This window comes from Sciurus carolinensis, chromosome 15 (assembly GCF_902686445.1).
Source record: "Sciurus carolinensis chromosome 15, mSciCar1.2, whole genome shotgun sequence".
NCBI classification, from domain to species: domain Eukaryota; kingdom Metazoa; phylum Chordata; class Mammalia; order Rodentia; family Sciuridae; genus Sciurus; species Sciurus carolinensis.
The window spans coordinates 82017182-82089057 of NC_062227.1; the positions used below are offsets into that span (position 1 = coordinate 82017182).

At 50.3% G+C, this 71876-nt stretch overlaps 1 protein-coding gene across 2 annotated transcripts; it reads left to right on the top strand.

Moving 5' to 3' along the window:
- Positions 1-25367: 25367 nt before the first annotated feature.
- Positions 25368-44285, top strand: Sall3 (spalt like transcription factor 3). Of its 2 annotated transcripts, XM_047526587.1 has the most exons (4): positions 25368-25555; positions 37012-39888; positions 40117-40457; positions 43019-44285. In XM_047526587.1, the coding sequence occupies exons 1-4, from the start codon at positions 25474-25476 to the stop codon at positions 43448-43450; spliced, it is 3732 nt and encodes a 1243-aa protein (XP_047382543.1). In that variant the 5' UTR covers positions 25368-25473; the 3' UTR covers positions 43451-44285. The 2 variants fall into 2 exon arrangements, with proteins under 2 accessions (XP_047382543.1, XP_047382541.1); XM_047526585.1 differs by having other exon boundaries at positions 37012-40457.
- Positions 44286-71876: the final 27591 nt, after the last annotated feature.

Here is a 71876-nt window from a genome sequence, read left to right on the forward strand (position 1 = left end):
TCCACACTCCCAGGGCGCTGGGGTCCACGTCTATGTCTGCACTGACCGCCAGGCAGGCTGCAGCCCTGCAGGCGCCCAGGCAGCCACTGCACACTCTCCTCCAGGTGCAATCTGTCTCTCCCCCTTGTCTGATGTTTTCCAGGGTTTTAATCACAACTCCAGCGGACTGATCAATGACAGATATGAGCAACAACTTTTGCATGCTAACGGTGCCGGATTTTTTATCTGAGAAAATATTTCTCTCCTAAAAAGCCTCTGCACGGCTATGTATTAATTAAAATCTAAATACTAAATATTGATTGATGCGTTATCAGGCCATAGCAGTTGGGCCCTGCCACATTGATTTTTTGCTGTGATTTATTATCATATTTAAGAAAAATCATTTTGTGTGATTATACGAGGAAATGGACTTTAGTGAGGGTGTAATTCTTTTGTATCACTTTTGTTGTGTGGAGGACGGGCCAATTCCTCAATTGTGGCTGAGATTGCTGATATCCTTCATCGCCTCTTCTCTGTGGCCTCGGCCAGCTAATGCGTTAAGCCTGCTTGGTCTTGTCATTAGGAATAATGGGCATTAGGATTACCTCCTTAATCACAACTAAGATTAACAGATGGATGAACCCAAGTGCTTAACATTATCTAGTTATTAACAAGTATTTCTTTTTATCACATTAATAACATTGTTGCAGAGGATTTTTTTTCCCTTTAACAACTGGAATTGAAGCAAAACCTTGGAACAATGTCCAGGCTGGTCCGATGTGTGACCGTTAGTCAATTACTCTTTTCTCTTAAAGGAAAAGTCACTTCTGCAGTAGCAGAAGTCTGGACATGAGGATAAACAGAGAAATGCATGTGTGTTCAAGAACACACCTGACTTTATGCGACTGGTCTGCGTACGAACAACACATCCTGCTCAGGGAAAAGGCCACTGGTGGCTTGAGAGGCGGATCACTGGCAGAACTCCCCCAACAACAGGGGAGACACTGAGAACATCTGCACTGACAAATTCTGGACCAGAGTACTAACAGAAATGCAGTCGCTCTGGGTCGTCTGGATCACTAAGTCTAACCACTCCTTACATTTTATTTTCCTCCCATTTATTTACATATTCATCTTGAGATACTAAATTTACTTTTGTATTTTATCAAATGCCAAATGTCATCTCCCCACTTATCATCTCTTACCAAAACTCCATAATTCATATTTCTTTCTTGTGTAAGAATAAGTGTGAAATGATTTACTGTCTTCAAACCCACGTTTGTGAGTGTCTGCATAGGCCCCAGTCCTTTAGAAGGTCCCCAGCCCAGCAGCTCAGCAGCACTCAGAGACCCCAGTCCACGACCCACCTGTGCCCGGCACTGCTGCTTCTATCACAGAAGTCAGTGTGCTCTGCCCCACAGGCCAGGAAGTCCACGTGCCAGGTCGTTCCCGGCTGCTAAGGGAGGGTTAAGAAGAGGAACACTTTCTAAAGAAAAAAATTAGAAATTCCATTATCATTAAATTGAAACGTTTAAAAAGCCTGTATCTTCTTTTTATTTAACTTACAGAAACTTTAACTTTAAAAAATAGATACAATTTTAAAAACAGAATCAAAGAGAACCTTGGGAAGAGACCAAGTTGGGGAAAACACATCACGCCCAACCTTGGTCTTGTGCAGCCTGCTACCACTGCTCAGTCCTCAGTGGCTTCGGGGGTGGGGGGCAGGAGGTGGGAACGCGGCTCACAGTGGTTTCCCGCCAGGTCAGGACAGGGCTCACTGTGTGCACAGCTACAGGGACCATCACGACCTCCTACAGAATACAGAGGTCCAGGAATGAGCAGAGCTCCCCGCTCCCCAGGACGCTCGGAGCCCGGGAAGTGTTCACACCCACCACCTGGAGCACAGTGTGGCAGAGGCACACGGGCCTACAGTGGGCACTGCCCCAGGAGGGGCGCCTGCCAGGAAAGAGCCCGAGCTGAGCAGGAAGCTCAGGTGTGCAGCAGGAGGAGCGCAGGAGGAGGGGCGCCCGGGAGGAGGGCGGCAGGTCTGGAGCCACAGCAGCTCCCATGACGGGGATAACACCAGGAGGTCACAGGAGTATGCATCTTATAGACGGCCAAAAAAACTGAATTCCAAGTCAGGTCTCCTATATCAGCAGAGAGGGAGAGCCCCAAGCTAAATTTGTGGAAATTATTTTATAGGAAAAACAGTAAACTCAGTCCTACCTATAAAAATCCTGTTTCTGTCCCTTGCTGCACTAGGTTGAATTATGAAAGGAAAGAGTCACGAATGGTTCCTCCCTCGCCCACAGGGTCCCTTAACTCACAGGGTGCTGGTGACGAAGGTCCAGTGTGGAAGGGCCGGACACAGGACAGGCAGGCGCGTGCTTTTGCACTGTACCGAACAGCCCCACAAAGCGAGGTGTGCCTCACTACTGCAGGACTCTCCCCAAGGGCGCACCCTCCAGAACGGGGGCCACTTCCAGGGCCCAAGACCTCTGCTCTTGTGTTTAGGAAAAACGCAGGGTCGAATTTCCTAAGACTAAGTCTGGTGGTTTTCCCCTAACTTCTCACTTGGCCCACAATGACGACGAGAAGCCCTGAGACTCCTACACAAGTTAAATCTATTTCACTGGCTGGAGACCAATGTGTGAGGGATGAGATGCCAGGACGGGTTCAGGAGGCAACAGGGGGCCTAGTGGAGGGGCTAAGGCTAGGCTGGCTCAGGACACCACTGGAGAGGGCAGAGCGGCCACACCAACCAGCGTGATGCGCGGCAATGTCAGCACGCCCACCCGCAGCTCTGCCCCGGCTGCCAGGTCTCCTCCAGGCTGCCTCAGCTGCAGGCATCTGTGGTCCTGGAGGAGACCCGCCCCGAGCAACAGTGGGTCCTGGTGAGTCGCAGGCTTGTAGCCGGGGCCGGACGAAAATTCCCTCTGATCTCACAACAGACATCACAGGAAGTGAGCTCTTCCAAAAGACTCGTGCCAACCAGAACACAGTAACTGAAGGTCCACACTCGCAAAATTATCTAACACGTTCACATTAAATCCACACATTTAACAGACCCGTGTTGTGAAACAGCCATGGAAACAGTCGGCTCTGTGAAACCCCAAGTTTGCACCAATGTAAGCCCTGCCAGGGCACCTCAGGCATCCTGAGCACGCCCCACTGTCCCCCCAATTTCCAATTCACTGAAGGGCGCACCGCCAGAAATTCTTCACTGGACTGGAAAGGCAGGCAGCCTCCACAGCTCCTGGACGCAGCGCCCCCGCAGGTCCGCACAGTGCTCCGGCCACACCCTGCCCCTTCCTGGGCCCATTTCCACCCTCCTTACCGACGCTGCCCTATTTTTCTGTCTTGGATTGTCAGCCACCAGTGCTATCTATGCAAAGTGCCTACCCTTCTGAAGGGGGTCCTCCCCAACCCCACAAGGACCTTCTGAGAAGGCAGGTCCAAGCAATGCTGTCAAAGGCCACGCTCCATCCCCAGGTGGAGAGGCTGTCGCTCTGTGTGACCTCAAACAAGCAATCTCTCCAAATGATTCCCAGGCCTATGCAGTGAGGAGACTCCCTGGAGAGCCCTGGCAGGCCCCTCGTGGCTCCAGCCTCTCAGGGTCCTTCACGGTCCACAGCACTGTATGGAGGGAGCACCCCAAAGGCTCCTGTGTTGCAGCTTGGTCCCGGGGGCAGCAGTGCCCAGCTGGGGCCCCTGGGAAGTGAGGGATCCCAGGGCTCTGCCCTCTGGGGGATCAACCCACTGACAGCTGAAGGGCTCCTGAGAGGTGGCGGGCAGGGCAAGAGGAAGCAGGTCCCTGGGGAAGAGCCTGGAAGGGGGTTCTTACCCTGGGCCTCTGCACCTCCCCTCTGCTCCCCTGCTGCCTGCTGTGAGCTGGGCAGCTTCCCTCCACACGGCCTTCCCACCATCAGGTCCTGCCTCACCTCAGGCCCAAAGCAACAGAGCCAGCCAACCACAGACCAGTCTCTGAAATCATGAGCTTTCCTCCTGCGGTCATTCTCGTCTGGTGTTTGTCAGCAGTGAGAAGCTGACGGCACCGGCCACAGTGAGGCTGGGAAACCAAGGTGGACCTGACGCGTGTGAGAGTCAGGCCTGTCCTTCCTTTCACTGCCCATCGCCATCCTGGTGGGCAGCACACGGCAAGGAATGAGCACCTCCAAGGAACTAACACCAGTGAGCGAGGGTGCAGGGACAGCCTCGTCGGTGAGATCCCTGAAGGACACCACAGGCTGCTCCAGCCACTGCTGCCATAGGGAGACCACCCGTGGTGAGCCCCCCAGCATGGGCTGGAATCCCATCAGAAGACTTGACTCTTCAGGGTTACGGCTCGGCTGTGAGGTGTCCCCCAAAAGCTCACCTGTGAGACAAGGCAAGGAGGTTCAGAGGGGAAACAATTGGGTTGTGAGGGTCTTAACCCAGTCAGTGATTTGATCCCTGATGGGATTAACTGAGTGGTAACTGAAGTCGTGGGTGTGGCTGGAGGAGGTGGACTTGGGGTGTGGCTTTGGGGTATATATTTGCATTTGGCAAGTGGTCACTCTCTGCTTTCTGATCACCATGTGAGCTACTTCCCTCTGCCACTCTTCTGCCATGATGTTCTGCCTCACCTCCAGCCTGGAGGAATGGAGCCAGCCTTCTATGGACTGAGACCTCTGAAACTGTGAGCCCCAAATAAACCTCTCCTGCTCCACAGTTGTGCTGGTCAGGTCCTTTAGTCACAGCAGCGAAAGAGCTGACTAAAACACAGAGGTTCCCCATGTTTGCTAGATTTTTAAAAATCAGATGCAAAACAAAGATGAGACCCCATAATCACTGACTTACAAAGAATCGCACAGGGCACATTCTCAATTCAGACAAAAGACCCTGCATGGTGACTGCCCTTCCCCAAGCTCCTCTCCCACAGCTCACTGGTTGGACCCCCAGCTTCGAGGTGCTGTCCATACAGCCTCACCCTTCCTTTGTTCCTCTGAGTGAAGACGTGATACGACTTCTCAGTCCTTCCTCTGCACTGATGTCCCAAGCCTCCGTCCACCTCCGTCCCCACACTGTGCGCCTTGGGCCCACATCACAGAAACAGTACCTTCTCCTGAGAACTATCCTTTGCTTTCTTGTCATAGCCTAAGCTAAATACTGAATTCTAGTTCTTGCTGCACTAAACGTAAGGGTCATGGGTGTCTGTGCGTGGCTTCCGTGTGCCCATCTCACACTGTGGACTTCCCCACATGTCTGCCTGCCGATGACACATGGATCCCACAGGTGGCAGCCAGGAGTAAAGCACTTGGGTGAAAGTCATCAGGACTGTGGTGGACAAACAGAAGCCCTCTCTGTCATGGGCCACCGCTGCTGCCAGACATTGCCTCCACCACCCGCCCTGAGCACTCAGGGCTCAACATTCAATGAACACATCACCAAATCACCCCCGATACATGCCCGTGTCCACAGCCACAGGGCAGAGATGCTTCTGCCCACGTGGTAGCCTGCCCTGTGACCGCACGGCCTGGCTGCAGAACTCTTTAGGACATCAGGTGGTCAGAGGTCACTGACCCTCCATGAAAATGGTCTTCATTTTGAGAACCACACCTGAAAGAAGGAAACTGCTTCGGCAGATTTATCGTGATGTTGCCCAGACCCAGCCCTGCCTGAAGCCCTTCCTCACAGGAAGGGGAGAAGCACTAGAAGTCAGAGCCGACAGAGGCTCTGCAGGGTGTCACTCCTCCTGCAGGAAGGCCACAGCAGGCTGGCCTCAGCATCTGGCCCTGCATCTGCAGGGAGCTCAGGATGACCCTGCATAGATGGCCAGGCCCAGAGAGAGGGAAACGTGGGTGGAGAGCAGAGCATCTAGAGAGGCCTATAGACAGAAGCCCACAGAGGTTCGTCCCTCGTGAGCAGTGGACAGACTGATGGAAAACAAGAAAATCACTACCAACGTGAGAAAGACTCACCAGCGATGGTATTTTCAAACATCTCAACCCACAAATTCCATACGAGGTCTCTGGGCGCTCCACAGAGGAGCAGCTCACCCGGGACCCTGCTGCGCAGCTGTTCACACTGCAGCCCCTCTGCAGGGACCAGGGACCCACCTGACTTACCTTACAGAGCCTGCCAGGCCTCCTGGCCCACCTGTGGCTTCCAAGTGGCTGGCAGCAGCAGATGGCAGGAGGGACACACGGTGCTGGTGGCTTCCTGTCACTTGGTCTCCGTCAGACACCTTCTGGTGTCTGCACCCCTCACCTCGCCCAGGTGGTCCTCGCCTCTCACTGCAGAGCCCCCGGTGACTCACTGTTCCAGACCCCAGGTCACATGGCCATGAAACTGGGGACCTCGGCTAATAAGGAACCTCTGAGCACTTGCAACCAGGTGGCAACTGGTAGCACATAAAGTATGTTGTTTATGTTAAACAAACAAACAAACAAACTCTACCATTGTGAAAAAAAAGTGTGACTCCAAAATCAACCTCCAAGCTGCAGTAATAACTGGCAGCCAGTTTCACACTCTCCACATCTCAGAATCTGTGTGGGAACCTATGTGGGAAATAACACCACAGGCACGAGGAAAGGGAAGTGTACAAGGGAAGGAAAAAGTTTGAAATGTAAATATGCTTAAAAAACACAATTGCTGCTTCAGAGACTTCCTACCAACTGGGCATTTTCTCCTAAAATTTCTGCTCGACACACCATGCCCTGCACTGCTTCTGTCTAGACGCCCAGCAGACACACTACGTAGACGACAGATGATGCTTAGTGGTGAGCAGGACGCGCCTGTGCCTTGACCACAGGCCAGTGGAGAGGACCGCCCTTCCTTGCTGGTGCCTGAGCCCGACCTGCCCTCTGCCTCCAGCCCACTTAAGTCGCCAGGATTCTTTTCTACTAGAGTCAGACTTTGTCAAATGCAGAGATCTTTCTGTCAACTTCTTCTGATGATACCAAAAGTAATGTGTTTGCTCTTCAAATTATCTCACAACGATCAAGAATAAATAGGATACAGAATAGAAAAGACTTGTCCCATTGTCCACACACAAATCAATAATGTGCTTCCAACGTCACTCGGCTGCCATCGTTTTTGCCTATGAGAGGACATTGTTCTCCACCACGCAGCTCCAGTGGCCTTCCACCACAGGACCTACGCCAACCTCACGTCCAAGGCCAGGACAGAGCCACAGCCAGCACACCTCCCTCAGTGTGGTCTAGTCGCACTGAGAAATCAAACTTCCCAGACGCCCTTAGCAGAAAGCACGGGCTCCCTGACGTGAACAGCACCTTCCTTCATGATTTAAACGGTTTCTCCCCCAAAGAAAGGATACTGTGAGGTGCAGGGAAATGAAAATGTGCCTGGGGCCTTGGGCTCTGAGAGACTCAGGAGGCCAGAGGACCACAGAGGAACTCAGGGGTCCTGCTTTTACACCAACGTCCCCGTAGCCAAGGCCCCCCAGCCCCAACTGCCAGTCTTGACTCTCAGGGCAAGGCAGGTGCAGCTACGGCCGGAGGGGTCCCCGCTCGGACTCCACCACCCGTCGGCGTGGGTGAGGCTGAGGAGCTGTTTCCAGAGCCTCCAGGGAGGCCAGGGTCCTGGCTGTTCCCCTCACTCCCACGAGTACAGCAATGTGCACCAAAGCTGTTGGCATTTACTTTAAAAATTACATGATGACAGTTGATTAATTTCCTAAAAGTGACAGTGGAGACTGAGTTGTGGGAGAGAAGAGAGAACCCAGGGGAAAGCTACGCCACCCGCACAGACACAGGAGCAAAGGCAGAGGCTGCAGCACCCGGGGGAAGGTTCAGTGGGATCAAAACACACACACCACCACCACCACCACCACCACCACCATGTGATATTATTTTAATTCTCTTTGAAATTGGTGCATTGTGACAAAATAATAGCAACTAAATTATCTCTCCGCATTGATATAACTAAAATGTGCGTCTAACATAGAATAAGAGTAGTTAATATGTTTGTGTTTATCAAGTCCTTGCAGAATCAAGTACCATGTGACTAGGAAGGGAACAATTCCAACTAATTCCAACATGAATCATAATGACAGTCCTCAGCAAGGAACACACCGCAATGCACACGCAGAGAGTGGCGCTGCTGGCAGGTGACGGCGAATCGGCGCTGGTTGGAGGGCCCAGCACAGGGCCCTGCAATTAGCGATCACTCCGGTTATTTTTAGGGTGATGGCCCAAACACGCCAGGCTTCTGTGGCAGCCCAGTTCTTGGTTAAACATGACACAAACAGCCTGCACCATAAAGCAAAGGACGCATGGACTCCAGGGGTCGCCCCGCAGCCAGAACTTCCACCCAAATGCTGGTTTTCAAAAAGCGAAACCAACAGAATGAGCAAAAGGGAAGGATGGATCAGGCCGTGAAGTGCAGACGCTAGAAAACCAGCCCTGCTCTTACTACTGCCCAGGCCCACGGGGTGGCCGGCAGGCCTACAGGCATTCCCACGCGCAGGCACGGTCTAAGCTCTCCAACTCCACGCGTGCCGCTACTTGGGAAGCAAGGACTGGGGTGCAGGCCAGTGAACGGGTCTCCATCTGTTTGCCTCCTCGGGTCTTCCCTGGGTAATCACACGACTCTAAAATGTCTGAGGATACAGAAACGGGCCAAAAGTGCATAGCAGAGGATTATCCTACATAGAACATTAGTCAGTGGAATCCACTTCTCTCAGAACAGCCCGATCAGCCTGTTTCAGATTTCAGTGCACTGAAGAGCAGCTGGAGCAGGTAAATCCACTGTGGGTAGATGAGACTCAAGGACCTAGTCATGGAGGAGCTTGCCAGCACGTGTGGTGACGAGGACTGCGGGCCCACCACCCTCACACACTGCCTGTTCACCGACACACAGAAACACACGGCCACCCGCAGGAGCCACGACACACAGAAAACACGCGGTCACCCGCAGTAGTCACAACACACATAAACACATGGTCACCTGCAGGAGCCACGACACACAGAAAACACATGGTCACCCGCAGTAGCCACGACACACATAAACACATGGTCACCCGCAGTAGCCACGACACACATAAACACATGGTCACCCGCAGGAGCCACGACACACAGAAAACACATGGTCACCCGCAGTAGCCACAACACACAGAAAACACACGGCCACCCGCAGGAGCCACGACACACAGAAAACACATGGTCACCCGCAGTAGCCACAACACAGAAAACACACGGCCACCCGCAGGAGCCACGACACACAGAAAACACATGGCCACCCGCAGGAGCCACGACACGCATAAACACATGGTCACCCGCAGGAGCCACAACACACATAAACACACGGTCACCCGCGGTAGCCACGACACACAGAAAACACATGGTCACCCGCAGGAGCCACGACACACAGAAAACACACGGTCACCCGCAGGAGCCACGACACACAGAAAACACACGGTCACCCGCAGGAGCCACGACACACAGAAAACACGCGGTCACCCACAGGAGCCACGACACACAGAAAACACACGGCCACCCGCAGGAGCCACGACACACAGAAAACACACGGCCACCTGCAGTAGCCACAACACACAGAAAACACACGGCCACCCGCAGGAGCCACGACACACAGAAAACACATGGCCACCCGCAGGAGCCACGACACGCATAAACACATGGTCACCCGCAGGAGCCACAACACACATAAACACACGGTCACCCGCGGTAGCCACGACACACAGAAAACACATGGTCACCCGCAGGAGCCACGACACACAGAAAACACATGGTCACCCGCAGTAGCCACGACACACAGAAAACACATGGTCACCCGCAGGAGCCACGACACACAGAAAACACACGGCCACCCGCAGTAGCCACGACACGCATAAACACATGGTCACCCGCAGGAGCCACGACACACAGAAAACACACGGCCACCCGCAGTAGCCACGACACGCATAAACACATGGTCACCCGCAGGAGCCACGACACACAGAAAACACACGGCCACCCGCAGGAGCCACGACACACAGAAAACACATGGTCACCCGCAGTAGCCACGACACACAGAAAACACACGGCCACCCGCAGGAGCCACGACACACAGAAAACACACGGCCACCCGCAGGAGCCACGACACACAGAAAACACACGGTCACCCGCAGGAGCCACGACACACAGAAAACACACGGTCACCCGCAGTAGCCATGACACACATAAACACATGGTCACCCGCAGTAGCCACGACACACATAAACACATGGTCACCCGCAGTAGCCACGACACACAGAAAACACATGGTCACCCACAGGAGCCACGACACGCATAAACACATGGTCACCCGCAGGAGCCACGACACGCATAAACACATGGTCACCCGCAGGAGCCACGACACGCATAAACACATGGTCACCCACAGGAGCCACAACACACATAAACACACGGTCACCCGCGGTAGCCACGACACACAGAAAACACATGGTCACCCGCAGGAGCCACGACACACAGAAAACACATGGTCACCCGCAGGAGCCACGACACACAGAAAACACGCGGTCACCCACAGGAGCCACAACACACAGAAAACACACGGTCACCCGCAGTAGCCACAACACACAGAAAACACACGGCCACCCGCAGGAGCCACGACACACAGAAAACACATGGTCACCCGCAGTAGCCATGACACACATAAACACATGGTCACCCGCAGTAGCCATGACACACATAAACACACGGCCACCCGCAGGAGCCACGACACACAGAAAACACATGGTCACCCGCAGTAGCCATGACACACATAAACACATGGTCACCCGCAGTAGCCATGACACACATAAACACATGTTCACCTGCAGTAGCCATGACACACATAAACACATGGTCACCCGCAGTAGCCATGACACACAGAAAACACATGGTCACCCGCAGTAGCCACGACACGCATAAACACATGGTCACCCGCAGTAGCCATGACACACATAAACACACTGTCCCCCACAGTAGCCACGACGCACAGAAAATACGCGGTCACTCGCAGTAGCCACGACACACATAAACACATGTTCACCTGCAGTAGCCATGACATACATAAACACATGTTCACCTGCAGTAGCCATGACACACATAAACACATGGTCACCCGCAGTAGCCACAACACACAGAAAACACATGGTCACCCGCAGTAGCCACGACACACAGAAAACACACGGCCACCCGCAGTAGCCACGACACACAGAAAACACACGGCCACCCGCAATAGCCACGACACACAGAAAACACGCGGTCACCCGCAGTAGCCACAACACACAGAAAACACATGGTCACCCGCAGTAGCCACGACACACAGAAAACACACGGCCACCCGCAGTAGCCACTCCCAGAAAACACACTGTCCCCCGCAGTAGCCACGACGCACAGCACAGAGCATTTCGGCTCAGGCCGCGAAGGTGCCGTCAGCCTCCAGTTTCCAGCCACGTCCACAAGAGAGAAGCAACTGTGGTGGGAACATGGCCGTCAGGGCTGCCACCTGCTCTCCAGGCCAAGGACAGGGGAAACAGCGGTCAGCAGAGGCCAACAGCCCTCGTCTTCATCAGACGCTGGCGACAGACCCAGCGAGCAGATCCTAGGCACCTGAGCTCGTCCTCCTGCCCCCGGGAGAGAAGGGGCAAGGACCCTGGGTGCACCGATGTCCTTCCCGTCAGGACAGGCCCGCTCCACCGTCAGGCATGGAAGCTCCACGGGCAAGAAAAAAAGGAAAGCCCTCACTTCTACCTCATTCCACCAACCCGGGGGTTAAGGAAAGCCTCTGTCAACATGGAGCAGCCGCCTCCAGGAACTGACTCTGGGATGCGCTTCTGATGGTCACGGTGAAAGCCCACATAAGTGCAGTCCGGGCCACTGAAGAGCTGTCTCTGAACAGTAACTGGACACAGGCTTTTCCACTGAGTCGCTCTACCACCGGAACATTCCCCCACTGAACTCGCTGTTCAGTCTGGAAACCCTACCTGCATACCTATTCACATTGGCCAGCACGCACACAGCAATGTATGCTCACATGCACACACGTGCTCACACATGCATACCACACGTGCACCTTCACTCACGTGTACTCGCACACGTGCTCAGACACACACACACCATATGCACACACTTCACCCACAAGAGCTCACACGTGCTCACACACGCACATGTGTGCTCATACGCACAAACACCAAAGATGCACACTTCACTCACACCTGCTCACACAAGGCTCACACATGTACACATGTGCTCACATGCATGCACACTTGCTCACATTCTCACACACTTGCACACATGTTCTCACACACCATACATGCACACTTCACTCACACGGGCTCACACGTGCTCACACATGTGCACATATGCTCGCACGCACATCATGCATACACATTTCACTCACAGGATCACACATGCACACTGTACACATGCACTTTACACACATGTTCTCGTGGCTTACACACATTCTCACACTCACACATGCCTCTGCGTCACTGAGGCAAGGACTTGTCGTCTGTGGCTACTTCAATCATGTCAGGCAGCTGCCTTTTAAAAAAGAATCACTCGCCTAATGATCTCCTGAGTCTCCTTTTTTTACAGTATTTTTTTCCGTTGTCATGGACCTTTTTTTTATTTATTGACTTAAACGTGGTGCTGAGAATCGAACAGCGCCTCACACGTGCTAGGCAAGCGCTCCGCCACTGAGCCACAGCCCCGCCCTCCTCTTGATCCTAAAACCACGCCTAACCCTCCCTCACACCACAGCACGACAGGCGACCAGAGAAAGAAAGCACAGCACCCAGCAAGGCAGCAAGACTGACCTCACCTGCTGGACCCTTGCTGCCGTGACAGCAGGAGGCTGCGTCGTCGGAGGACAGCGTGCTCTCTTGACAAGTCATTTCGATAACTTCAGAAGGCCTGAAACATCGGAACAGAAGTCCCAGGAAGCTTCCCAAGGTCTGCCCGACACCCACGGGTCCCGCCCCGTGTCAGAGGGGACCCGCACCTGTCAGCACGCCCCAGGAACCCTGGAGCGCGCCCTGCCCTCGCAGCAGGGGCGGGATTCCACACGGCCGCGGCCCCTGGGCCTGCTCAGCCACCCTGAACAGGGCTCCACTGTGGACGGACCCTTCCTTACAAGTCTCAGCAGGCTCATGAGAGGCTCCACAGCACCAGCTTCCATTCTCACTCCCTGCTGCTGCTTTTAAGAGACAACAGGCCGCCCTCGGCAGAGCGAGGGCCCAGGGCCAGGCCACCCTCGGGATGCAGAGGGCCTTCCCTGACCAGGCCTTGGGCTGGGCACCAGCTTCCCACTGGCCTGTCTCGGGCAGCCTCAGGAGTAGGCTCCCAGCCCTTCCTACCCAACAGGTCCAGCCCTGGCACCCTTCGCCCAGTGGCTAAGGTCACAGCTCTGTTGGTAACACCCTCTGTCCAGCTCCAGCTGTGCCCAGGCCACCCTCTCTGACCCACTTCCCCCAGGCTGGGATTCCTCCTTGGGAGTAGCTCACAATTCCAGGAGCCAGACAGGCAGCAAAGCCCCCTCCCTGACTCCCTGCTTCCTCCTGGTGCCCGCCCGTGGGTGCCCTTTGCCTGCCATCCTGTGGGCAAGCAACTTCCTCTCTTCCTCATGTCCAACTGTCCCTCATGCCAGAGCTGCACCCAGGGGAGGTGACACTACCCACCCCAGCTCAGGGGTGCTCTGGCATCCAGTGGGCAGAGACAGACACCCATAAACAAACAGCACAGACCCCACCTCAAGCAGCTACTGCCCCGAAGTCTGCAGCCAGGGAGACCTGCTTGCAGGCTCTGTGGGTGTCTCACAGGATGGTTGCCAGCAGGAGCCTACGGGGAGGGAGGGTTTTCTGCAGACAAATGCCAGAATGCTTCTCGTTACCCCAGAAAAGACTCCATACCAGGTTCCCCGCCAAGGTCAAGCAACCGAGCTCTTCTGGTAAAATTATAAATTGCCTAAAAGTCTTTCTTACGGCCAGTGTCTTTGGAAAACACTGAATAAATGGACCATCAGATCCTTTCACCACAGGAGACTTTGGAACCTTCCACGCTTGACTGAGCGCGAGCGCAGCAGCACCTGTGCTCCTGGCCTGATCCCCCTGGTGAGGGGACCACCGTGCTCTGCCCGTAGGACTCATGCCTTTGACATCTCACTGTGAACAGTTCCACTCAATAATTTCCTCAGAAATACTATCACAAAGACAAAGACCAAACTGAACAGAGTCAGGCCCTATGTTACAGGTGGTCAAAATCTAGAGAGTCTCTCTCCAGAAATACAGTGTACACATGAGAAAACACAGGAACATATTCACCAACAGCCCTGGTCACAACCCTTCCCCGTGTGGATGAACCAGGAGGCACCTGGGCTGACAGCAGGGTGTGTGCTGGCCTGGGATGCGGCCCCCTGGCTTCCGTGACCCATTGGATTAGTTCTTACAGGATTCCATCCTTCAGGGTCATCACCAAGGTCTACTGGCTAAGTCACACCAAGGGGCCAGCTCAACCCAAATCATCCAAGCCGGCTACTCAAAGCCTTCTGGTAAAAACCGCTGGTGGCACCTGATGCAGTGTACACCTGCAGTCCCAGACTCGGAGGCTGAGGCAGGAGGAGTGCCTGAGCAAAACAGCAAGACCGCGTCTCAAAATAAGAATGTGATAAAAATCTTAAAAAGCACTGGTTAAGACAGAAAGCAGATTGGTGGGATCCAGGGCTGGGGAGGGCATGGGATTTCCTTTTGGGGAAAGTAAATTGTTTTGGAACTGGATTGATGTGGTAATTGCCTAAGAAGATAAATGTAATGAAAGCCAATGTATTCTCTATAGTATAGTTAAATCTTGGTTTGTGAATTTCACCTCAATGGAAAAGAAAAGGGAAAGCTGGCTTCTTCCACGTCCATGGCTATTCCTTCTACAATGATGCTGAGAGAAGACCACCTCCAGCTCTCTGGAGGAGATACCAAGAGAGGAGACCACCTCCAGCTCTCTGGAGGAGATGCCAAGAGAGGATATTTCCACACTCCAATTCCCTGGAGGAGATGCCAAGAGAGGAGACCACCTCCAGCTCTCTGGGACACCTTGGAGATTGACACTGCAGAGACAGCGACCTCTGTTTTTTGGTTTTTGGCACCAGGGATGAACCCAAGGGGGCTTTACCAATGAACTACAGCCTCAGTCACTTTTATGTATTTATTTATTCATTTCTGATTTTGAGACAGGGTCTCACGACGTTGCTGAGGGCCTCACTAAGTTCCTGAGGCTGACTTTGACTTGTGATCCTCCTGTCTCGGCGTCCTGAGTTGCTGGGATTACACCACTGCACCTGGCAAAGAAAGTGACCTTTGACCAGGTGTCTCAGGAATGTTCTCCCAGCATCCTCCCAGTACAAAATTATTTTCTGAATGCATACTCACCCTGTGCCACTTTAATGCTACATCTGCCAGGACATCTTTCTATTTGGATGAAGTAATTCCACTACTTCAGAAAATGTGGTCAAGAGATACTAGTCCCCCTGCTTCCTGCATCCTGCAAGTGCATTAATAAAATTGCAACTTGCAGTCACACAAACACCACAACATGACACATCGGAGCATTAACAAGTGGCTCCACACGTGCATAACTATGTGCTAAACATACACACAGTACACTCACAGAAGATGGACTTGCCAAAAACGAATACGCAGAAGGCATCTCATAAAGCTGGCACACAGCTCTGCACACAGCAGTGTGAACAACGTGAAGACCCTACAGATCAAAACCTCTGTGTCCCTGCAACGCAGCCCACGGGTCTTTTTTCCTGCAATTCTACCCTCTACCCACGGGCACAGAGCGGCCAGCAGGCCCGCCTGCGATCCTCGCTGCAGCCGAGGCACCGTTAGAGCTGCCGAAGCCCACGTGGGCAGTCAGAAGCTGAGGGCAGACACTGAGTCTTCCCTCCTCTGCCACAAGATGGAAGGTCCACATGGGTGCTGCCTCAGTGCTCCCCTCAGCACGAAAGGGCTGCTGCCGGCAAGCGCGTCCCCGTCCCCGCCTGCACCACAGCATGGCCGACACCCAGCCCTGCACAGTGCCTTCCTCCTGCCACGCAAGCCTCTGGAAACGGAGGGCCCTGGGTGCCATCTTCACCTTCGCGCGAGCCAGTCAGCACAGAAGAGCCGTGCAAGCCTCAGAGCGAGGCGCAGGGTGTGGCAGATGGCCCGCCCGCCACACCAGCAGTGGTCCTCTGGATGGATCTTCTTCAGCAGGCACCTGGCTGCAGAAGGGCTCACCTAGGTCTGTGCAGTCACTCAGACCTCGCCTGAGTGGGTCAAGAGTCACTCAGGGAAGTGGAGGCAGAGATTATTTCAGGTAGACTAGATGTTCAGAGAGGAAGAGCCGAGAGGCGACCAGGGAAAGGGGCTCGGTGAAGAGGGGCCAAAGCAACAAGGGCACAAAATGCCGCCATTCACAGATCTATCTGCAGGGGAAACGTCCTTCGCCCAGGAATCCAGCCAAACATAGCAACTGCCTCAGGAAGAGTGAGCTCACCCCTCTCTTGCGCAGAGCTTCTGGAGAGAGCAAGGAGGTGCTGCAAGGGAAGCCAAGAGAAAGCATGGGCATGCAGAATGCAGAATGGCAGCCTTGGGCACAGCTCACCTTCAAAGTGAGACTCCTGGCTCTACCAGCAAGCGGGTAAAGATTCCAACCTCACTCTCCAGGAAAGACGAAGAGGTCCTCACCAACACTTCTGATGACACCAATGTATGCAACTGACACAGAAGGGTAAGGTAACCACTGGAGAAGTTGGAGATATGAAGAACACAGGTGCAAGACCATGAGAGATGCTCAGTACGCAGGAACTGAGCATCCAGGGAGTTAGAGAACCAAGGTCCATGGGCATGGCAGCAATGTTGAGAGCACTGCCCTTGATGCAGTCCAGGAACAAAGGACCAGCAACCAGAATTCAACCACAGGCATTACGGGAATAGCTCCAACCCCACACCCAGCATCTGCTCAGCCCTGCACACAGCAGGTGCCCAAGGAAGTGTTTCTAGAACACCCTCCCAACTCTGAAGGCTGCAAAAGATGTGCACATGTGCACCCTGAGCTGGGTGTGCAAAGCCTGGGTTTGGGATGATGTGAGCAGCAGCACAGAGATCCTAACCAGCTACCCCTCACGGGCAAGGGCTGCTGCGGGACTTTGGGAGCTACAGAGGGTGTGTTGAGGAAACAAGGGCGTGGCGATGCTTGGACCACATAAGCAAGGACATCACCGATCTCCATCTCGCCACAAGAGAGAACTATTCCCATAGAACCCGTTCATCAAATGCTGTCAGTAAAGGATTCCCTCAGTCTTTAACTGGGTCTGTCAGTCATGGGATTTAGCAGGGATGCTTGAGTTCAGCTCATCAGAGGACCTAAAGTTGGAGCTGAGGATGGGCAAGACCAGCCATGGGAAGGACTGTGCCGAGTGGCCTACGGCGGGGTGAGCTGGAGGCACTGCTGGAGGGTGCTGGCCTCACACCAGGTGCGGGGTGCAGACAGAGGAGATGCCTACCCCACCTGTGGCTCTCCGTGACATGCTGCCCTCTGCTCCTGCCCTCATGACTCCATGACCACCAGTCCTCCCCAGGCTGTCCCCCTCTGCCACTCTATCTTCCACCAGGCTGACTCTGACACGGAAAGCACTCCCCCTTTGGCCATAACTGTCATTGACACTGTTGCAATCACTTGCATTCCTCACATCTTGGCCTCTGAGGATGCCTTTCCCTGCAATGTGCTGTCATGAGGCCTCACTGCCTGCCCAGGTCACTGAGCCAGCAGGGAAGAGTGCAGCTGTCCCTGGTAAGATGACTGTAACAAGATCGCAGCCTTCCAGTGGCTCACTGAAGGACACCACTGTCAAGAACCACGCACAAGCATCATCAGTGATGTGGGTGAGCCTGGTTTGGTGAAATGGCTAGCCCACCTCCAATGCTGGCTGATCTTACAGCACACTGCAGAACTGGCCACTTGAATTTCCATTTCTTGTGACAGTAGGTGAAAGCTCTTGAGTTCTGTGATGGCCCTTCTTTCTGAACCCGACTCCTCTAGGTAGAGAGAAATGCCTCATTGCTTGCAGTCGCCTCTACATAGCCAAGCAGAGTCATTAGCAACTCCCCACATGGGGACATGCTGCTCATTCATTTAGCAACTCAAATCATATTGCCCAGTTGCAGATGTTTCTTCTGCTATCTTGATGTCCTGGGGATTGTAAACAAAGTCTAACGTATATGACTTTGGTCCTCCTCTCCTGTTGCCGGGCCCTCCAGGATGGGGAACAGGGTCTATCGCCTCAGAGCCCAGCCCATCAGGTCACAGTGAGAAAGCTCAGCCTTGAGAGAGAGCAGGACCCCCAACCCACTGGACCTCTCCATCCCCATTCTGACACTGAAGGACCTTGGGGGGAGTCATCCTCCACTGACCCAGCTTTCTACAGAATTTCATCTCTACACTCAGGCAAGGCTTGGAACCAAAGAAATGACATTTGTGACAATAAGAAAGCAAGCCAAGAATGCTGCACACGGAGTCATCAGAGTTGTGCCTGCTTCCTAAAACTTCTCTGAACGCTTTATGAAGACTGGGTAGCTCTCAGTACTGGGTCGCAGTGCCAGAGGGCAGAGCTTCCCAGGTGTTTATGCCAGGGACACAGCAGTTGTGTGCAAAGGTCTAGATACAATGAGCTTTCTGTCCCCACCCTGCTGGCCAAAGAAGACCTCTCCAGGCTTCAACTAGACCATAAAGTCCAAGGAGCCCTGGACCACCCCACGCGTGATGACTGGCCTCGCGGAGAGCCTAGGCAGGCCTCAAACGTAGGAAATCAGCCATGGGATTCCATTCCAGGCTGTCACGTGACTCCCACGTAGATTTCAGTGGGACCCAGTAGCCTCTCATGATTTGGAGCCCAGTCCAAGGGAGGGAGTCTTTGACTCAAAGATATGGCGGGGAGGGAACTCAGGGGGAGCGAGCCCAACACCTGGCCTCCAGCCTGAAGCTCAAAGTCCCCGCCGCCCGCCCAGCCAGGAGCACCAGAAAGACTGCCCCATGTCCCCCGGGCCGCGCTGAGACCAGAGCCTGGAGACCGACCCTGGAGTGAGACAGGCTGGAGACGGGAAAGAGGGTCGTCAGTCCTCAGGCAGAGTTCCGGGGACAGAGGGGAGCACTAGTGCCGTCCCCAGTCTGCTAATTAGCAGGCTGCGGGGGGGGGGGGGGGGGGGGGGAGAGGGTCCGCGAGCTTTGACCCTTGCGACCTCCAACCACTTTATTTTTGCGTTCATACCCACCCTCCATTTGCTGAGTGACTTCTGAGGATGGCAGCAATGCTGGGGAGAAGGCACCGGGGCCAGGAGAGTGTTCAATGGAGGGGCCTCCGAACACCGCTGCCCTGGAACCAGTGGAAGCCTGTTGGTCCAGCACCAGAACCCAGAAACTCAAGGAGGGACTTGCGTCCCCCAAACCTAAGCCCCATCCCCCCAAAACGGCACACGCAATTCTGCCTCCACCGGCCCTGGTGGAGCCTAGGGTCCACCCACCCGCGCTGCCTCCACAGGGCAAACCCCGGGCGCCCAAGACCCCGCAGGCGCCCACGCGCGCGCACACGCACGCTCGCGAGCAAACGGCCCTTCCCTGCGCCCGGGAGGCCCCAGCTGGCGCGGGGGGCGGGGCGGGCGGAGAGGCAGAGAGGGCAGGAAATGCCGTTAATTGAGGGAAATGCACACGAATTGCACGGGCCGCCTTTGATGTGCGCCTCAGGGCGGCCAGCCCCTCCACGCCGGCGAGCCCACCCGGCGAGCGCCCCTCTCGGCCTGGGCTGGAGCACCGAGGACGCCTGGCACTGATTTCCACCCGGCGGAGGCTGTGGGCTCGTCCTGACTGCAACGCAAGACAGCCCGCACGGGTCCTTTTTGTCTCCCCAAGCCCTGGACCCCCGGGGCAGATCCGGAGGGAGGACGCTGCGGGCCTGACCACGGGGGCAGCGTTTTCTCACCCCAGAGGCCGTGGTGTCTTGACCTAATATATGTACACGTAAAAATACAATGTTCGTCCGAATGACATTCCACTCCCCCCTCCCTTTCTTTTTCTTTTCATCATCAGCAAATAAAGATTAGCTGGGAAGATTATAGAAGGCATTTTCGGGCTGCAGCTGATCTTTATTCCAGAGGCTTTGTGATGATATTGATGATGATGATGGTCAAGTGGACAGTTTGATTTTTGTGTTTGGAGCTAGTTATAAAGAATCAATATTATATCAAGGGGTAACTTTCGTGATAAAGGACTTTAACCACTCCGGCTATTCATCATAAGTCTGTAGCAAGCAGATAGGTCAAAAGAAATTATATTGCACTAAAGAGTGAGTCTTCTTATCTCTCCCATACCAGGGGAATAAGGGACAAGCCGATCGATACAGTAGCTGCTGTATACTTCTTGCAATTATCAATAGCTGATTTCGCCTTTTGAGTCCTGCATCTATTAATGCAAGCTAATAATAATCGTTTGAGCCTCCCTGTAGGCAAAGGAGTCAAAGTTGTAACTCCCCAGCATTATTTATGTGATCATACTTGCTGAAGCGCCGCTCCCTGGCCACATGCAGCTGGGATACAAAGTCCAACAGTCAGGCAAGAAGTACTTCGAGCACGTTTGGACCCTCCTTGTGAAGAGGAGAGCCATGTGCGGTCTCCTTGTGTGCCATAAAAAGCCCTGTGCGATCCTTGCCTGCCGTGCTTCCAGTGAACCGGTGCAGTGTCCTGTGAGGATCATACAGGAAGCTTCAGAGCACTCAGACCAAGGTGGATTTATATGCTCTGCACACGTCTCCCACCTATTAAAGACACGTGGGCATATTTATCTCAATGGATTTGCACACAGAGGCGGCAGAGCCATTGTAGCAGTGTGAGCAGGGCAGTTATCTTGTACCGGGTTATTTAGGTAGAGCCTTTTATTTGGGGGGAAAGTTAAATTCAAGTTGGTGAACAGAAGCTTGTAGAAAACATTTTCAAAAAAACACAAATCTCATTTTTTTGCTACATTTTCCAGCGGGGGGGCCCCCCCATGTAACAGAAAAGCAACATCTTTATAATTGGCACTTGACATGCTGTTTGCGTTGGGCTGTGGTACACCAAGCACAGATTTCCTGTTGATGGAAACATTTATCATCGTGATTGCCCCAGAGTGGCAGGTGGTGTTATCAATTACCTCTTCTTACCAATAATAATATTAGTATGGTAATATCTTTGCTCAAGTGAGAACCAATTAGCGGTCACTTGTCACAGCATTAAAGACACAAAATCATGCTGAATTTAACCCTAAGGACCTAGAACAAAAGTTGGGGGTGGTGAAGGAACTGAAGCAAAGGAGAGAGATGCCCACTGAGTAGAAAAAAGAACTTTGAGAGGAAAAAAAGAATACAAGGAAAAAAAATGAAAAAAGATCCCTAATATGTGAATGCCCATTTGTATTAAGTGGCTGGGGAAATAAACACATTATAAACAAAATGTCAAATGCACCTGATGAAACACTGTCTTTTGTGCATCTGGGGCCAGGTAGCTTCCATGAACTGTGACTATAACATTATATTAGGACTATTCAACCTCCCCTTGTCTGATCAACCTTAGATAGGCTTTCTGTTTTATCTCAATAAATGATACAAATTAAATCAAACACCTAATTATATGTTCCACTAATGTAAAATATACAGTATTAATTTGTAAATAATATTATTAAGCAGACAAAATAATAACGTGTCACCTCTTAAGATGAAAACAACATGGCAAGAGGAAAAGACAATTAACAAATTAGATTTAATTACAGGAAAGAAAAGCAACTTTTGTTTTTGCAATAGTGTTTAGGTATTGCAATATTTTAATAGACAGGGGTCATGTGATGATAAACATGCATGTGCTTTGTGCTAACTGAGTCAGAATCTGCACCTCTGCTCCACATTTCTGTATATTAATCTGGGTACAACCAGAGCAAACATGCTGCCTCTAATCTGTGAAAATATTCCGTTGACACTTTGCAAAAAATATATTTTTGCCACTAAGGCTTAAGATGCAAATGCTTTCATTAAAACTTGCCACATTGAATAAGAACAATTAAAGGTTTCTGATCAGAGCGCGGGAAAGCGAGAAACAGAAAGAAACAGGTAAATCAGGAAGTTGTGTGCCTTTTGTTTCCCACCTTTTAAAAAAATTTTCAGCTTGTCCATCCTAGACAACCATTAGCAGGGTGCACTCCAGATTCACTCCAGTACATTATTTGGGCAGTAGAGGGGATTTGTGCAGGTTCCCGTTGCACACAGCCTTCTGGCCCTTTCTTCAAGTCTCTGTTCCATCTTCTCAACGAAATTCCAGGGCGGCCTGCGCTGAGTGAGATGTGGCGCCTGTACCTTCATCCAGGCTACTGGACCCTATGCTGCCCTGACCCTGGGACAGCAGCCCACCCCAGGCTGGTCCAAAGTGAGAGCTCTGCACCCTGCACCCAAACCGGCTTCCTTCCACAATGACCACTCAAGCCGCAGCCCCACCTGCTTTACCTTTCCACCCAGAACTTGCTGGGCACCTCTGCAATCTGAAGACTTGCTTCTGAACACATGAAGGGCTGGCTTAGATTCGCCGTCATTGGAGGTACTTAAAAGATCTTCCCGGTGACCACACCTCATAGAAAATGCAAAACAAAGTCCACGAAATTAAACAGCTGCATTGGAAGCACCAGAAAGACCTGGGAAAATCTGCCCGTTGTTTTGGAGAGGTTGATGAACCAGGAGTGGGAGTATGAGAGGACCTCAAGCCACAAAATGGTGGAGAGGGACAGGTGATGTGACCCAATGAGGAGCCAGTGCCAGGGGCCAGGAAGCTGTGGAGGGTGCGGGATCAGATCGTCCCTGAAATTATTCAGATGCGGTGGGAACCTGCTTTTGCTTCTTCTCCCCAAGTGTGTCGATTAAAAAAAGAAAGTGAAAAAAGAGCAGATTAATCAAGTCATAAAAGACAGCGCACCTTTTGCTAGGGGTGGGAGCAACTGATGAAAGTTCTACAATTTCTCTTCTAGAAAGAAATGACAACCTCTGCCTTCCTGCCGAGGCGCTGCGACTTCCCCAAACTCTTGCCCGATCCAGTAAATTCTGCAAAAATTCCCCGTCTTCACAACCTCTACCCCCAACCAAGACTCACTTTCATTTTTTTCTCTTCACACTCCTGTGACTTCCTCTGCCTCTCTTTTCCCAGGAATAATTCCTGCCCTCGCTCACCCCAAAACCCTGGCTGCAAACTTTTCACCACCGAGAGCGCCTTTGCGCCAGACGCAAGAGCGTCCCCCAAATGCTTCCAGCCTTCGCAAAACTTCACCGCGCGATTGCTATACAAAGACATTTCGCCCCATAGCTTAACTATAAAAGCGCAACCGATGTATGTGTTTAACGGGAAAATTTAGATTTCAAACATCTTTTATTTAATTGCTTTTCTTTTGGAATAAAAATCACCTACGTGAATACGCCCTCCACCAAAAGGCAAAACAAAACCAACCTTAAGAATTTTTTTTTTCATAAGAGGATCTTGGGGCTGTTTGGAGACGACTCCAACCTGTCCGCTTCCTTCCTCTGCATGACTCTCTGCGCTTTTCCCGGAGCCCAAATCTGTTGCTTCGGGAACTTACACTACTAGAGGCGGGCGGGAAAACGCGGGCTGAGAACCGGAGTCTAGAACGGAAAAGCAGCCAGCGGAGAGCCGGGCGAGGGCGCCGGGCCGGGGTCCTTTGGAGCGGGCAGGGGATTCCACCAGACAGGAGCACCCCAACAGAAGCCCTGCCGGGAGCCGGCGATCAACCCGGCGTCCGGGACTGGCTAGTCACCGCCTGCTCCCCACCCCAGCCGCGAACGACTCTGGGGGAAGCGCTGGGAGGCCATCTGTGCGAAGCTTCGTATAACACAGGACCGCTTGCAAGGACAAAAATAAGAAATTCGGTAAATGAAAGAAGACATACTGGGCGAGGGGCACTGGTGCAAGCGCGGCGGGGACCAGGCCTGGGGCACATCCTGGCGGCCGCTCGGGGACCGAGGACACGCGCGGTCCTGCGCGCGTGCTCGGCTGCGGGCGAGAGAGCGCGGGTGCGAGGGCGCGTTCGTGTGACCACGGGCGGGGGGCGGGTACGGGGAGCGCGTTGTGCCAGATGCCCCAGACATGCGCGACCCCCTCACCTAGCCACCCCCCCACGTCACCCCCGAAATCCCTAGAACTCGGTGGGCCGCGCGCAGGACTTTGGTGGACTTGGAACTTTCAGTCGCGCTCTCTGCCCACTCTGCAGGCCCCCGGCAGTAGGCGCCGGGGCCACTGCGCCCGTCGTGAAGGGAACGGGGGGGGGAGGGGACGGCGGAGTCCCCGCCGTCCCCTCCCTTCTCTGGACTTAAGAAGCCGCCGCGGCGGGGAGGCCCCTGCGGGCAGGCGTGGGGGCCGAGGAGGCCCTGGTGGCTGCAGCGGGCGGGGCGGGCGCTTCGAAGCCGGTGGGGCCCGGGGGGGGGGGAGTGGGGAGTCGGGGGGTAGCGGAGGGGAGGGGAACGCAAAGGAGGGGAGGAGCCGCGCGGCCCGCGCTGCTTCCGAACCGGAAAGTTGGTCTTGCCGAAGTCCCGCCACCCCGGCGTGCGCACTCCGCTCCGCTCCGGCCGCGAGCCTACGCGCCTGGCCGGCCGCCGGGGGAGCCCGTGGAGAGGACACGAGACAGGAGAGAAGGTCCGGAGCGAGGGGGCACCTGAGCCCGAGCAGGCCCGGCGTGCCCAGCGGTGCCGCGACCCGCCGCGGAGGAAAGAAGGCGGCGGCCAGCCCCGAGCGCCCGGAGCGCAGGCGGCGCGGCGCCCGAACGACCCGGCGAGACAAAGGCGCCGGGCCGGAGCCCTGCCCGCGGCCGCTCGCTCCGGGAGGGGCCGCCCGGCGGCGGCGGCGGCGGGGGGGCGCGGCGCGGTGCGCGGGCGACGGCGTAGACACTCTATAAAGGGGCGAGCCCGGCACGCCGGCGGAGACGGCGCCGCGCGGACGCCGCCAAAGTTTGCTGCCTGCGCCCTGCCGAGGGGCGGCCGCCGCGGCCCGCGCCGCACCCGGGCCCGCCGGAGCCGCACCTGGGGCGGCTGAGAAGCGCGGCGCCGGAGCGCGGGCGACGGAGCCCGCGATGTGAGCGGCGCCGGGCAGCGCGCGCCCAGGTCCGCAGGCGCCGCGGCCCCTCCTCGCCCGCGCGACCGCTAATTGCGAGCGCGGCCTCATTTGCATAGGCCGCCGGAGTCCGCTGGAGGCCGGCCAATCGGCGCGGCCCTCCGCTAATGGCCATGCATTATTCACTAGCCTAATTGCTCAGCCCCATGCGCGGCCCGCGCAGCCGCCGCCGCCGCCCCGCGCCCCGCGCCCCGCGCCCGCCCGGCCGCCCCGCGCCCGCCCCGCACCGTCCCCGCTGGCCTCCCCGCTGATGCCGCTGCCCCGCGCGGAGCCCGAGCGCCGCTAGCAGCATGTCTCGGCGCAAGCAGGCCAAGCCCCAACACCTCAAGTCGGACGAGGAGCTGCCGCCGCCGGACGGGGCTCCCGAACACGGTGAGGGCCGGGGACCTCAGGGTGGCTGGGGAATCCGGGACGTCCACTCGGGCTAGGAAACGTGGACGGCGGGAGCTGCTGCGCGCGTCTCGGAGTGGGAGAAAGTTCCCCCGTTCCCTCGAGCAAGTGTCCGCGCTGCACCCGGCCCTCGGGCCAGGTGGGCCGAGGGTATCTGTGTCCCCCACCGGAACGCGCGCGGCCGCGGAAAGAGTTGTGGGCCAAGTAAACTTGGCTTGGTTCCTTGGAGTTGGGGACCTGCGTGCGGAGGGCGTTGCGACCCGGCCGGCTTGGGGACAGCTGGGAGCCAGTGCGACTGAAGGCGGAGGTCGGTGAGCCGGGCGGACGCGGGAGGGGTCAGTGTCGCTGCCTCGGCTCTGCGCCCCCCCCCCACCGCCGGTCTCTCTGTGCCAGGACTGTGGAGCCGGCCCCGGCGGCCTCAGCACCCCCCAAAATACACCCCGACCGAGGCCTCGCTCAGGGCAGACTCCCGGGCAGACGAACGCATCCAGGCTCACCTACCGCTGGACGCGGGCTGGGGAGGCCGCCGCCTGGCCAGCTTTGTTCGGCGCCGCGCGCCAGGGTGCCCGGGTGGTGCGCGCCCGGGGACGACCCGGGGCCCGCGCGACCTCCCTGATCCCAGGCTGTGCTCCTTGTACCGCCAGCAGGCCGCCTGGGGTGACTTCGGGCCGCGAAACCCGCGATGTCCCAGCGCGTTGACAAATCCAATGATCCCATTCGGAAGCGAGTAGAAAGTAAATGTCTCTTGGCCTTTCCTTAATGGCCGACTTGGGAATTAAGCTGGGGGTGAGCACAGTTGTGGAGTTTGGGGCTGGTCCTTGCACGCGGTAGGACCCCAGCACGTTTCGGTGGGTTTCAAGTTTTTCCTCAGGCCTTTTCGTGGTTTTTATGGATGCACCGAAATCGGGTGCTGGAGGCACCTTTTCAGTTATTTCGCTGGTTGGAACTTCTTCCTCGAAACATCCAAAAGTGAAGGGCGGGCGCCGTGGAAGTCAGAGACTGGCGAAGATTCGAATTTACCATAGCTGAACTTTGGCACCACAAAGTTTAGGGCACCCCGAATCCACTTCATCACATTAAAAACCCGGCCCCGGCTTCAGCGCGCCCTGCGGGGTCCCCGGGGCGCGGGGCAGGAGAACCGAGGAGGGGCGACCGCGGCGACCCCTGATCCCTCAGCCACCGTGGGCGTGAAATAGTTTGTTCATTTTTTTAAAAAAATGGCTGTCCCACTTTTATGATGCATCTATTATAAGTTGTTTAGAGGCAGATAATAATCTTTTTTACTGTGAGAATTAGACCATCTGCGAAAAAAAATGGAAGGAGTTGGAGAGTTTATCACCGTGGTGCAAAGTTTGACAAAACAGGCATACGTCCACGCTGGAATGGAGAAACTAAGAAAACGCCCAAAACAGGCCGGGGAAGGAGTGGATTAAATAAAACTCAGGACTCCAGGGTCTTTTTGTTGCTGTGGAGGTGAGGGAGCTGTATCTGCATCGCAAGTCAGCCGAGATGGGAACAGGCGATATGCTAAAAAGAAACGCTTGCATATGTTGGGTAGATTAAGGACAAAGAATCTTTTTGTCATGGAAATGGATTTTTTTGTTTTGTTTACTTCTTCACATAGAATTTCTCACACTTGGTTTGTTTTGTATTGCCCTCAATGACTACATGATCAAATGAATGGATTTATTTCTGCCGAATGAGAAAGACAGTCTTTCCTTCAAAAGAACTACATTGCATCCCAGTGAGGAATTTTAAAGCTTTATTATTGTGGCTCCTGAATGGCTTAAAATCGGCTTTCACAGCCGCCCCAAAATGCAACAATGTAAATACTTCTCAGCTTTGTAGGGTCGTTATCAAAATGTGCAATGTCTCTTTTTATTAAAGCATATTTTAATTAATAGAGTAAAACCTCTTGTATTTAACAATTAACAGACAAGGCACCGCTGTTCATTTTTAATTTCACTTCAGAAATGTGAGCGTGGTGAACTTAATAGTGTAAACATGTTGGAGGATATACAGCCTGCTCGGCGTTGAAAACCTCGATGAAGCAATTATTTACGAGTTCTATTTTGAATTCTCCTTGCTGGGCTTGAATTTAGAGGTTCGCCACATCCAGGTTTTCCACCATGGCAAGACCGGCGACTTTGTCGGGCCTGTGTTTTCCAGGCTTTCCGGGTTCTGATCACCGAGTTGCCACAGTTCCTGATCATATTTTGCAATAGGCCAAAAATAGCCTGTCTGGGTTAGCTGCAGTAAAGCAGCAGCTCCCCGCCTGTTTGAAGGGTAGTTCAGGCTGACTATTACAGCAAGTTCTTTCTGATTTAATTGTTCTGAAGCAGATCGTTCATGAAGCATAAAAGATACTCTTGCCTGTGAAGTCAGGGCATACTCGTGTGCTAATCTAAGATAACCAAGTAAAGGGCTTTTTAAGAGATAAATGGTTGTGCAAACAAAATCACTCCAATATGAATCAGATCTCAGAATTTTAATTTTGTTAAATGCAGCGAAAATAAACATGCTGTACATGAAGTTATAAGTGAGCTAAGTTAGTTACAGTGTTTTAGAAGCAAAGTAAATAATTCTTTTGTATCACTTTAGGCATGACATATTAATTAAAGCAATAGGTCCATCTACCGAGCAGTAAAATTGAAGGCTTTTGATAAAGCCAGGCAAAACAAATACAATATTTGAAGTTTTTTAGTATAATGGGGAGCAAAATGTATAATCACATTAATTTACAATTAAAAGTCTATATTTTTATGACTTTTTTCAGGATTTTGTTTTTAACCAAGCAATGAAAAATCACTATACAAAAATAGTCCTGGTGCTCTCTGTTCCTGAAGGGTGAAATGATGATGGACCCGGAGTGAGAAAGTAAGGCTGATTCATGGAAAGCTCTGAAGTTTGCTTTTTGTCAGAACCCATTTTACAACTGTTGAGATTTACATTCCCAGTAGAAACTGTCTTTTAAACTTCTTATTTTGCTAATTATTTCCTTCTTATTTTAGAAACAAATGTGATGCTTTGTGGGGTTCAGTTAAATCCACTCCAATAATGACATCCTTTGAACCACTGAAGATTTTTGTTCTGAGAAAGACTCATTAAAACTTCAGTGATAGTGCAGCACTTAACTCCCACTAAGAACTTTAAAGGTGTAATATTGCTGTTCTGTGTCCCATAAAATACAATTTAAGAAAGATGGATATTACCGTCCCTAGAAAGTATGTATTTAAGGAAGAACAAAAGGACATTACAGTTTGAAGTTTGCCATCCTGCATTCTGTCTGTTGGCACTTAATGCTTCCAAGTGTCTGTTTTCTGCCAACTTACAGAATATGGCTGTCTTTGAAAATTCTTTCAAATGTGGTGAGCGTAGGACCTAAGAATTTACCAGTGGAATTCACAGAGTGTGGTTAAATTCAGGGAAGGAAAGCCACCGCGCTGGGTGGAGAGGTCCTTTTCTTTAATCTGTGGATGCAGGGTCTGTCTTCAGCTTCCCAGCACAGCACGCGCATTTACAATTCAGCATACCAAAGGGACAATACTAAAGCCACTTTCTAACATCCACAGGCAGGCTGTTTTTATCTGAAACATGAAAGGTGGAAAGTAAGTAACCCAGGGAAGGAGGAAAAGAACTTCCAAACATTTCTTTAAAAAAAAAATTTAAAAACTGAACTTATTTTTAAAAGAATATTTCAGTGATCAACAAAAAAAGGGTGCCAGTTAATTCTGCCTTACAGAGAGCTGGTTATGGGACAGGGTTAGGCAATTTTTATGTATAATGCACTGTAAACTTCCACAGCATATACGTAATCTGGTATTTTTAGATGTGTTAGGAGCCAGAAAAAGGAAAAGGTGTGGATTAACAGCAGGACTTACTTAGCAAGCTGATTATTATTATTATATTGTTTTTGTATACAAGACATGGGAAAGCAGGCAGAAGTGGGTCAGATTTCATCTCCTGCTGCAGTCTCTGAGGAACTCTGTGCTCATCTCCAGGTAGCCTTGAGAATATACTGTTCTGGGGTGCAGGATAGGCAACCTTCCTTTCCATTCCGGAGCCTGACCGGCAGTGGGAAGTTAGCATCCTTAGATGTAAGCGTGGGCACAGGCTTTTACTTGAGTGAATTAAAAACCTCTTTAACTGCTGCTGAGGTCATTCACCATTTCTTAATGTTGCAAGATAGTTTCAAGAAGCATAATTTCTGAGTAATATGATAACAGTATCATAGTTTGTATGTGGGGGGGTGTTGTTACTCTTTTATTTTTTGCTGTTTTATTGACTTTTCTCTTCGTACATGATTTCTTGACTCCTTGCCAGAATAAGACCAACATATCTTGCTTTCCTGAAGATGTCAGCTAATTCTGCTACTATGGGCAGCTCTTTACTTACTGTATATGTTATGTTGCTACACATTTCATATAAAATTACATACAAATAAAACCTATGTGAAAATCAAATGTTTTAATATTACTTTAAGTAAACTTTTAAAAAAAACTCTTAAATTTTTCTCTTGTAATTTCAAGATCATAATTTAAAGTGCAGTTAATATGTGATTACCAGGCAAATAAATAAGCGAAGTCATGTTGCAGGAAATGTAAAATATTAATTTCAACAAAATAACGGAATGTGTCTGTGTTAGACATTAAGATTGATTTGCTTCTTAATTGAAGGGACGAGTCCTCAAGGCTGAAGCAGTGTCCACCAAAGAGACCTGCTGATGCCAGTGTGGTGTCTAAACATTTCCCTCTGTGGACCTGTCTTTCTCAGTCAGTCCCAGATTAGTTCTGTGTGCCATCGGGCCCTGTCCCCTCTGCATTCTCTGCAAGTATAGTAGCCATGCGGTGAGGCGTACAAAGCCTTTTTGTCTGCTGCTGTGGAAAGGTGGGTGCAGAGTGCTGGCAGCCCCAGACTCTCCGTGAAGGTGGGCAGCAAGGAGTCTTTGACAGGCCTTGCTGACTTGGCCTTTGCCTGCTCTGCCCTGCCAGGGGTGGCCACTAGATGTCAAGCTCATAATGCAATTAGTGCATCTGTGCTGTTGACCTTGGCAACAGGACTCACCACTGTTCTGTTAAGTGTGAACACTGAATCTGAGTGTTAACTAGAGATCCCCAGAGCTTGTTCCGTGCAGCACAGCTTATCAAATGCCATCTAGTCCAGCACAAGTGTTTATAGTTCTTGGAAGAAGAGAAACTGGCTTTCTTTTGTGTGACTGTTGCGTCTTGAACTGTTTAATTAACCCTGCAGGTGCCACAGCACTTGGTCCTCCTTGATCCTCAGCGTGCCTGGTCCCCTTCTTGAGAGCGGCCTTAGCTGAGCTGTTGGATAATTCCATTGTGTGCTTTGTATGCATGCAGAGTCACTGGCTTCAACCACAGGGGCAGGGCTTTCGAGGATGACTTTCTGCATATGTGCAAACTTATCCCGTGGAAAAGAAACACTGGTGACCAGTAATGGAAACAGCTCTGTCACCTGATTCCGGGTGCAGGCAGCCTAATGGTCACAGCCAATTGCAGCCTTTTTCCTGGACACAGCAAAGCTGGTGCCCCTCTGGGGCATTTAGACGCAGAGGTTCACATCTAACTGCTTTTGCTGCTTGTTTATTTCTGAGCACAGTGAATTTGAAAACAGCCAGTGCGTGGGTATTGTGTGGGCACGTTCAGGGAGGCATGTCATGGGACATGTTTAAACCTCCTCACCTTGACCACAGGTGACTCGGCAACACCTTGCTCGCTCTCCCTCACCGGATTATGCTTGACATTGTTCGAGTGGGCCCTGGTAGTTCAGGTGTTGCTGTTGGGTGCAGGCGGTGGTGTGTGCAAGCACTGTAAGCATGATCACAGCCACACCACTGAGCGAGAGGACCACTGTGCAGCTCTGACCTGTGGCAGACACAGTGTTCCAGGAGGCAGGTCAGGCAGCAGTGGGGGTGAGGCCCCGGCTGTGCTGCTTGGGCTGCCCCAGCAGGAAGGAACTGTTTCTGTCCGTGGTGCTTCAACACACAGATCAAAACTGCAAAGGTTTTTAACAGAAGACTTCTGTAGCCTGTGCCACAGGTGGTCATGACTTAACAAATTTGAGACGTGGGCCACTGAGTGCGGGAGTGTTCGGGTCAGTGCGTGTTGAGCATAGCAAGAGTGCCCTCCACCGTCCGCCTCCGTGAGCACATGCTTCGAGGTCTGGGGAAAAAGGACAGAAAATTTTTCTGTTGCGCCTGGAATTTCTTCTACATTGTTAAACACAGTGGGGGTCTCTATTTGTCTCCTCCTGTGTCACAGCGTGGGCTCAGTATGTGATAATTCATCTTTCTTTATGGGATTCAAAGCTATCATAAGGAGTTAAAAAGAATTAATTTGCAAGAAAATAAGTGTCTCCTAACAATTTAGGAAAACTTGAAAAATGCTTGCTAGATTTTTAAGAGCTGGAAAGGCCAAGGAGAAAATGTGGTTTCCTTTCCTGAGGATCCATGTGGCGTTTCCAAGTTGCTGATTGAAGAACTTAACATGCCTTCTCCTGGACTAAACAAGTGTTGCTTCTCCATTTGCTAAGTGTAGTGAATTTAAAACATGCAGCACAAGAGTAGCAGAGAAATTGAGAAACACCTCTTTTACTACTACTTTGTAATTGGTGAACTTATTTACAAGGAACTGTACTCCTGAAAAGAGATAAAAACCTTGCTAAGAAATGTTAGAAATTTTTTTTTAAAAAGCGTATAGCTCCAATATTCTTACATATCACAGCAGCGTTTTTCACTTGTGGCTTTTAAGGTTCACCATGGTGTGAACCTCTGCCTGTCTTACTGTGTTCCTAGGGGACTACAGAGGCAAGAAGCCTGGGTATTCTGCCACAGCCCAGGAGTCAGACCCTGGACTGGGGGGGCTTGGTCCTCAGCTGGAGCCGAGTCTCCAAGTGTGACATTTTGTTGACCATTCTCTGTCTCTTCAGCATGTACAAGAACACGTGTACTTTAAAACCACTGCCTTGGAAGCTGCCCTTTTGTTCAAGGTTTTCCCTGAACGACTGGCTCCCCCACACGGGAGAGGCCGCTGATCACCCAGGAACACATGGGTGGTGATGGAGTCAGAAACCCTGAAGATGTTAAGTATAAATAGCATATGCTGCACGGCTGCAAGCCAAGCCCGCGACTGCACGTGCAGCCTGGGCAGCGCAGGTGGCGTGTGGCGCCGCGAGGTTCCGAGGCACAGCAGAGCCACTCCTGCCCGGCCCTGCCACCAGCCATCCTCAGAGTAACCTTGACCAGCTGCTGCATCTGCCAAGGAGGGAAGAGCATTGGCGGGGCTGAAATACTCGGCAACTCGGCATTTTTCTTGCCTTTCTAATATAACCCTTACGTACTATAAAACACAGGCTTAATCCTTTCCCTATTTACAGTTTCAAGTCTCTTAGTTGTCGAACAATCAGTACACAAAAAATAAATTGCTTTGACACTAATGATGTTTACGATGCGTGTTTTTAAATCCCCCCTTAAAGAAAGAGGGAAAGAAAATGAAAATTGCGTTGGTGATAAATTTCCCAGACTCATCACGCTGTCCTGCGGGAGAGCGCCTCCCTGACAGGGCTTTACCTTGAAATAAAAGTTTTAAGCCATATTAACTAATGGTCATAATAACTTCTGTTTTTAGAGAATAACGGCTAGTTCAAAATGTAAGTTTAATTAAAAGATGGTTAAACACATTTGAATCCGACATAATATTGGCTTTAAATGATGCAGGATTAAAGGGCTTTAGCAGTTCCATGATAAAATAAATTGTGAACTTCATTTAGAGTCCTTCCATCTGGGTTTTCTTGTTATGGAAAGCATTTAAAAATAAAGAAAGAATGCCAGATTAATACACATACACTGTAGTATGTGCTTTTAATTGTTAGACTGAGAAAAACCATGGAAGCAAGTTATAAAACTAATTTCTCTCGTTCTCTTCAGAATATGCCAGAGGTCAGCACTTGTGCTGTGCACATCTGTGAAATGCCTGGCTGTTCTGAAGAGCTCTGTCCTTAGGAAAACATACTCATTTTGAGTATTTCCTGCCCATCGATCAAAACACTGTTGTTGTTTGGTAACAGTTATTAAAATATGCAAATAAAATCTCAACCCCATGTGTGAAGTACTAGTTTTCATTAGTATTCAGGACTATCTCAAGACATTCCCGCTTCTCTGTACCTTTGTAGAATGCTGCTCACATTCAGAGCTGGATCACACAATTGTAGCTGAAGCTTGACTGAAGAACAGTTGAGGTGATCCTGCTACTGGTTTTGTATACAAAACCCAGCAGAAATCACAAGTGCTGACTCTAATTTATTTGCCCAAAATAAGAAATCTGAATTATATGGAGACCCTTTTCCCTCCCAGTGGTAGTTTTCCCAGTATCTTGGTCAGAAGTCACCTTTCTCAGGATGCTTTACTGTCAACCAGTTTTCCAGCTTCCTTGGGCTCGTTAAGTCAAGAGCTGTTAACAGGTCCATATGGTCAGGATGCCATTTTTCACATTTCCTCCTCTGATTTTGAAGGAATGTAAGTGGAGGATTATTTTACTTTGACAAGAATATCTTCATTGTGTTGAGGTGACTGTCACTTAAAATTACATGAAACGAAATGACTTGTTACTTGACAGAAAGTGCTTAACTGTTCTCTGCAGCAACTGAGAGCAGTTGTGATTGAGCACCCTGCTAATGGGGGGGTGAAATCACCTGCAGAAACACTTCCCAACTTCTGTGCATTCGGAAGTGAACCCCCCACATATTTAACACATAAAAAACTAATGCAGATATATAAAAATGCAAATCTATAGGTCTGGATTTTTAAGAAAAGCAAAACTAAGTATTTCTCTGTGTTACACGCTATAGTTGGTTACCAAGAAAATCTGGGACGTGTACATTTGTAGAGAGATGCTTTAGTCAGGTAAATTTATTCTTTCCACACTGATCTCACATTAAATGATCCAGAAGATAACCTAATTCTTAAGGTGATTCTCAGTAAACTGCCCCTTATACATATGCCATAAAAAGAAAAAGTATCATTTTAATAATACATGATTTAATTTTGTAAAATTTAAATTTACATTCCATATGAATGTTTTTGTACATCATACAAGTTATACATTTTATCTCTAAAGAGTTGCATGCAGAAACTATTTCAAGGAATTAGCACTTTTTGATTTGTTGGAATTTTCCTATTTAAAAATGTCAATATTTTTTATATGGTAGCTTTAAAATACTGGAAAACAACTTTTTTAAAATCTAACCCTTGTTTACTTACTTTTGCGTATATATTTGATTGCTTAATGCAAATGAACTTTTTAAAATGTGCTTCAGTAATTAATTTTTAAATATGGGGTCTGAAGAAGAACACTTCCACAATTAACTAAAGAAATTTCAAAGCAGATATTCTTGGCATTTTGTGAAAATGTTTAAAATACACTACTAGAATTTGAAATGGCCCTCATTAAGAAATCATTCACTTACAATTGTAGGTTTTGCCTTACTCCGTACCCTTAGCAGGCTTACAGTTAGATCTCTTCGTGTTCGTTGAGTGAAGTTGCGTACTCTGGGTGTGGATTTTGTTGCTGCGCTATCTGCAGCATAAATCGCGGAACCTTCCCGGAGCTGCCCTGGCCTCATTACAGATACTATTACATTCCTTCCTCGCCTGTAATGAGGCTTCTTGCTGCAGCCTGATCTTCTGTGCTGAATTTAGTTTAAAAGTCTAGCAGGCTTTATGGGCTGCAAGCTCTAACTTCTTTTCCCCTTCAAATGGCTTAGCCAGTTAGGAAAATGCTAATTGAATGCTGCTAATAATTTTTTAAAGGCATGTATAAATTACCTGGAAATAATGGCCTGCTGGAGCCGCAGACCAACCTCAAAATGTATTTTTATCTTTTTTTCTGAGAGAGGAGCAATATTTTCTTACAGCATATTTTTTTTAAATATCATATCTTCCTGCTGAACTCAGTTCTAAGTTATTTGTCCAAAAACCTGAAAGAAATAATTTAGAGAGGTTTTGGCAAATCCACATGTCATGTCAGAACTGTAAATCATTTCCGGGCACAGACGTGAGGGCGTTTTGTTCTCACACTCAACGGTGCACCTTTAACAAAGAGCTGATTTGCAGCCGTCACTCCATCTAAGTTGACAAAATGCAGCTGAGAATGGGTGATGCCCGGCTGCCACGCAGAACCAGGCAGTGACTGGGCATGGCCTCCCACTCAGCCAGCCACCCCAGAGGCAGGAGCCAGAAGCGAGAGCGTGTCGATTCCTTGGTCCTGTAAGGCCTTTATTTGATCAGGTGTGAATTAGAGTTGTTCATTAAACACGGTTGTTATTCGGCACAAGAGGGTAAGGGTAGACAGAGGAAGTAGCTGCCTACAACAGTAATTAAACATGTGTAACCAATTAGAGGGCTTTCCACCATGGCGCAAGCATATAATTTGCTAAGTCTTTCTATGAGAATAGATGAAAATAGGTACAGAAAGTGTGTCTGACTACAGCATTCTCATGTTGAACATGTCAATGTAAATGAACTTTAAATACATAATTTCTAGTTTGTTAACAAATGGCTAAACTCTATTGGCTAATCACAATAACATGTAATTTTAGTTCATTTTGCCAAGAAATATTGCATCTGACAGAGCCAGTTAATTGTATTAACATGATTCATTTTAGGGCTAGCCTATCTTGATATTCATTTGGCAAATCCTAAAATATAGAAATGTGCCCCTCTGTAAGGGAAGTACCAGGGACAGAAGATGCCGGTGAACTGGCTGTTCCAACTCTTGAGCCAGGGGAGATGTTTTCTGAGCAGAAATGTAAGAAGTGCTTACATTTTCTTTGTTACAAATGAAAGAATTTAGGTGACGTTTCCTACATGAAATAAATGCCTATTGATTCAAAAGGTGGTATAGAATTACATTAAGTCTGTAAGTCACATCCCTGCATAAAGATAATAAATCCACGCAGCCGAGAGTACACGAGTGCCTGGGTTGGCCGTCAGGCTGATGTGTTGGAAAGGTTGCGGATGAGTTTAGCAGCGTTAAGTGAACTGGCAAAGGCATCTCTAATTTTGCTGGAAATGAGGAAGCACGATGGTAAAGGGGAATCCTAATGAGCCCGTCGAAAGCTGGCTTTGTACCCAACAGACAGGGTGGCTGCGGATTGTATGAAAATATTGGAAATCAATGGCTTCTATGGAATTTCATTAAGAAGCAGTATCCACAATTGATAGAGCCTCATAATTTGATGGATTGTGCTAAGAAAATGATTAGCTAGCTAGAAAGAGTCATAGAACACACACGCTGGGCCGTCAGAAATGTTGAAGTGGGGTAATTTGTACAAAATAAAAAATATTGATTTTACTTGTCTGCAAAATTTTGAAATGGAGGGTTGTCCAGCGAGCCCGCTGATGTAATCTCTCGGTTTCCTAGGCGTCCCCGGGGAAGGTGCGGACGACGTGGACAGCGGGACCGAGAGCAGGAGCGGCGGTGAGGAGGCCAGCGTGTGCGAGACTTGCTGCGCAGAGTTCTTCAAGTGGACCGACTTCCTGCAGCACAAGAAAAGCTGCACCAAAAACCCGCTGGTGCTCATCGTGAATGAGGATGAGCCGGCGCCGCCCTCTGAAGAGTTTCCAGAACCTTCTCCCGCCAGCTCGCCCAGTGACCACACGGAGAGCGAGGCCGCCGAGGAGGCCGCCCCCACAGAGGGCGGCGAGGGAAGTGAGGTGAAGGCCCCAGAGCAGGAGGACGAGCCCATGGACGTGGAGGCCCCTGGGGACAAGGGCCTGCAGGGCCCAGGCGCGCCCGCTGCTGCTCCAGCACTGCCCCCGGGCTCTCCCGCCACCTTCAGCATGCCTAGCACCAACGTGACGCTGGAGACGCTGCTGAGCACCAAGGTGGCCGTGGCGCAGTTCTCGCAGGGCGCACGCGCCGCGGGCACGGCCAGCGGCAGCGTGGGCGCCGTGGCCATCCCCATGATCCTGGAGCAGCTTGTGGCTCTGCAGCAGCAGCAGATCCACCAGCTACAGCTCATCGAGCAGATCCGCAGCCAGGTGGCCCTGATGAGCCGCCAGCCCGCCAGGCCCCCTCTGAACCCTGCTGCCCCTGGCACACCCGCCCCCGCCTCCAGCCAGCTCCAGGGCCTGGCCCCGCACCCCGCCCTACAGCTCTCAGCCGGGCCAGCCCCTGTCCCCGCAGGTTCTGGCCCAGCCGCCCCAGCAGCCTTCGAGGGCCCCCAGCACCTGTCGCAGCCAGCGACGGGCACCAGCACGCCAGGTGGCGCCGGCCCCGCGGAGTCGGTGGTGTCCACAGCCTCCGGCACAGCTCCTGCCCTGGGGTCCTCGCAGCCCAGCACAGCGGGTGGCCTGACGCAGCCCCAGAATGCATCCACGCCCCCCACCCTGGGCCCGGGGCCCCTCCTCAGCTCCACCTCCAGCCTGCCAAGCCCTCTGCTACCTCAGACCTCCGCCAGCAGCGTCATCTTCCCCAACCCTCTGGTCAGCATCGCTGCCACCGCCAACGCCCTGGACCCCCTGGCGGCCCTCATGAAGCACCGCAAGGGCAAGCCCCCTAACGTGTCGGTGTTCGAGCCCAAGGCCAGCGCAGAGGACCCCTTCTTCAAGCACAAGTGCAGGTTCTGTGCCAAGGTCTTTGGCAGCGACAGTGCGCTGCAAATCCACCTGCGCTCTCACACTGGCGAGCGGCCCTTCAAGTGCAACATCTGTGGGAACCGCTTCTCCACCAAAGGCAACCTGAAGGTACACTTCCAGAGGCATAAGGAGAAGTACCCCCACATCCAGATGAACCCCTACCCGGTTCCAGAATACCTCGACAATGTGCCCACGTGCTCGGGGATTCCCTATGGCATGTCACTGCCCCCAGAGAAGCCAGTGACCACCTGGCTTGATAGCAAGCCAGTGCTGCCCACAGTGCCCACATCAGTGGGGCTGCAGCTGCCCCCCACTGTTCCTAGTGCTCATAGCTACACTGATTCCCCCAGCATCACCCCTGTCAGCCGCTCCCCACAGAGGCCCTCACCTGCATCCAGCGAATGCACCTCCTTGTCCCCAGGCCTCAACAATGCAGAGTCCAGCATCCCAGTGACGTCTGAGTCCCCACAGCCACTCCTCAGTGGGTCTTCTCTGACTAAACCCGAGCCCGTCAACCTGCCATGCACAAATGCAAGGACAGGGGACACAGCGGTTGGTGGGCAGGTTGGTGCTGTTCCCACCTCGGCGGCCACGTCGGTCACAGACAGCGTCTCCACGAGCCTCAGCAGCCCCGGTCTGCCAGCAGTCTCTGACCAGTTCAAGGCCCAGTTTCCCTTCGGGGGACTGCTTGACTCTATGCAAACGTCAGAAACCTCGAAACTGCAGCAGCTGGTGGAGAACATTGATAAGAAGATGACAGACCCAAACCAGTGCGTCATCTGCCACCGCGTGCTGAGCTGCCAGAGTGCCCTGAAGATGCACTACAGGACGCACACGGGGGAGCGGCCCTTCAAGTGCAAGATCTGCGGGCGCGCCTTCACCACCAAGGGCAACCTGAAGACGCACTTTGGGGTGCACCGGGCGAAGCCGCCCCTGCGGGTGCAGCACTCCTGCCCCATCTGTCAGAAGAAGTTCACCAACGCCGTGGTGCTGCAGCAGCACATCCGCATGCACATGGGAGGGCAGATCCCCAACACGCCGCTGCCAGAGGGCTTCCAGGAGGCCATGGACGCCGAGCTGCCCTTCGAGGAGAAGAACATGGAGGCCCTGAGCAGCTATGAGGACGACATGGACGAGAACTCGGTGGAGGAGGACGTGGAGCCGAAGGACGCGGCCGGTGACACCAAACCGCTCCTGGCCTACGCGGCCTCCTGCCCACCCTCGCCCCCCTCCGTCATCTCCAGCATCGCTGCCTTGGAGAACCAGATGAAGATGATGGACTCTGTCATGAACTGTCAGCAGCTGGCCAGCCTGAAGTCTGTGGAAAACGGGTCTGGGGAGAGCGACCGTCTGAGCAACGACTCCTCCTCTGCTGCGGGCGACCTGGAGAGCCGCAGCGCGGGCAGCCCTGCCCTGTCCTCCTCCTCCTCCCAGGCACTGTCACCCACCCACAGCAACGGGGAGAGCTTCCGCTCCAAGTCCCCAGGCCTCAGCCACCAGGAGGACCCGCAGGAGATCCCTCTAAAGACAGAGAGGCCAGACAGCCCGCCCTCCGGCCCAGGAAGTGGAGGCGCACTGGACCTGACGGCCGGCCACCCCAGCCGGCCGGCCATCAAGGAGGAGGCTCCCTTCAGCCTGCTGTTCCTGAACAGGGAGCGGGGTAAGTGTGCAAGCACTTGTGCAAGCACTGTGTGTGGTGTCTGTGGCAAGCCCTTTGCTTGCAAGAGCGCGTTGGAAATCCACCACCGCAGCCATACCAAGGAACGGCCCTTCGTCTGCACCGTCTGCAGACGGGGCTGCTCCACCATGGGTAATTTAAAACAGCACTTACTGACACACGGATTGAGAGGGCTGCCTTCTCAGGCCTTTGACCCCGACTTTGCCCTAGGTCCCAGCCACAGCTCTCCTCGCCTGGCCTCCAGCCCTGCACCCACCATGATCAAAATGGAAGTGAATGGTCACAGCAAAGCCATCGCGCTGGGCGAGGGCCCGCCACTGCCGGCCGGGGTCCAGGTCCCCACTGGGCCGCAGACAGTGATGAGCCCAGGCCTGGCACCCATGCTGGCACCCCCACCGCGCCGGACGCCTAAGCAGCACAATTGCCAGTCGTGTGGGAAGACCTTCTCCTCAGCCAGCGCCCTGCAGATCCACGAGCGCACCCACACCGGGGAGAAGCCCTTCGGCTGCACCGTCTGTGGCAGGGCGTTCACCACCAAGGGCAACCTCAAGGTAAGAGGACCAGAGGCTGGAAGCTGCAGAGCCGCCAGGGCACCTACTGGCAGCTCCCTGTACCACCTGCCCTAGAATGATGGCAGAGATTCTCCTCGTCCTGGCCCTGAGGCCGAGGTGCCGGGGCGTGCATGTGCAGCGTGTGTGTGGAGGAGATGCGCATGTCCACATGCATTCACAGGTGCACCGTGTGCAGCGTGTGTGTGGAGGGGTGCGCGTGTCCACATGCATTCACAGGTGCACCGTGTGCAGCGTGTGTGTGGAGGAGATGCGCGTGTCCACATGCATTCACAGGTGCACCGTGTGCAGCGTGTGTGTGTGGAGAGGGATGTGTGTGTCCACATGCACTCACAGGTGCACCGTGTGCAGCGTGTGTGTGGAGGGGTGCGCGTGTCCACATGCATTCACAGGTGCACCATGTGTAGTGTGTGTGTGTGGAGAGGGATGTGTGTGTCCACATGCACTCACAGGTGCACCGTGTGCAGCGTGTGTGTGGAGGGGTGCGCGTGTCCACATGCATTCACAGGTGCACCGTGTGTAGTGTGTGTGTGTGGAGAGGGATGTGCGTGTCCACATGCATTAGCAGGTGCACCGTGTGCAGCGTGTGTGTGGAGGGGTGCGCGTGTCCACATGCATTCACAGGTGCACCGTGTGTAGTGTGTGTGTGTGGAGAGGGATGTGCGTGTCCACGTGCATTCACAGGTGCACCGTGTGCAGCGTGTGTGTGGAGAGGGATGTGCGTGTCCACATGCATTCACAGGTGCACTGTGTGTAGTGTGTGTGTGGAGGGGTGCGCGTGTCCACATGCATTCACAGGTGCACCGTGTGTAGTGTATGTGTGTGGAGGAGATGCGCGTGTCCACATGCACTCACAGGTGCACCATGTGTAGTGTGTGTGTGTGGAGAGGGATGTGCGTGTCCACATGCATTCACAGGTGCACCGTGTGTAGTGTGTGTGTGTGGAGAGGGATGTGCGTGTCCACATGCATTCACAGGTGCACTGTGTGTAGTGTGTGTGTGTGTGTGGAGGGGTGTGCGTGTCCACATGCATTCACAGGTGCACCGTGTGTAGTGTGTGTGTGTGGAGAGGGATGTGCGTGTCCACATGCATTCACAGGTGCACCGTGTGCAGTGTGTGTGTGTGGAGAGGGATGTGCGTGTCCACATGCATTCACAGGTGCACCGTGTGCAGTGTGTGTGTGTGGAGGGATGTGCGTGTCCACATGCATTCACAGGTGCACCGTGTGCAGTGTGTGTGTGTGGAGAGGGATGTGCGTGTCCACATGCATTCACAGGTGCACCGTGTGTAGTGTGTGTGTGTGTGGAGGGATGTGCGTGTCCACATGCATTCACAGGTGCACCGTGTGCAGCATGTGTGTGGAGGGATGTGCGTGTCCACATGCACTCACAGGTGCACCGTGTGCAGCGTGTGTGTGGAGGGGTGCGCGTGTCCACATGCATTCACAGGTGCATGTCCCATTAGCAGCTCTGGGACCACAGGACTCTCTGCCTCTGAGGCTCAGCCTGCTCCGGGGGCTTCAGGGGATGGTGCACACTTTGCAACTGGAGGGCAGGACCAGGCTCAGAGCTCTCTTGAACTTGATAACAAAGTGAACTTGGATTTTAAGCACTTGCATATCATACAAATAAAACAAATGAGATTGTCCTGCAACTTCTGGAAGGTTCTGTGTCCCTGTGACTGCAGAGGGCCTGTGGAAGAGGTGCTGAGTGAGAAGGCTTCCAGCAGATGAGGGCTGTTTTGTGTCCCTACTTAAAACTGCAGTAGCCGGGTGTGGGGGGTACATCCCTTTAACCCCAGCAACTTGGGAGGCTGAGGCAGGAGGATCACAAGTTCCAGGCCAGCCTGGGCAACTTAGTGGGACCCCGTCTCAAAATAAAAAGTAAAAAGGGCTGAAGATGTAGCTCAGAAAAATGCCCCCTGGGTTTAATCCCCAGTGCCAAAAAATAAACTGCAATCACATGCACCTCCTTCGAGAGATGACTATTGACCACATGCTGCCAATTCCCAGGCCCTGCCTCTGTGCCACCTGAGCTCAGGGTGCTGGTTTCCATTCATAAGGTGTGTCCACAGAGACTGAGTCTGGGAGCCTCCCTGGAGACAGTCAGAGGTCAATAGGTGAGGCCTCTACGCTGAGCAAGGATTGGCAGGCAAGAGCTGCCCAGGACCCACGGCCCCAAGAGGTCTTAGAATTGACATTTCATTGTTGTAGAGGAGAGGCACAGACTAAGGTTCCAAGCGCCAGGTGGCTCGAGCCGGGGCGGGCGAGACCTGGGATCTCAGCTGTGGCACACGCTCTGTGGCCTGTGCGTTCACAGCTGGGGAGAAACGTCTCTGGGCTCTGCTGCCTGAAAGCACGCTGTCGTCACTTGGCTGTTCCGTCTCCTCGTCCTGACCTGTGCTTTTTCGGCATTTAGGGGAGCTGGCCTGCTTTGCTGTCCCGGCTGACATGGGGCACGGGCATCCTGTGGAGCAGTGGAGGCAGGACACACCTACTGCCCACTCTGGACTTGCTCACTGTGCTTGTCTCTCCGTGTCACAGGTGCACATGGGGACCCACATGTGGAACAACGCCCCTGCGAGACGGGGCCGCCGCCTGTCAGTGGAAAACCCCATGGCCCTGCTCGGTGGTGATGCCCTAAAGTTCTCTGAAATGTTCCAGAAGGACCTGGCAGCCCGAGCAATGAACGTAGACCCCAGCTTTTGGAACCAGTATGCCGCAGCCATCACAAACGGGCTGGCCATGAAGAACAACGAGATCTCTGTCATCCAGAACGGCGGCATCCCCCAGCTCCCTGTAAGTCTAGGTGGAAGTGCCCTTCCGCCTTTGGGCACCGTGACTGGTGGCATGGACAAAGCGCGTACTGGCAGCAGCCCACCCGTCGTCAGTTTGGACAAAGCAAGCTCTGAGACGGGCGCCAGCCGCCCGTTCACGAGGTTCATTGAGGACAACAAGGAGATCGGTATAAACTAGCCGCAGGCGTGGAGCCGGCCAGCTGTCCCTCCACGCCCACGTTTTGCAGTTTGAGCATCCGTCTTCGGACCCTTTTTGCCTAGGTCCTCACTAAAGTCATGCCACTGGCGGAACATGCTTTCCCGTGTGGCTGCCAGAAGGTGGGGTGGCAAGCGCTGCATGGTGCTGCCTCAGCCGTGGGTCCGACTCTTCTGAAGAACTCCGCAAACTTTCAAGTAAATTCCTAACTTTCAGTTGAAAACAATAAGTGCTTGGAAAACCACCTTAGAAACAGAAAGAGCTCAGACCACATCCACTGTTTCCCTTGAAACCTAATAACCCCGCAAGGGAGAATGGGGTCCCCTGCAGTATTCCACAGAGCCCCGTGTGATGGTTTTGTCCACATTAGTAGAAACTTGAACTGTTTAGGAGCTCTTCGCCTGGCAGGGGTGGTTCCGTGTTCCAATGCCGTGTATGGTGACAGTATCTTTGTCCGTAGTATTTATAATGTTAAGATTATGCGGGTAACAGACAATAAAATAGCCCCAACCTTAAATGAAGCTTTTGTACTGCAGAATACATCTGGCTGTGTGATTTTTTTTAAGCAAAATTTGTTTTACTATAAATAAGTGAATTATTTCAATGCAGGCAAAATTGTGACGTTCTGTTGGGAAAGATAGCATGCTTTTTGTGTGCAAGTACCTGTCAGTAACAAGCCTTTTTTTTTTTTTAATTTAAATGTTTGTAGCTGCTATGTGGACGGTTGTTCTCTAGTGTGGTCTGTAGCCCAGTGTTTGATTGGGGAACAAGTTACAGACAAACATCACCATAAATTATTCACAACATTATAAATAGTTGTGAGTAAATACTTCACGTTATCAAAGCTGTACAATAAAAAGGTAATGTTTGTATAATGTGGTCGCAAACTCTTAATTTATACAATTGCACTTTTAGTATTTTGTATTAGGGAGGTTTGTCTATAATTTGAAATTTTAAAAAGATGTAAAGTATTTTATAAATAGCACTACAGTTTAAGAAAAACGAAAACAATTGCTGTGGTTTCTCATTTTGTCTCAAGGTCAAGCACTATGAGAAACCCATGCTTTTAATCAGAACATCTGCCAAGACCTGTCCACACCTCAGTGAAGCAGGCCTGCCATTTTCTACGTTAACTTGATTCATCTAACTTTTCTGCAAAGCCCCTTTAAGAGCTGTGACTGCCCTGAGGAAACTGGCGGGTTAGTCTTAGGACCATGACGTCCGCACAGGAGATAAGCGGGGAAACATTGCACCCGTGTGGCTCTGCTGGGAGCCTGTCTCCTCCCTCGCTGGGCCGTGACTGCCTGGTGGCCCTGGTGTCACCTACGGTGAGCGAGAGAGCTGGCAGCGTCGGCAGTGTCGGCAGGTGCACCAGGGTTTTCTGCGTTCCTGATTTGTTCCTTCTCCGAGTTCTCAGATGAAAGCAGAGCACAGTTCCTCTGCAGATGCAGGACACAACCCGAAGCTGGTCACTGTCGGCCGCACGGAGGGGGGAAAGGCAGCCAGGTCTGGCCCCAGCGCCCGTGTTGTGCGCACTACCTCATTTTTGCGCGTGGCAGGCATGCTGGGATCTGACACCATGGCTTCCGGGGTCAGGAGTGCTCAGAGGTTGAGGGTCGCTGGGGAACAGCGCAAGGAGTCGTCTGCCCCAAAGAACCAACTAGACAGTGACTCGTCTCAGTCGAACGTGAAAAACAGAAAAGTCTCTGACCGCCACAGCAGCAGAGGCGTGCGGGAAGACGGGCGGCCTCTGCCGCGCCTCACCCAGCACCGAGTCGAAAGGCTCGTTAGCTGTCCGCTGCTTCTGGACAGAGACTTTGGACTCTAGGACTCCTTTCCGCATGGCAAGGTGGGGCCTGTCCTGCCATCTCCTGGGGATTGTGGCGGTGTCTCAGCGTTGAGAAGGGGAAGCCAAGGTGGCTTGGCTTTGCTGCTTCAGCAGTTATGTGTTCTGATGTTCGTGTGTCCTTCCAGTCAGTCGATACCATGTTAGTGTCCTTTCCCCCCAAAAGGTGTGTATATAACTTAAAAGTGTAAGTGCAGACGGCTCGTGAAGGTGCCGCGAGCCCGACCCGCCGTGTCCGGCAGGCTGTCCCTGGCCTGGTGCAGAGACCCTATTTTTGTATTGCAGCACCACACAGGGCCAGGGCCTCCCGGAACCAGCTGGGATTATGACCTAGATCTAATATTTTTTATGATTAAATCTTGTGGCTTGACACATCTCCTGATTGAAATGGATGTCTTAGTCTAGGTTACTATTTTTGTCATATGGAACTGAATAAAATGCAGGATGTAACATTTCCGAATTGCGTTCCTTGATTCTTCTAATGAAAAAGTGGCATTTGAGGTGATAGTCACTCATGGTGTTTCTCTGGTGTTTCTACAAAGAAAGTCATGGAGGGTTGACAGCTTAGATTAAAGCAATATTTAAGCATTGTTTTGTTTTCCAAAATAGTGCTTTATCCTAACTGGATTTTTTTTCCAAATCTACCATGGAAAAGGACGTAGTAGAAAATGACTACCTGTTAGGGCTTGACACTGTCCAAAGATGACTGCACTTGGAATTGCCTTCCCATCACAGCATTGGTGGGACACCAACTTTCAGGTCACTTGACCAAGGAGAAGCTCACCAGGTCACATTGCAGGAGGTGTGTGAGCAGGGGCAGGGCAAGGCTTGGGTGGCCGACCGCGTGAGTCCCCTGCCAGGCTCCGCATCAGCTCACTCCAAGTCCTTTATTTTAAAGTAAGCTTTTTCTCACAGATAACAGTTGGTCAGACTTACAAATTAAATAATTTAATAGATCCTGGGTTTTGTGCTATGTGATCCATTTCTTCTTTTAATTTTTTTGAGTGAGTAACTACCCATAGCTGGAAGCCACAGTAATTTCTGCCTGGGGTGTTCTGGGCAGTTCTTTTTAGGAATGGAAAAGATACCAACAGCTGAGTTAGCTGACCCACACCCATCTTTGGAAGATTTAATAAGCCTTAGAAATTAACCCATGTTGACTTTCAGTGCCAGAGTAGAAATTATCGATATAACTTAGCTAAATCTGATAGTAAATTCAATTTTAAAATAAGGAGCTAGCAAAGATCCTATAGTCATTTAGAATAATTAAAATAAAATGCAGGATAAAGGGAATTTACTTCTTGGATTTAATATTATCCTCGGGTGTAAGGTGTGCAGGCTTAGCACAACTGGGGCCCCATTTCTAACACCAGTGCTAGGCACTTAAACTCTTGTCAAAAAATCATAAAAGACAACAAACCCTAAAAATTATTGAAGTATATTTCTAGGTTCACTAAAGGAACTTCTGACATTTAAAATGAAGTTAAAAGCAGCGTCGAAAGGCTGATCAGCAACTGTACATAGACTCTGGCATGCCCAGCCTCCTCTGAGGGAGCGCCAGGCGTGTGCTCCCGCCTGCTCCTTCTCTGTGTCCCCGTCTGTTTTACAAAGCTGCAGAAGTCGGGGCCATGCTTCATCACTGGGCTGCAGGTGCGTCTGCAGCCAGCCGCCCCAGCTCACCGCATGCCTCTGACCGTCTCACACCACAGACGTCCAGATCCCGCACCCAGAGAGCAGCCAGTACCCAGTCACCACCCTTCCTGCAGCCCGTCCCGCCACACACCCCGGCCTGACCCTCGCCATCCGCCTCCAGCCCTCCAGGTGGAGTCTGTGCCAGCTTCCTCACCCCTGGCCCTGGGAGCCCAAGCAAGTGCCCATTGGTCCTCTTGGAAGGTCTTGCAGCCCAGATCTTCCTGGAAGAGAGGGTGTGTCTGAGGGTCTGTTTGCTGATGGTCCACCATGTCAAAATCGATCTAAAGAATATCCTACGTGACACTAGGGAAAACATTCTTTTACTTTTCACTTTAAAGGGAAATTCTTTACAAGTGGTAAACTTTAAGATGAAATCACAATGGAGGGTTGTCCAGTGTCCCATGCTGGGTGGGCAGCGGGGTGGACCTGTCTTCCCTGTGTTGCTCCATTGATGTGCTCTGCAGAGGGTCCAGGAGGGCACTGCAGACAGCTCAGTCCCACTCTGCTTCCCAGCCTGTAAAAATATGGCAGAGTTGAGTGATACTCAAACCCTCTCCACTTCTAAAATTCCTTGCTTTTTAAAAATAACTACACTGATGTACGTACACCTTTTTTCCTAGACCGTGCTCTAGCCAGAGTAACTGACAGTATTTATATATAGAGAGAAAATACGTTTACCTAAGAATATTATTTCATAAAATGAAAAGTCTATTATAAAAACTGCTCTAGAAACTACATGGAATCATTTTTGGACCATGAAAAATGTGTTTGTATCTTTAATTTTTAAAAAATTGAACTTACTGATTTTTTCAAGTGCAGTTGCACTTAAGGTAAAATAAAATCAAGCTCTGGAAACATTATGCTTGTTGCATTTTTATTGGAAACAAGACTTCTTAAATGATGTGATTTTTCTCATGTGTATTGCACACACGCACACACTCAGCCTCTGGTAAGGGTCGTGCCCGTGTTCAGCGTACACAGCACACAGGGATGGTTGTTTCTTACTGTCACGTCAGCCTAAGCATTACCTGGGTGGTCCTGTCCCTCTTCGAGTGTCTCTGCTTGCACTGCAGACCGGCCACCTCCATCTCACCCACTTGTGCCCTGCTGGGCAGTCAGTGGGTGCGGGAGCAAGCTGGCGGGAGAGCGGGGCGTTGGTGAGACAGGAAGAAGAGGCGTGACTGGTGCCAATGTCTGCTTCGTCACCAAAACGGACGGCTCGTAGGTCGTGCCTGTGAAATGAGACGAGAGAACCTGTTCCTACTGGTATGAGTTGATTGCTGTATATGATCAAATATAGAAATAAACGTTTAATTACAGTAGTTCCAAATGTGATTATTTGTGAACATAGGATTTCTGTCACCCACACACATTCTTAAATTCTAGAATGATCTATAAATGAGGATTTTTACAGAAAAGTGTGAGTCATTGCTTCACTCCTCGTCCGTGGCCTTTCCAGTACTCACTAATTCCATTTATTTGTGTTCTTTCTAGCTTAGCTTAAAGGACATTTGACTTTTAATACCAATAGCCTTGTTCAAGTAGGTATAAAAATATCTAAGTGACAAAAGTCGCCAGTGTTTAGAGCTGGCAGATCTCGTGCTTATAGTAGAGGCAGAACATTTCTGTTTTCTTTAGCTTTTCCTACTTGGTGTATCAGGGACAGTGTAAGAACAGCTCTCATTATGACCTTAACTACCAGGAGAAAGGGTCCTGCCTCACCCCTGCTCTGCGGGAGGAGAAGAGCCCCAGGAAAGATGACTTCCCCTTCTGATGGTGAAGCTCGAGAGTTCGTAATGAGAAAGGAGAGACTCCCAGCTCAGGCGAACGTCAGGATGAGCTGTTCCTGAGGTGAGCCCACTGCACCCCTATTGCCCCTGCTCCTGTGTCCCCGTGACTCTGGGTCAGGGAGCCTCTTGCTGCCCCAGGAGGTCACCTTCTCTGCCAGATGTGCCTTCAGTGTTCTGTGCATCATGACATCTGAAATCGGCATGAGAAGATGCAAATAGACGTGGTACATTGGGACTTTACAAGCCGCTCCTGTGATTGAGAAGTACCTACCAGTGAGTGCTCCCTTCCTGGTCATCCATGCTGGACCCCAAGTTCCAGCCTCTACTTCACCCAAGAAACCTCCAGACCTTCATTCCTTACCGGGAAGTGAGCCCGTGAGCCTCATAGCGTTCAATTAGGGGGTGCAGGCAATTTGGGGAAACAAATTTGCCAATATTTGTAGGTTTTCCTGAGCAACATTCCAAGCCTATTTTTCATGCTCTGCGTGCATGGCAGAGGACGTGACGTCATCCACAGGCCAGAAGGCCCACTCTGCCCTGCACACTGGTCCTCTCCTACCGAGAGCCCTTCCTCCTCCTGGGCGGTGTCACTTCTCACCGAGCTCATCCTTCTGCTTCCCTGTTTTTTGTTTCCACCTCCACCTTGCCAGTCTTTGTCAGCTGTTGGCTGGAGATGGTGGGAAACCAAGTTGAGATCACAGGAACAGCCTGGCCACTTTCAGGACAGCCCTGAGGCTGAGCTCTGACCCCGTCCTCTTTTCCTCCTCTGGGCCTGAATTAGATTCTCGGTTTCAGACACTACACTCAGTGGTCTTAGGAGAAATGAAGATGGTGGCTGGCCTCAGTATTCGGTGGAAGACAAACTCAAGCTTTTGTTACAAGCCTTGAACAGGAGAACTCTGAGACTCATGTCGCACAGTCCTGTGCAGACTGGCCCTGCTGGGCTCAGCAAACCACGCAGACAGGGCACAGCAAACTCAGAGTATGGCCTCACCCACTGTGTGGGAAGGGCCATGGCAGAGTGCACTGCACTCCGGCCTGGAGATCAATGCCGTTACTCCAGGATTGATTGGATCCTACGGAGAGTCAAGGATTGGCCAAGTCAAAGCCCAATTTGCCTGTAGTGTATGGTTGATGGAGTTTAATTTGATTGACTTTGAGTGCACTAAATAATTATAGGCTATGTAAAAAAAAAAAAAAATGCATTAAAAGTAGTACACGTAATCACAAGAAAAAAAGGGTCACCACACCCAAATGTGTTCAGGAAAAGTACAGAGAGAACGTAAGTACAAGTGCAAAAAAATAACATCTTTACAAAAATGGCCTTTGGAAAATCCCACTTTTAAAAATCTTAAACCCAAATCCTCTTCCTGTAATTTTATGGTGAGAACTAATTTAAATTGCCTTAGCCTGTATTTCAGTGTTTAGTAGGAATTCCTATACTCCATGCAAATTGGCTTTCCAAGCAGAGGAATTCTGATTCAGGCAGCACCTGTCTGTTCAGAAAACCAGTTAAACTATTTGCAAAGAAAATAATGCTGAGCTTAGTTATTTTATTAAGGCATGCTCCCTGACAAAAGAAAATGCTAGTTTTTCTACACCTTGTGGACAGCTGAAGCAGTCAGCCTGTGTCCACCAAGCTGGAGTCGTACACTGGCAGATACTTGATATCCTCACAAATCACCCGTGTTCGATATTAGTTGTATTTTCCATGCTTTTGCAGTTCAGGAGGTTGGAGCTTGTCCTCTCATGTACTAGAAGCCCGTTTGCAGAAGGCTCGCATGGGGCAGAGAGGCCTGGCCAGCCACGTGGCCCTCTCTGGGTGCAGACAGCTAGGCAGCATGGGCCACCATCAGGGTACAGCTCTCCTGCCGCAGCCTTCCAGTGCCATTTGAGTTTTAAGCTAGAAACATGAACTCAAACATCAGATGTTTCAACCTTTCCAAAAGTTTTCAGTACTTTCCAAAATTGAAACTAAAGTGTGGCAAAACAAGTCCTCAGGCAACACAAACAGGAGGACCCACCACAGGTTCCAGAAGCCCAGGTGAGGAGCAAAAGCCCCTGTGGACTCAAGGCTCCTGCCACAGCACCTAGGCCTGCACAGGGCCTGGGGTCCACCCTCTGAGCCGGGGACCAGATGGTAGTGGCTTCTGTCAGGATCTGCATTGCTTCTTCAAGGGTGGACCTGCCAGTCACAGCCAGCATGCACCTGAGGCAGGTGGAACCACAGACACGTGCTCCTGAGTTCTGGCCCTGGACCTTGGGTTGGCAGTGACTGTGGGTCTCCTTGGGCAAGGGTCCCCAGCACCCACTCTATGCATGGAGCCCTGAGACCCGGACCCATGGAGCTTGGTGTGCTCAGCCGGTGGAGGCAAGTTATGGGGACCAGCTCACAAACCATGGGGTCAGAAAACAGCTGGGTGTAGAGGGTGTTAGGGGGCTTTGGATGTAGCTGAGCCACATGGGGCTATGCCCCTGGGTTCCCAGTCCCTCCTGGGAAGATGGGTGCCACAGCAGGGTCCTCAGCTTCACCAGCTCCTGGAAATGACACCAGCCTGAGCAGCACAGGCCAGAGTGGACACGGGGCAGCCCTCCACAACCTGAGACTCCTGTGCGTACAGGGCAGGCAGCACTAGCCCTGAGGTGTGCAGAGTGCAGCAGGAGGTTTGACGCTAGGCCCAGTGTCTGTCCTGCTACCAGGAAGGCCTGCCACCTTGACAGCACAGGCAGCGTGGGCCTGCACTCACTCTGCAGAGCTTGCCCCAAGCAGGCCCTACTCCAAGAGGCGAATGCGCCGGCAGAGGGCGGAGCTGCTGCTCTGGAAGGGGGTCCCTCCTTCCTGCCCGGGATCCTGTCCTGTGGCTCCAGGGAGGGGCTGCACGGGAAGGTCTTTGTCACCAGCAGGAGTGGCCCTTCCCTGGCTGTGAAGGCAACTTACTCCGAGCCACCTGCCGTGCCCCTGAGACAGCATGTGGTAGAAGCATGTCTGTGAACTGTGGGATCTAGGGGGTCCCAGCTCGGCACTCCACCCACAGGGCACCTCCAGCTCACAGGAACAGGTCATTTCCTCCTCTGCAGGCCACCACGGCCTCCTACTTCTGGGATGTCATTCTATGATATGAGCATCCATGTGGTTTCCTGTTTATCCACAAATACTCTCAGGTCATGTCCCACTGTTCTGTCTTAGATGGCTCTTCTGCTCCTGCCCGTGGCCTTGGAGGGCAGCCCCGCAGCATGCTGGACTGATGGCACTGAGCCCGCCTTTCCTTCCAGACCAGCACCGAGCAGTCTGCTGAGCCCTGGCGACCTGAGCAGCACACGCAGGAGACAGCTCTGAGGGGGGCTCCCGGGCCAGTCGGGCCGGCTCTGACTACCAGACGTGACCTACGAACCCGGGCGCTCCTCCCTGCCATGTGGAGGACAGGGTGCCAACAAGAGAGGCCTGCAGCTGAGACATGGGAGGGCAAGAGAGGACCAAAAGCATTTATTAAACCTGTCTGCTCCCTCCCTGACTAACCAACCAGTGACAGTAGATGCTAGAGTGATTGATTGATATCGATGGGCAGCTCCTGCCTGCTCTCTGTTTAGTGCTACTGGAGCCAGAGGGGACAGTGAGTTCAGTGTCTACCCTTGGGGAAGTCACACGGCCAGGAGACTGGGCAATGGGTGCCCAGGAGTATCCACCCCTGTGACTTACACCAGCCGCCCTCTGTCCACCAGTGTGTCCTCTATAGCTGCCTCCCCTCCTGACGGGGCTCAAGAATCTCTGGGGCCTGAAGCCACAGGTTCTGGGCCTCACCCTGGAAACCAGAACAGCAAGTCTGGGGTGGACTTGAGAACTTGCGTGTCTTGCCTGAACCAGAGCTGACCGACACCCAGCAGAGCCACGCTCCACCTGGGCACTGCACAGAATTGCAACAGAGGCTCCCTCTCCGAACGGTGAGTCGGATGTCCACGGGCAAAGCCCACTCACCGACGAGCGTGCAGCCAGGGTTCCAGACTGCGGTCCACACCAGGGCTCTGCAGACTGCAGCGTCCGGACCGGCGGCACCCTCACAACACAGCCTGGATCCACGGTCCTGTCTCCAGGAGCCTGTGATGCTGCTGTTGCTGGTCCAAGGACTGCAGAGGCAGAGGCAGAGGCCAAAGCAGACAGAAGCAGAGCTGGGCCTCAGTGGGGAGGTTGGCAGACTTGTCTTGCACTCTAAGAATCTTCTTCCCAGAGCTCTTATTCCGTCAGAAGTTTGCTTTGGGCCACAGTAAAAGACACCCCATTCGATAGCTTCAATAGGAGTTTGTTTTTCTTGTGTAACTCCAAGTTCAGAGCCCTGTGGTTGCTGGGGATTATTCAGTGGCTTGCTGATGCCACCAGAGGCATTAATGCATTGGTTTGTCCTCATGCTGCTCCCTCATGACCACAAGATGGCTGTTGCATTCCAAGACATCACGTTGGTTCTCCGCTCAGGATGAAGAAAGAAGGGCAGGAGCACAAAGCTGGACGTGAATCCCCATCTTTTGTCCTGAAAACTTTTTCAGACCTGGTTTCTCAGACCAGCACTGTCACATGACTGACCCTCCTAGACAGAGACAAGGGAGAAGAGACGTGGGTGGAAAAAGAGTCAGATATTTGGCCAGCTCCCCTCTGCCTGAGGCCCACACAGGTCAGTGTGCCACGCAACTCCCTGGCACCTGGGGCTTCCCGAGTGGAAAGGCCCCAGTGTGGATTCCAGCTCTCACACTGGTCCCTGTTTAGCCACAGGCCAGTCCTTCCTGAAGCTCAAATCTGTAAGCTGGGACCCAAGGTACCTTGTCCATTTACAGGCAGAGCAGGATGGATCCGATTCGTGGTCTTGGAGCATCACCCTGCGACCTGGGGAAGCCACGGTGCAAAGCCACGCCACGGGTGCTGCCGTAGTCCAGGCAGGCAGCTAGTGGTCAGCTAGGGACCCCTGGAAGGGCAAGCTCAGGGTGAGGGTAGCAGGAAGGAGCAGACAGGCAGGGCACAGCTCAGTGCCCTCTGCACCCCCACACACAGGGCTCTGCATGTCTGGAAGTAGGGGTACGATCAGCTTCACAAGGGGACAGGGAACACTGGAGCAGGGTCACGTTGAAGACTTAAGTGTGGAGTCGAGGACCCCGCAGCTCCCATACAAAGTGAAAGCACACAGAACCTGGCGACTTGCTGACTACAGCTGGCCCGCAACCCCGGCCCGGTGCCCCGGGAGGGGCGTGGAGCTGCCGAGGAGGTGCCTGCCACGCCTATCCTGCTCCCTGCTGCCTTTGCCATCCTGGGGCTGACTTCTGGCCTGCACCAGCTCTCAGAGCAGCACTCCCATGGCCAGGGGCAAGGGCCGTGCCAGCACCCTAGGCGCCATGGCAGTGCTAAGACCTGCAGCTAGGGCCCCAGCCTGCGTGTGGTTGGCAGATTCTGTGGGAGCTTATACACTTGGGCAGGACCCGTGCAGTCCTCCAGGGAGCTAGCCCCAGGCCTTGCACACAGTGGGTATCCACCCAACATCGTTGGCGAGCTGAAATCTGTCTCGTGCGTGCAGAAACATTCTCAGAACTTCAGAGGAGTTTGGGTGGACCAGGGGGAAGCCAGTCTCCCTTTCTTTTCTTTTAATGGTCGTTATTGGCAGGGAGCACTGAATGACTTTTCTGCGGTCACATCACCATGTTCAGCTTGATGATATGGGGAGCTGCAGACGGAGGTGAGGATAACTTGAGAAGAAAAGGGAATTATTGTGAGTGCGCTCCAAGCCTTGCACATGCGGGAGAATAAATTGAGATTTCACAGGACTAATGAGGTTTTGAAAACTCTTAGCCAGGCTTGTCCAAACCATTCTCTCCCTATTTAAGATTTTCTAAATTAGAAACTCAGAAATTTCAGCAGCTGTTTTGGTCCTGGAATGAATAAACAGCCCAAAGTAGATGGTGTGTTTCCATTATTAAACTCCCGCCCATCTTTCTTCCATGGTGAGCTCAGCGGATCACTCTCCCTGCGCAGGACACTTGCCTTAAGATCTAGACATTGTGTAACCATCACTGGAATTCAGTTGCCAAATGAATCCAGTTCTGGACCTTGGCATTTGGTCTCTGTGTGTACTGCAGTATCCTGAACACTTTCATACAAACCCAAAGCTAAATTTTGAAGTAAATGCACTGTTTCTGAAGCCATTCTCAGTTCCCAGTTTACAACCCAGCTAGATGTGGGTTTACATCTTAGTGTCAAGTTTGAACTTATGCCTGTTACAATTAGAGCCACATCTAAAATGTTCAAAAGGCTCCTGGTAATGAACTTCACACTTTGAACTGCACAAGTAGCCTTTTATTTTCATTAACAACCATAGCATATGCAACTGTGGATTAGTCTAAATATGATTTTCCTTGATATACTTAACTTGTCACCATAGGAAATTGTTACCACACTCTTCAGTCAAGATGTTATTTTGTCTGCACTGATGCACTCGCATTTTATAACATTATGTGGCTGAATGTGAGGAATATGCTAACTATTCTTGAATATAATTTTCTTCCTAAGTAAATCGTGAAGTTATTTTGTCTTTTGCAAAAACAAAATCATTTGTAAAATATGCTGTCTCTATTTTCTAGAAATGTTTTGGGCTTTTGTGTTTTTGGTTTGGTTTGGTTTAGGGTTTTGTTTTTTTGAAACAGATTCTCCATCTGTTGTCCAGACTTCAACTCCTGGGCTCCAATGCTTCTCCTGCTTCTGCCTCCCAAGTAGCTGGGACTCCAGGTGTGTCCACCATGCCCAGCTTATTTCTTCAAAGTGTTCTGAAATAATACAGGTAAGCCAAAAGGCTAAGTTGCTCACGGTTTGTTTTAGTCAGTTATTGCACTGCCGTGACTACAGGACCTGACCAGAACAGTTGCAGAGGAGGAAGAGTTTATTTGAGGGCTCACAATCTCAGAGGTCTCAACCCATAGAAGGCTGGCTCCATTCCTCAGGACTCGAGTGAGACTGAGCTTCATGATTGGAGAGGGTGGTGAAGGGAAGCAACTTACATCATAGTGATCAGAAAGCAGAGAGAGACTCCACTTGCCAAATACGAATATATACCCCAAAGCCACTCCCCAATTCCCACCTCCTCCAGTCACACCCCCCTGCCTCCAGTTACCACAAAGTTAATCCCATAAAGGATTAATTCACTGATTGGGTTAAGACTCTCACAACCCAATCATTTCTCCTCTGAACCTTCTTGCCTTGTCTCACACGTGAGCTTTGGAGAGATGCCTCACATCCAAACCATAATGTAGTTTATATTGGCAATAACTTGAGGAATAATTACAAATGTAACTCATGGATTCGAGTTTTTGGAATTTCTTTGTTGCCCACGTTAAGAATGTCAGGGACTATCTTGTCGTGTTAGGGCTCTCCCAACATCACTGAGATTGTACCCGTGCCATTGGTTCATGCCAACTGCCCCTGAAAGTTCCACTTGCCACTCAGAATAGACAGAGTGTACACATGTCTCTTAAACTACTCACTCTCTTACCACTGGGTGACAAAGGGTATGGGTCTGCAAAGGGGCAGTTTTCAAAATGTGTCATGAGCCATTTGTGGGTCTTGAAGTCAATTTAGTGGCTGTAAATTAGCTTTTTTTTTTTTTTTCTTTTTCTTTTTTAAGAAAGTAGAACATCTGATACTGCTTGGCAAATTGAATGGTAAGTCCCCTTCATACAGTTTTCAGGTGTAGGTGGGTCACCATGTGAAATGGATATGGTTGAAAACTGAAAAACCCTGCTCTATTAGTGAATCCTTTCCATTTTCCCTCTTCCTTCTTTTATTTCATGTTGCTTGGGTCATGATTTACTCAGTAAGAATTAAAAGCTAAGGTATAACATCCAATGTTACACTGCCGTGATTCAAATGTGGGCTATTATCTACTCGCTGTGCCTCAGTGTTCTCAACTGTGAAATGGGCATCCCAGTGTCTGTTTCACAGTCTGCACTTGAGGACGGCAGAGCTGTGTACACATCAAGGGCGAGGTCCGGGATGGGCACACAGCAGGGACACCTGGACAGCAGCTGTGACTGCTGGCCAGCTCTCGGGCTCTGCTCCTGCAGGGGTACTGCGTGGCTCCCTTCGTCCTCATTGTGTTATTTTTAACTGTTTGCCTCTCCCTAAATCATGCATCGTTGGATCCACATTTCATGTTTGGGGCCGTGTTTCTGGGGAAGGCTTATCTCCCTTCAGTTTAGAACTCTATACCTCAGTGTAAAAAGGAGCATTTCCCGAGATAGAAGTTTTAAGCTATTAAAGCAAGTGGTTCTCATTTGAATTTGAACATATAGGAGCAGACTCCAGCATGAATCATCATGAAAGTGCATCACCGGCGTGGAAGGGCTCTGTAGCACTGACCCTGGACCGTGGACGGGCATGCAGAAGGAGCTTAAGCTACCTGGGAATGAGACAATGAAATGCACAATTTCCAGGGTGAGACACTTGTGAGAATGAACACAGGGTCTTTTCTTGAGGTTTTGGAGTGTTATCTGGATTCACATAGGGAACTAGGAGTAGGGATAGCTCTGTACCAAATAGAAATAGAAGGGCAGCCTGGAACTGTCCCCCCAGAGCTGGAAGCCACAGAGCGGGTGTCTCTGGTGTCTTCTCACTTCTGTAAAGCTAGACTGCCCCAAAATAAAATCAGCTTAAAGGTAATAAAAAGCACATGAAATTACACCATTTGATTGCCTATTTTGTTGCTGAAATTGAGGTTATTTCCAGGTTGTTCAATATTATGAATAAAGCTACTGAAAAGATGTTTCTATAAAAGAAAAAAGAAAGGAAGAAAGGAAGGAAGGGAGGGAGGGAGAAAGGGAGCCCAGACCTCAGGAAGGCTGGAAGGAACGGGAAGGACAATTATTTACATGGCCCCATCCTGCAGGAAGGCTTAGACTTCAGGTAGGTAAAAACCATCAGGACCCTAATTCTGGAGCTTGAAACCAGTCAGAGGGCTGAAACCAGGCAGTGGCTACCAGCAGGCAAGCGCCCTGTCCTGACACGTGACTCCCAGCATTTCTGAAATCGAGTCTCTTTGGTCATGTACAAGAGAAGGCAGTGTAATTTGGGGACAAAGGAACCAAGAATGGAAGATGTGGAACGGATGAACGGCCTGAACCACAGCCCAGCTGCACTCTCTGGGCCACACTGTGAAGAGCTTGGAGGTGAACGCCTGGACAGAGTTTCCACCCAGGGCTTGCCTCTCTGGGGCACACGTCCCCAGGGCCATGTAGGACACTATAAGTACGGCAGTACAGGCAGTGGTGAGAAGCATACAGGGGGCTTGTAAATGTCCGTCCACCTGAAGTGTTTAGGTGTGGCCTGGATGACCGAGGCAGCAGAACCAGGACCTCCTTTCACTCAACCCTGACGGTAAACTTCTGTGGTCCCATCCACCAGGCTCTGGGATCTGCTTCGGGAACCTGGAACCTCACTAGAGAAAAGGGATTGGGGCAGAAAGGACAGGCTTCCTTGCAGCAGATGAGGATTTCCATCAGCCAGAGAGTGCCCAGCAGTTAGGCCATAAGGATGGACTGCAGAGGTGCTCAGCTCATGAACCACGGCCCAGACACCAGCTAATTGATTCCTGCCACGAACAGTGTGACCAAACTCTCAGGTCCAGCAAGGGACAAAGGGGGTTTGGAAAATAAAGACTCACAGACACAGATCTTGGAGATTAAGCTGGGATCAGGTGGAGCTCTGCTATCTGATGGAGATGCAGACCTAAAGAGTTACACCAGCAATCTTTATATATCTAGGTCTCATTATCAGGTTAAAGACTATGCAAGTTTTATTCTTTGTATTCAGAAGGTTACAGAAACTAGGACATCTGTGTAGCTTTTCACAGTTGCAATCCACAGTTACAAAGTGCAATGTTAGGAGCTTTGTGTAGCTCTCAAGAAAGCCCATTGTTTAAAGTTACTGTAAAGCGGAGCTGGTGAAACATTGTGGTTGTCCAGCTTGAGTTCCTTCCTTCCCAGGAGCTGTGTGCCTGAGATCAAGGAGAGTTGACAGAATTCTTGCACAGAGCCTCTCATGCAGGGCATTGCCACAGCAGCTGAGCATCCTGTGCCCTTGCATAGGAACATTCCAAGGCATCAGGCATGCCGCAGTCATGAGGGCATCAGAGACCCCCAATCTCAGTCACCACTCTCCACCTGGGAAAACTCTGCCAACCAAGCACTCTGTGAGAAGGGGCATGTTGCAATCCCTCAGTTATTTCTCAAGTCATCTGCATCCACCAGACTGGGTGCTAGAGAAAAGTACTCTCAGGCTCTCTTGGTTATGAACTCGGTGCTGAGCCCAGTCTTGGTGCCCCATTGCTATGAGGAGAGCCTTCTTCAGGTTATTAGTCTGAAGCTGCCTGCCTTGCTGAAATCAGTCCATCCTAGGAAATCCCTTAAATTCTGGTGCAAAAGCGACAGATTGGTGTTTCCCAAAGCATTCCTTAGCTGACTTTGAGCTCTGATATTGACCTAGGTAGTTTTTAGTTTGTTTGGACCAAACAGTTTGACCTTGGAGAAAATCCTCCCACTGAATTTATTGCCCTAACTGCTCCCTAAATAAGTTCCATGATGTCTGTTTTAAATGTGTCAGTGACGTGGGAAATAGTTGTCATGCCATTCCATTACTCAGGAAAACACTGGGTGACAGGGTAGGGCTTGTCTTTGCTGCAGGACTTCTCAGAGCCTTAAATGAGTTAATGGACATTGCAGATCTCCAAGACAGAAGTCTAGGTAGTGATAGAGGATCCAAGATGGCAGACTAGAGGGAGGTTGGGTTCCTTGTCACTTCGTAACTCCAGTTTCCAGCAGAGGATATCTGTTTCTCAGTGAGGCATTTTTTGCTGCTTATCGATCCCCTGGTGTTTACCCCTTTGTCTGCTGTGATCACCTGCAGTCTGCCAGCATATCAACGCCTTTTTTGAGTGCAGATTGCTCACTGTCAGGCATCTATCATCCGCCATTTGCCTGCCTCTCGCCTGTCCATCGCCTGCCTTACACTTATACATCACCCAACGCACAAGGTTCACCTCCCGATCGTCCAACAACAGTCAGCAAACTGATTGCCAACTGCCAGTGGAGCACCAGCAGCCTGCAGTCGCCTGGAAGTTCACTGTTACAGTACCTGCAGGTTTGATTACATGTGGCTGCCGCCATTTTGAGACAACAGCCAGGCCCCGTAGGACCCCTGGCCAGACTGACTGAGCCCCGTCTCCAGGATCCCTCAGCCCGACCGATCACTGTCTGCCTCCAGGGCCCTCACATTGACTGACTGCTCCCTGCCGCCAGGACCCCCAGACCAACTGACTGCGCCCTATCACCAGGACCCCAGACCGACTGATTGCACCCAGCCTCCAGGATCCCACAACCACACCAAACACACCGGACCTCCAGGACCACTGCCGGACCAACCGCAACCCGTCTCTAGGACCTCCAACTGACCACGTCCACCCCTGAGCTGCAGCTCCCCATTTGCCAACACATTTCGAAGCCAGTGTGGCCATCTTGGATAATCCTGGAAACCGAAGCTCCAATCCTTGGGTGGGGCAAATCCCATCCTGAGACGCCTGCTGGAGACTAAAAGCTCATTGTCAGGTACCTCTCATGCACCAGACTACTGAACACTGGGAGGTTTCATTAGTATATGACTCTTATACAGTAGATTTTCTTTTTTCTCCTTTTTAAAAATTTAAGTTTTTATTTCTTTACTTTTCTTGCTCTCTTTTCCTTTGATTTACCTGTTCCCTCAGTTTCTCCCTTTTTGCATGCTAACATCCAATTTCTTTTCATTACACTCTCACCCTTTCTATTATCTAGAACTTCTGTATATTCTTTTCTTATCCCATTAACAGCCACATTCTACATCCCTCTGCATCCTCTTTGTCCTCCATTAGAAACTGCAGACCTTATTGCAAACCTGTTTGTTTTACTGAAGATAATATTTGAACTCATTTTGTTTATTATGACAATTTTGTTTTTGTCCCCATAGGGGCTATTTGGTCTAGGATTACATAGTGTCTGATTTGGGCACTGCTAATATTGATCTCCCCTTAAAGAAAGGGTTTTGGAAACCTATAGAGTCACTATAAGCCTAGAGGGGGGAATCTGTAATACCCCATATCTGCACTGCTAGAGGGGAAGATACATGAACAATATGAAAAAACAATGGAAGAAAATGATCAAAACAAATCTAGATTCTATATTAATAGAATCCAATGACAGTATGTTAGAAGAAATGTCAGAAAAGGACTTCAGATTATACATGATTAAGATGATTCGCGAAGCAAAGGATGAGATAAGAGAGCAAATGCAGGAAACGAATGATAATACCAATAAGCTGAAAGAGCACCTGCAGGAAGCAAAAGATCATTTCAACAAAGAGATAGAGATTCTCAAAAAAAACCAAACAGAAATCCTCGAAATGAAGGAAACAATAAACCAAATAAAAAACTCAATGGAAAGCATCACCAAAAGACTAGACCACTTGGAAGACAGAACCTCAGACAAGGAAGACAAAATATTTAATCTTGAAAATAAAGTCGCCCAAACAGAGAAGATGGTAAGAAATCATGAACAGAATCTCCAAGAACTATGGGACATCATGAAAAGACCAAATTTAAGAATTATCGGGATTGAGGAAGGCACAGAGATACAAACCAAAGGGATGAACAACCTATTCAATGAAATACTATCAGAAAAACCTGAAGAATGAAATGGAAAATCAAATACAAGAGGCTTACAGAACACCAAATGCACAAAATCACAACAGATCTACACCACGTCACATTATAATGAAAATGCCTAACATTCAAAATAAAGATAGGATTTTGAAGGCCGCAAGAGAAAAGCATCAGATTACATGTAGAGGGAGACCAATACGGATAGCAGCCGACTTCTCAACCCAGACTCTAAAAGCTAGATGGGCCTGGACCAACATATTTCAAGCTCTGAAAGAACATGGTTGCCAACCAAGAATCCTATACCCAGCAAAACTAACCTTCAGATTTGAAGATGAAATAAAATCCTTCCATGATAAACAAAAGTTAAAAGAATTTACAAATAGAAAGCCCACGCTACAGAACGTTCTCAACAAAATATTCCATGAGGAGGAAATGAAAAACAACAATGGAGGTCGGCAAAGGGAGGAACTACCTTAGAGAAAAACCACTCAGGAGAAACCAAGCCAACTTAAAAATCAAAAATAAGCCAAATGACTGGGAATACAAATCATATCTCAATAATAACCCTGAACATTAATGGCCTAAACTCATCAATCAAAAGACATAGACTGTCAGAATGGATTAAAAACAAAGACCCAACAATATGCTGCCTGCAAGAGACTCATCTCATAGAAAAAGACATCCACAGACTAAAGGTGAAAGGATGGGAAAAAACCTACCACACACATAGACTCAGTAAAAAAGCAGGGGTTTCCATCCTTATATCAGATAAAGTGGACTTCCAGCCAAAGTTAGTCAGAAGGGATAAAGAAGGACATTTCATACTGATTAAGGGAAACATAAATCAGGAAGACATAACGATCGTAATTATTTATGCCCCAAACAACAGTACATCCATGTACATCAAACAAATCCTTCTCAGTTTCAGGAAACACATAGATCACAACACAATAATTCTGGGTGACTTTAACACATCGCTGTCACCACTGGATAGCTCTTTCAAACAAAAACCAAACAAAGAAACCATAGAACTCAATAACACAATCAATAACCTAGACTTAATAGACAAATATAGAATATTCCGTCCATCAACCAGCAGATTCACTTTCTTCTCAGCAGCACATGGAACCTTCTCTAAAATAGATCATATGTTATGCCACAAAGCAGCCCTTAGGAAATGCAAAAAAATAGAGATACTGCCCTGTGTTCTCTCAGATCATAATGGAATGAAAGTAGAAATCAATGACAAAATAGATAACAGAAATTACTCCAACACCTGGAGACTAAATAATATGCTATTGAATGAAACATGGATAACAAAAAACATCAAGGAGGAGATAAAAATATTCTTAGAGATCAATGAGAACGATGATACAACATATCAAAATCTCTGGGACACTATGAAAGCTGTACTAAGAGGAAAATTCATTGCATGGAGCGTATTCCAGAAAAGAATGAAAAATCAACAACTAAATGACCTAACATTACAGCTCAAAGCCCTAGAAAAAGAGGAACAGAATAACAGCAAAAGTAGTAGAAGACAGGAAATAATTAAAATCAGAGCTGAAATCAATGAAATTGAAACAAAACAAACAATTCAAAAAATTGACAAAACAAAAACTTGGTTCTTTGAGAAAGTAAACAAAATTGACAAGCCCTTAGCCACACTAACAAAGAGAAGGAGAGAGAAGACTCAAATTACTAAAATACATGATGCAAAAGGAAATATCATGACAGACACCACTGAGATACAGAACATAATGAGAAGCTACTTTGAAAATCTGTATTCCAACAAAATAGAAACTACCGAAGACATTGACAAATTTCTAGAGACACATGCTTCTCCCAAACTGATCCAGGAGGACATACACAATTTAAACAGATCAATATCAAGCAATGAAATAGAAGAAGCCATTAAAAATCTACCATCCAAGAAAAGCCCAGGACCAGACGGATTCTCAGCCAAGTTCTTCAAGACTTTCAAAGAAGAACTCATTCCAATACTTCTCAAAGTATTCCAGGAAATAGAAAAGGAGGGTACCCTACCAAACTCATTCTATGAAGCTAGTATCACCCTCATACCCAAACCAGGCAAAGACACATCAAGGAAAGAAAATTTTAGACCAATAACCTTGATGAATATACATGCAAAGATCCTTAACAAAATATTGGCAAACCGTATCCAAAAACATATTAAGAAAACTGTGCACCACTATCAAGTGGGGTTCATCTATAGAATGCAAGGATGATTTAACATCTGTAAATCAATAAACGTAATCCATCATGTCAATAGACTTAAGGATAAGAATCATATGGTTATTTCAATTGACGCAGAAAAAGCGTTCAACAAAATACAACACCCCTTCATGCTCAAAACACTAGAAAAAATAGGGATAGTAGGAACATATCTGAACATTGTAAAGGCTATTTATGCTAAGCCCATGGCCAACATCATTCTTAATGAAGAAAAACTGAAACCATTCCTCAAGACAGGGTTGTCCTCTTCACCACTTCTATTCAACATGGTTCTTGAAATACTAGCCAGAGCAATTAGACAGACTAAAGAAATTAAAGGGATACGAATAGGAAAAGAGGAACTTAAGCTGTCACTATTTGCTGATGACATGATTCTATATTTAGAGGATCCAAAAAACTCCTCCAGAAAACTTCTAGACCTCATCAATGAATTCAGCAAAATAGCAGGCTACAAAATCAACACACATAAATCTAAAGCATTTTTATATGCCAGCGATGAAACATCTGAAAGGGAAATGAGGAAAACAACTTCCTTTGCAATAGCCTCAAAATAAATGAAATACTTGGGAATCAATCTAACCAAAGAGGTGAAAGATCTCTACAATGAAAACTACAAAACACTGAAGAAAGAAATTGAGGAAGACCTTAGAAGATGGAAAGATCTTCCATGTTTTTGGATAGGCAGAATTAATATTGTCAAAAGGGCCATACTACCAAAAGTGCTATACAGATTCAATGCAATTCCAATTAAAATCCCAATTATGTACCTTACAGAAATAGAACAAGAAATCATGAAATTCATCTGGAAGAATAAGAAACCCAGAATAGCTAAAGCAATCCTCAGCAGGAAGAATGAAACAGTGGGTTCGCAATACCAGAACTTCAACTATACTACAAAGCAATAGTAACAAAAACGGCATGGTATTGGCACCAAAATAGACAGGTAGATCCATGGTACAGAATAGAGGACACGGACACAAACCCAAATAAATACTATTTTCTCATGCTAGACAAAGGTGCCAAAAATATGCAATGGAGAAAAGATAGCCTCTTCAACAAATGGTGCTGGGAAAACTGGAAATCCATATGTAGCAGAATGAAACTAAATCCCTATCTCTCACCCTGCACAAAACTCAACTCACAATGGATCAAGGACCTTGAAATCAGACCAGAGACCCTGCATCTTATAGAAGAAAAGGTAGGTCCAAATCTTCACCTTGTCCGCTTAGGATCAGACTTCCTTAACAGGACTCCCATAGCACAAGAAATAATAGCAAAAATCAACAACTGGGATAGATTCAAACTAAATAGCTTTCTCTCAGCAAAGGAAACTATCAGCAATGCGAAGAGAGAGCCTACAGAGTGGGAGAATATCTTTGCCACTCATACTTCAGATAGAGCACTAATTTCCAGAATATATAAAGAACTCAAAAAACTCTACACCAAGAATACAAATAACCCAATCAACAAATGGGCTAAGGATATGAACAGACGCTTCACAGAAGAAGATCTACAAGCAATCAACAAACATATGAAAAAATGTTCGCCATCTTTGGTAATAAGAGAAATGCAAATCAAAACTACCCTAAGACTCCATCTCACCCCAATTAGAATGGCGATTATGAAGAATACAAGCAACGATAGGTGTTGGTGAGGATGTGGGGAGAAAGGTACACTCATACATTGCTGGTGGGGCTGCAAATTAGTGCAGCCACTCTGGAAAGCATTATGGAAATTCCTTAGAGAACTTGGAATGGACCCACCATTTGACCCAGCTATCCCACTCCTTGGCCTATACCCAAAGGACTTAAAATCAGCATAGTACAGAGATACAGCCACATCAATGTTCATAGCTGCTCAATTCACAATAGCCAGACTGTGGAACCAACCTAGATGTCCTTCAATTGATGAATGGATAATGAAACTGTGGTATATATATATATATATATACCATAGAATCTTACTCAGCCATAAAGAATAATAAAATTATGGCATTTGTAGGTAAATGGATGAAATTGGAGAATATCATGCTAAGTGAGATAAGCCAATCTCAAAAAACCAAAGGACAAATGATCTCGCTGATAAGCAGATGATGACACATAATGGGGGGTTGGAGGGGGCAAGAATGGAGGAAGGAGGGACTGTATAGAGGGAAAAGAGGGATAGGAGGGGTGGGGGAGGAAAAAAATAACAGAATGAATCAAACATCATTACCCTAAAAAAAAATCAAAAAAATATAAAGAACTGGGGATATGACTCGGTGGTGATGAAAATAGAGAGTGAGCAGTCTTATATGTATTTTGACTTGGGAGGGAGCTGTTGGATTGCTGTGTATTGTTTGAACCCATCCACCAACTGAGGTGGGGCACAGATGTCTGCTTGTTATTTCGAATCTTCTAAAATAACTTTCTCCAAACTAGTAGGAAACCGTAAGTTGTCTGAGGATGAAATTGATTGGAGTCTGATTTCTTCCTGAGAGAATTCAGTTTGAGAAATTGATAGGGTAATGAAGGAGGGGTGGGTTCACTCTCTAAGTTTGTTATAGAAATTAGACAGGAAACTGGGGGAGACAGTGGGACAAGGTGGCTGCAGGCCAGAACCATTGAGCATGTGCAGAGACTTCATCAGAGAGAACCTGAAGGCCAGGTCACCTACTTGGGTGTATGAGTAGCTTAGAGATAGAGTCCTGAAAACCATGGTTTTGCAGAAGAGAGAATCTCAACAGGTCTCTAAAATAACCCAAAGAACTGCCAAGAGAATAATCAAGCTTTAATCATTAGCAAGCACCGAGGGACAGCCAGGTAAACAGGGTGATTTTGGTGATATCTGACCGATTTTCCCTTCATCTACTAGCCTGGAGTCTGACCTTTTCACTCAGGGGAAGGAAAAGAACTTACTCTACTGAATAAACATAAAGGGACACTGAGAGTTAAAGAGAAGAGAATCCTGCACGTTTTTTATTTTTATTATTTTATGAATTGTGAAGCTTGAAATTTTTGTTAGTTTAGTTAACCATCCACATTTCTCTTTGAAAATGTCAATAAACATAATTATAAATGTGAATGGTTAAAAAAAAAAAAGAAGAAGAAGTCTAGGGAGCAAGTTTCCCAAGTGTGCTGGCCGCAGAGCCAAGACCAGGAAGCCCTAAACACCAATCAGCGAGTGCTTTGGCTACAACCAGTGGGGATCAAATGTCCACAGCCATCCCCCACGCCTCACCAACAGTGACACAGGACACCTGGTGGGCCTGCCGGCCTCCCGGGCTCCTTCCTCATCTTCACCTACCTGTGCTCCCTCCACATACCCCAGTCGGGGTGCACTTCCCACCTCCCCCCAGCCAGCATGGAGGAGCATCCCGGGCTACTGCAGGACACAGCCACAACTGGGGGCCGAGGACAGCAGAAGTCACCCTCTCCCAGCCCTGGAGCCAGAGCGCAGCCATGGCCCCTGGGGCCCCAGGGGCATTCTGTTCCACCCCGCAGCTCCTGGGGTTCCTTGTTGTCCACTGGCCTGTGCCCGCCCAGCTCCTCTCGGCCTCCATTCTCACACGCCGTCTTCTCCCAGTGTGTCTGCTGTGGTGTCTTCTTCCTGGGAGGACACCTGCCACTGGATTAGGGTGGGCACAGTGTGCTCACCTAGGTACACCCACAGGACACTCCACATAAGGTCACATCTACGAAGACTGCAGGTCACTGGAACGTATATTTGGGGACACAGCCAAACCTCAGCAAACCCTTTCTTCCTGTTATGTCAGGGGCTCACAGTTGGACTGAGTGAAGGCACTGGCCCTGGGCATGGGCAGGGCTGTGGAAGCCCATGGGAGCTGGTGTGTATTCCTGGACCCCACTGAGCTGTGGCCTTGGGAGCAGGCCTGCCGTCCAGAGCCATGGTCCTCCTTCTGCCTGGAGCATGCCCTGCAGACAGCAGAGAAGGGCTGAACACCTTGACCTCGCTGTCCTGTTGGCTGTACCCACTGGACTGCTTTGCAGTCATCCCCCAAGCTCACCTTCAGAGACAGAGACATCTGGTGGTGCCCAGGCCATCCACAGTGGTCAGTTTTCCAGGGCACAGAGTGCCACTGGGGCAGACAAGGGACCTGGGGACATGGAAGACACCAGCATCCCCTCTCTCCCCTGGGTTGGATCACAGCAGGCTGTGAGCAGAGCTGTGGCGTCTGGCACACGGGCTCACCACGCTGGAGCCCAGATCTCTAGCTCTACAAAGGACCAGGTCTGGACATCTGGGCCTATGGCCCCGTGTGGCCACCCTGTGTGGAGCTGGTGGCAGTGTCCTCCAGACAGACAGGAGATGTTCCCAATTGCAGTAGGCCCCTGAAGCTGCAAGCTGTGGTCCCATTACTGTCCCCCCGAAATCCCTACCTTGAAATATGATCCCCAATGTGTCGGATTACAAGTTGGCCTTTGGGAAGAGACAAGTCCCCTCATGAGTGGAATTAGGGCTGAAAAAGACCCCCAGGGGCTCCCCCACCTGCCCCACTGTCTGTGCAGAACGGCCCTCACGGAGATGGCTGATCAACTGGCATCTGGACCCTGGACCCTCGGCATCCAGAGCTGGGAGAAGCACGCTGAGGCTGCTGCAAGTCACCAGCGCACTCTGCTCCGTGGAGCAGCAGCCCGCAGAGGCCAAGGCCTGTGCCACTGCCGCGCACCCTTATGCCTGGACTGCGGCTCCTTCACCAGGAGGCTCTACCTAGCCTGCTCCGTGGCCAGGCATGTCTGCGCCTGACTGTGGGGCGCAGAACCATGTAGTGTCATGCTGATCGCTTCGACTTTTCCAGCTGCCATTTCCTGCTGCACCGATACAAGCAAGTGTGGTCCTGCGGCTCCAACCAAAGCCTGCTGCTTGAGCTCTGCCTCTCCAGGCCAGGGACTGGCAGCGCCCTGACCAGCAAGGTGACCTCCAGGCCAACACTCCCCCTAAAGGTCTCTGATTGCAGAAGTCACAGTGGTCCACCATTACTTCCAAAAGCCCATTGTCTGCCTCTCTCCTGGCAGCAGCTAGGTTTAAATAACAGGCAAAATATCCATACCACACCTGGTTTCACAGTTTGATTTACATGCTTATGTTGTCTTCGCCAACATGTAGACATTCATCAAACCAATAGAGGTTTTCCTCATCTTTTTTTTTTTTTTCAGGGCCAAAGACCAAACTCAGGGCCTTGCACACACTAGGCAAGTGCTCTACCGCTGGGCTAAATCCCCAACCCCCCAATATAGGTTTTGAAGAGCTGATCTCCCAAGCCAGAAGCCATGAACTCTCCTCAGTGTTTGAGTTTCCATCTGGGGCACATGACACAACCAGAAAGCCAGGACAAGACTGATCAGCAAGCAGACAGCTAACCGGCAGCTATGTGCCAACAGTAGTGAGGGCCCCAAGCCCTCCTGGCCCTGGGCAGAGGATGACTGTTGCACATGTCCCCAAGTACATGGCAGGCACAAGAGAATCAACCCAGGTGAGATATAACACTGTCCCCTCCAAGCTGACCACAGAGTCCCAACACCTGTCTACCCCAGATGAATCCTCCATGTCTTCCTGTTTTATGTACAGTTACATTTCCTCCAAATCCCCTATGAAGCAGACCCTCCTGCTTATCTGACATTCAAGTTTACTTAGAGTTGAGGGGACTCAGTTCTAACCTTTAGAGAGGCTAAAGAATCTCTCTGCAGCTATCAGAAAGCCTCCTGGTGTCCCTGGGCCTGTTTCCATGTGTGTTAAGAGGAAAGATCATTTATATTCTATTCCTATATTATTCCAGAACGACCTGGTTCCAGCGTATGCAGACTGGCCTCAAAGTACCGTAAGAATGAAACGAGAGGCAGACACACCCAGATTGACAGAGTATGTTTTTTTGTGGAGGAGGGGCTTACACAAGAAGTGTGACTGTGGGAGGTGGCAAAAACAAGTGCATCTCCATGATTTGGGTCAGAAAGACCCATATCGATTAGGACAAAGTGACCTCATCCAATCCAAAGTGTACCTGGTTTATCTTAAACTGATAGCAGAGTCAGGCACACCCCTGGCACCAGGGTCTGACTGAAGATCTTCACACACCACTCTAATGGTTTAGTCTGTTCATGGTAGACTGGGAAACCAACCCAGATGACTCAGAGGCAGTCATGGAGGTTGTGACTCAGGGTGGCTGTGGTCAGGTCAAACTGAATCCCTACATATATAATATCATAAACTTCCATATTTTCTGTAGATTAAAGCATTAGATTATGTCCAGAATATAGTAGGAAATATCAAGAACTTGGAAGGATCTGAGATTTTGCCTTATTACATGCTAAAAGGTTAGTCTGCAGGTTATGGATCCTGTGTCAGAGATAAAAGACAGTTTATTATTCACACCAGTAGAGGTCCCAGAGTCCTAGCATTTTGTACCAGTTCTCTAATCCCTAATTCTCAAGCAGGGCCAGGTGAGACTCGTACATTGTCACACAGCATGGAGGAACCCCGAGCTTAGGGCACCCGCATCTTTTATAGTGGGCAGCACATGGCCTCTCCTCTATTCTCAAGGAAGCCATGATCTCTGCCTTCTACTGATGTCGGCAAATCTGCCCATTGTTCTTGAGGGAGGCACTAGCTTCATCCTTCAAGGCCCTTTGCCAGATGGAAGTACGTGAAAAGATGGTCTAAACAAAGAGCACTCGGTGCCTCACTCAACATGAGAAAAACTTTGAAAATTATCTCCCACCAGGAACTCAATCTGACTCCAAAAATGCCTTCATCTTGTGGAGAGATGAAACTCACTTAAAAATGAGTAAATGAATATTTGTAATGTTGTCAAATGTTTGGTTTTCTAAACAGTCAACTCTGACTTATATTAGCTGGAAAGATGTAAGCCATACACCCAAGTAGCTGAGCCAATGCGCAGACGTGTGGCTCTTCTCCTGCACGTGAGCCCAAGGCTATCTTCAGCCCATTTTCTCCTTTTGATTTTCTGTCACAAAACATAACGTGGAAAATAAAACACAACAAAAACAATGCAGTCACCTTAACATTGTGGCTAGATTGGCTAAAACTGATATAATAACAGCATTAGAGTATTTCTCACAATTGTCATTGCCTAACCCACCTTCTCTGAGTGACAGTGATGGAAAATTCCTTTCAAGTGGATGACTTTTTATGCTGAATCAATTTGGTTTGTAAGGAAAAGAAATGGGACCCGACAGCTGGCTGAAGTGGGAAGCATTTCCAATAGTGAGCCTGTTTAGAAAACGCTTCTCCCTGTTGCTCTCGTTGCTATTAAGAAAAGTCTCTGCCCAAAGGTGAGCTACCTCTGAATCCTGGTGACTGTAGAAATCGGAAGAAGGCCCAATCTGACCTGTCAGTCAAATTCACAATCCCACCACCTCCACCCCTTCCTGCCCTGGGAGGGGGTTGCGCAGAGCTAGGTCTGCAAGAAGGCGGGCAGGGTGGGGTCCTGCCCACTGTGGAGGAACCTCCTGTCCTCAGGTGCTGTCTCATGTCCCTGCGGGACAGTGGACAGGGCAGTTGCGGGTTCCCTCAGCCAGACCTCATCACCAGCTGTCCAGCACACAGCACTCTTCACAGAATAGGTGAAGATGTTCACGAATCAAGTCATATTCCCACCAATTAAGTGCAGTGATCGGCTGTCCACTTATCTGGGCTGATACACGCGAGTTTGAGAGGAGCGCCCGGGCCTGCAGCCGCCTGAGAGGAGCATGCCTGCAGCCACCTACCAAACAGCTCTGCTCGCCAGCTGCGCAGGGTGCATGGAGGAGCTGCCCGCCCGGGCCCCAGTGCCCAGCCCTCCACTGTCCTCCCAGAGCCCCTATCAGGGGATCTGGCACAGGGGTCTGCATGCCCAGGATCTGAACTTGGGCCCGTGACACAGATTTCTACCCGCTTCCTTTGCAGCACAGTTGAAGAGGAAGAGGCTTCTCTGTGAGAAAGCCACTGGGGGAAATGAAGATCGAAAAGCCAGGTAGAGTCCTCTGATGCGGAGGACACACCACCCGCCTCACACACCCAACCACTGGGGGAGCCTGCTGGTCTGAGCTGACTTTCCAAATCCACCCCAGGCTGCTGGTCCTGCTGGGAAACAGGCTGGATAGCAAGCTGCCGGTGCCAGA

Excerpts from the sequence above, each read along its gene's own strand:
- Sall3 (XM_047526585.1), top strand. The coding sequence starts at position 25,474 with ATGTCTCGGCGCAAGCAGGCCAAGCCCCAACACCTCAAGTCGGACGAG. Across the intron at positions 25,556-37,011 it reads GGACGGGGCTCCCGAACACG|GCGTCCCCGGGGAAGGTGCG; the intron begins GTGAGGGCCGGG and ends TCGGTTTCCTAG. Across the intron at positions 40,458-43,018 it reads CCACCAAGGGCAACCTCAAG|GTGCACATGGGGACCCACAT; the intron begins GTAAGAGGACCA and ends TCCGTGTCACAG.